At 33.8% G+C, this 63,001-nt stretch overlaps 3 protein-coding genes across 6 annotated transcripts; 1 reads left to right on the forward strand and 2 right to left on the reverse strand.

The window, feature by feature from the left end:
• Window positions 1-31,401: 31,401 nt before the first annotated feature.
• Window positions 31,402-32,455, reverse strand: LOC144567278 (uncharacterized). The gene is made up of 5 exons (XM_078317381.1): window positions 32,249-32,455; window positions 32,040-32,147; window positions 31,816-31,954; window positions 31,544-31,734; window positions 31,402-31,437 (listed from the first exon to the last, which is right to left on the reverse strand). Exons 1-5 carry the CDS (start codon window positions 32,450-32,452, stop codon window positions 31,426-31,428), a joined length of 654 nt encoding a protein of 217 aa, XP_078173507.1. The 5' UTR covers window positions 32,453-32,455; the 3' UTR covers window positions 31,402-31,425.
• Window positions 32,456-47,117: 14,662 nt separating this feature from the next.
• On the forward strand, window positions 47,118-52,829 carry SUT2 (sucrose transporter 2). 4 transcript variants are annotated; one of them, XM_078295365.1, is made up of 14 exons: window positions 47,118-47,615; window positions 48,190-48,255; window positions 48,408-48,506; window positions 49,338-49,402; window positions 49,509-49,593; window positions 49,705-49,738; window positions 49,854-49,953; window positions 50,116-50,191; window positions 50,270-50,623; window positions 50,707-50,850; window positions 51,422-51,658; window positions 52,192-52,255; window positions 52,338-52,381; window positions 52,494-52,829. In XM_078295365.1, the coding sequence occupies exons 1-14, from the start codon at window positions 47,355-47,357 to the stop codon at window positions 52,662-52,664; spliced, it is 1,800 nt and encodes a 599-aa protein (XP_078151491.1). In that variant the 5' UTR covers window positions 47,118-47,354; the 3' UTR covers window positions 52,665-52,829. The 4 variants fall into 4 exon arrangements, with proteins under 4 accessions (XP_078151491.1, XP_078151506.1, XP_078151498.1 ...); XM_078295380.1 differs by having other exon boundaries at window positions 47,126-47,615; window positions 49,363-49,402; XM_078295372.1 differs by lacking the exon at window positions 48,190-48,255 and having other exon boundaries at window positions 47,213-47,615.
• A 1,773-nt stretch (window positions 52,830-54,602) lies between these two features.
• Window positions 54,603-59,930, reverse strand: LOC144548437 (heat shock 70 kDa protein 14-like). Its single transcript, XM_078297100.1, has 7 exons — window positions 58,758-59,930; window positions 58,336-58,524; window positions 57,838-57,933; window positions 56,651-56,704; window positions 56,166-56,357; window positions 55,161-55,328; window positions 54,603-54,788 (listed from the first exon to the last, which is right to left on the reverse strand). The coding sequence occupies exons 1-7, from the start codon at window positions 59,928-59,930 to the stop codon at window positions 54,603-54,605; spliced, it is 2,058 nt and encodes a 685-aa protein (XP_078153226.1).
• Window positions 59,931-63,001: the final 3,071 nt, after the last annotated feature.

Consider the following 63,001-nt stretch of genomic DNA (forward strand, 5'->3'; position numbering starts at 1 on the left):
ATTATTTAACTCATCAAACTTATCAAATAAACTTAATTTAACTTAGTTCTATTATTATAACATGACACTACGCTTAACAATACATATGCACTTTACATGTGTAACACATTTATTTAATGAAAAAATAAATTTGAGAATTAAGCATTTTCAAATACTAATAACATATTACTAGTATTGTGCCTGTGTGTTGCAACGGGGGGCATATTATAAGATTGAATCAAATATAAAGAGACTTTTTTATTTGACATTCACACAAAATCAATATTTTTGAATGAAGATTGGGAATGAGTTAAAGATATAAAACAGTTAAAGGGAAGGTTGGATGGGCACAAGACTTGTCAAACGCAGTGAAATTAAGACTTGTTAAAATCTTCAAAATCGAGTGGAAAGGAAGGTTTGTCAAATTCAGACTTGTCAAATCGGGGGGAAGGGAAGTGAATGGATGAGAGTAAATTGGATTTAATTGAGATGTGCCAACTAATGGACAAAATCAAAGCTTATAGATTTTACTGATTATACTTTTCATTTATATAATATCTCGATTTGACAAGTCCAGTCTTATCCAATTTAAGACTTGTCAAATAAAAATATATTCATCAAGTTTTTACTGTGATCCAAAATTTTATATTTTTTGTACTATTAAATTGAAGTAGACGAATTATATATAATTGATTAATTAATTATATGAACCATATTAAACATATATTAATATGATTCAAATTAACTTCAATTTATACGTTTCAAACAATATAGGTAATACATGGTTTGCACTTTATTATAAGAAAAAAAAACTATGTACTTATTATAATCGAATAGGCACAAGACTTGTCAAAATAAGACTTGTCAAACTAAGACCTATCAAATCGGGTGGAAGGGAATGGAAACCTATAGATATTATACTTTTCATTTATATAATATCCCAATTTGACAAGTCCAGTCTTATCCAAATTAAGACTTGTCAAATAAAAATATATTCATCAAGTTTTTACTGTCATCAAAATTTTTATATTTTTTGTACTATTAAATTAAAGTAGACGAATTATATATAATTGATTAATTAATTATATGAACTATATATTAATATGATTCAAATTAACTTCAATTTATACGGGACTTTATAGGTAATACATGGTTTATGAAACTTATTATCACACAGTCACAGAAAAAAAAATGTAAAAATAAATAATCACTGGAATAAACAAAAATAAATGAGAATAAACGGAAATAAACGGACGATCAAATGGAATAATTGAGAATAATCGAAAATAATCGACCGATTAATCGGAATTCACTAATAGACCTCCGATAAGTGTATTCATAACGGTTTGACCGCCATTAACGATTAAAAAGACATATAATCGGCCGATAAGACCGTTTTTTACAACACTGGTATATATAAAGGATCCAAAATTTTGTTCTACTCTGGGCCCTAAAATCTTCAGGACCGGCTCTGCGGCATAGAATTGATTATGATTGCTTAGAACCCAGCAAATTGGGTCAACGGTGACCGGTATCAGCGATAGGGACCGGCGTAGTCGCTGGCCTTTCATCTAGAAGCACACAGTGATTTTGGAATCATTTCGCTTATTGTTATCATAAGACGTCGTACCTCGTAAAACGAGAGATCGATATGCATATAACTGGTGTATTAATGGTCGGGCGGGTACGGGTACGTCTCGGGTACGGGTATGACGGGTACTAGGGTATACGGGTATGTCGGGTATTTTCTTCAAAAACCATACCCTACCCGTCCTATACCCGTACCCGTGTACCCTTGACGGGTAGGGCGGTCCGGGTATGGGTATTTTTTTTTTACTGTATTTTTCTGGTTTTTTTGTTTTCGTTTTTTTTTTCCGTTTTTTTTCCTGTTATTTTTTTTTTCTGTTTTTGTTATGTTTTTTTTTACTTTAAAATAATAAAATATAAATATAAATAAAAAAACAGAAATTAAAAAACAGAAATTAAAACAGAATTTTAAAAACAGAAATTACAAAACAGAAATTAAAAACAGAAATAAAAACAGAATTTTAAAAACAGAAATTAAAAAACAGAAATTAAAACACATAAATTAAAAAATAGAAATTAAAAAACAGAAATAAAAACAGAATTTTAAAAACAGAAATTAAAAAACAGAAATTAAAAAACAGAAATAAAAACAAAATTTTAAAAACAGAAATTAAAAAACAGAATTTTAAAAACAGAAATTAAATTGAATTTGGGGGGGGGGGGGGGGGGGGGGAAATTTGAATTTGGGGTTTGAATTATTGGGTCGGGTATAAGGGTACGGGTACGGGTAAGGGTAGACGGGTACCCGGGTAGGGTAAAGTCGGGTACGGGTATGGTCGGGTATTTGTCCAAAAAAACCGGTCCGGTCCGTTTTTTGCCCGTACCCGCGTACCCGAGTACCCGACCCATACCCGGGCTCGGGCACGGATACCCCAGGCGGCGGGCACGGGCGGATAGGGTAGGGTATACCCTTAATGGGTATAATTAATACTCTACATATAACCATGATTTTTGTTGGTGTTTCCTCTAACTGGACAAAAGTAATCGATACAGCAATTAATACGATCGAACATGCATGCACCTTCCGTGCAAAAAGAGCACTGCTCAAATTAATTTAAAATCCTTGGGATAAAACCAAAACTAATTTAATGTAGTAATGACGTCAACAGATATGAAATAAGCAAAATAAATGAAACATTAAGATGTTATTGCGGGAAGATAAAATTAAATAGAGGTAATTAATTTGAGGATATTTCTTTGTTTTATATTTCTTTTTAGTTGCACTTGTGTAAATCAAACATGCGGCTTTTCGTAAAGAAGTTAGCCTAATTATCATTCATGCTAAATATATAGTTCTACTTATGTAAATTATTTTTAACTAGTATTGTGTCAGTATGTTGCAACGGAGACATATTATATGGTACACATTTTGTTATAGTAGTTTTTAATTCATACAGAACATATATAATATAGTGAAATAGCTCAGTGAATATCTTGTGCATGAATTAAAAACTACCATGTAAAAATGCGGCGATTTTTATTAATATCCCTAAAACAAATCAAAATTTTAAAAATGCCCCTGCTCTCAATTTTTTTTTAAAAATGCCCTGACCGCCTGGGCTTCGGGCGGCCCAAAAAAGCCTGTGAGGCGCCGGCCCAAATGGCGGCCCACAACACCAGTGAGGCGCCCCCCCATCTGGCGCCCCATGGTTTTTTTGTTTTTTATTTTTTTATATAGATCTGATAATTTTGATTTGAAGAATTTTGTGAAGAAAAACGGATTAAAATTCATAATAAATCCAGGAATTTAAAATTCAAATACATTACTAAATAATACAGTACCGTCGAGTCCATAGAATAAGGTAACATAAAATTCATACAGCAACAACCAGTTCAAATATCAATTATACAAACCGTTACAGTTAAAACATAAAATACTACAACAACATACAATTGGGGTCTAAGCCTTACGAGACGAGGAGCTTGCTCCCTTTTTTTCCTCAGCCCGACGGACGCACGCAGGACACTCCCACGTAGTGAGACGAGCGTCGTTCAGCAGATCTGCATGCGGGTCCATGCAATTGGGATGAACAGCTTTGCCACATTTATAACAGAAGAACATATCCACCATATCTCCGTTCACCTCACATAAGCAGCACTGTCCCCATCCAGGTGGAGGGACCCTGTCCACCCAGCCTTCCATCAGCATTTTTCTAATTGATGGATCAAGAGTGCTCAGAAATGCTTCTTTATTTTTGGGTGAAAACAATCTTTCCAAATTCCTCATCGCGTAGGCTTCAGCCGTCCAAAAATTATTAATGAGTGCTCTTTTTGCTTCGCGTTCGATTTCAGTTCTTCCTCTATTTTTTCCAACTTTGGGTGCCATTATAACTAGGGTTTGAAGTGACAGCAATTGATTAGGAAGGCTAATTATGTGCGTAATTAAATACTAACTGTACAGTAATCAACGGCTAATTAGAAAATAATTAGAAAATATATAAAAAATAATTGAAATAAATATTTTAAAAATAATTAAAAGAACTATTTAAAAAATAATTACCAAAAATATTTAAAGAATAATTTAAAAAATATTTAAATTACCTGTAGCTGTAGTCGCCCAGAAAATCGCCCGAAATCGTCCGAAATCGCCTTGAGCGCTTTCTCCCTTCTTTCTGCCTTTGAGGTGGAAGGTAGACTGATGTTGGAGTGAGAAGAGAGAGAGAAAAAACGAATAAATAGGCATCCCTAGTGGACCGCCCGTGGCCCAGGCGGTCAGGACCCTAGCAAACCGCCCCTGTCACAAGCGGTCTGCTGGGAGTGTGGGTCGCAAATAGTGAAGAAATTGTAATTACTTGAATATAATTTCTTAGTTTGAATGTAATTACTTGAAGTATACTGTTAAGCTTTTAATTATATTGTTGAACTTTAATTGTATTGTTGAACTTTAATTGTATTGTTGAACTTTAATTGTATTGTTGAAGTTTAATTGTATTGTTGAACTTTAATTGTATTGTTGAACTGCTGGCATCCTATATATCGGCAATGGTATGACTGGCCGGTTTATGGGCAGATGTGACCACGACCAATGCTGAAGCAGAAGCAGTGGTCCAAAGAGCTGTTTATTCTTGACCTGAAAATTTAACTTACAATTAAATCTGGGTGCTTCTTATCCATCCTTCAATAACAACGTATATTAATACAGACTTACCAGACAAGCATGACAGAGGCCTTTGTATAAGTGGGCGAGGACAGCTCCACCCCAGTTCCATCTCGATTCTTTCTCCAGGTCCCTCGGCAGGGAGAGGTACATCATCGGAACCGCGTCACCGCTGGAATCCTCGAACATGACAGCACCGCACAAATCCAGCACGTATGCTCTAGTATACCTGCAATATAAAATAATCAATGTAAATAATTGAGACGGTTGAGCAACTACTAAGTTAATTTAAAGAGTGTAATAGTACCTCCTGACCGCCTCAATGTCATCAGTATCAACATCTATCTGATTCTGGAAGAAGTGAGACCGGAGTGCCTTTAGAGAAATGCAGTACCCGGAATAACGAAACTCCTCCTCCTCCCCCTTCTTCTTCTTATATTTCTTCTGCAGAGTCTTCGGATCACACCCTAACAACTCCGGTATCATCCTCTGCAGCTCTGGATGGTCTGAGATGCCGCCTATGGGGTCGCCATCGATACGTAAACCCCGTAAGACGCTCACATCACCAAGGGTGACTGTCATCTCCCCGACCAGGAGATGAAATGTATGAGTCTCAGGTCGCCATCTCTCCGCTAGACCCTGCATCAGAGACACATCGATCCTACTCTGCGGCATGGTGGCAAGCTGATACAAGCCGAGGTTCAAGATGTATCGCTGCATTTCTTTGTGGGGGACGTATGGAATCTCAGACCTGCGGTGCCTCACCGTAAGCATGACATCGTCCTGTATTTATTATCAATTTGTCAGACTCAAATCGTGCATTTTTTTTAATAACTCAACAGAATGTCATTTTTTAAAGTATAAAATTCACGTACCTCAAGAGATGCCAATGAGACGCGGTGCTTAACATGATGGGTCCATAGAAGAGGACTAAATGTGTCAGGATCATGCACACCATCTGGAAAATCGGCCTGAGACGACGGATCCGCTCCAGTCGGATCCTCAAAACCCCTGCCAGTCGTATCATCATACGACGACGGGCCCTCTCCAGTCGGATCCACCGAGGACGTGCCAGCTCCACTCGGATCCACAGGATCTGCACCCTCTGCAGGCTCAGCTCGTACTCCCCACCGTCTAACTCTAGGCATACTACATTTGCCAAAAAATATTAATCAAAACATACAATTTATATAAATTTTTTTTAATAAGAAGCATATACAATTCTGGGTTTACTTTTTTAATAAAAATTGCATGTATATAATCCAAAAATAATTGTATGTAAATAAATTGCATTTATATGATGTTCAAAAATATACAATTAATTTTGTTGCATGCATATGCATTTGCATGTATATACAATTAAGTTACACTTTGCATGTAAGTAAATTGCATGCATACGCATTTTTTTTTTACAAAAATTAATTTTGTTGAAAATAAATAAACTTTACAAAAAAAAATGCATATACAATTCTGGGTTTATTTTTTGGGTGTATATGCAATTTGTTTACAAAATTAATTTTGCATGTACATGCATTTTTTTTTGGTAAACAAATGCATGCAATTTACTTACAATAAAAAAAATGAGATATAGATGCAATTTACTTACAATAAAAAAATATATATATTATTTTTAAACAAATATTGATATACTTCAAAATAATTAGTTTTACTTCAAATCTTTTATATTCATATATACATGTTTTTTATAAACTATCACAAAAATAATTTTCAAAAAATAAATATGCATATTTTTAAATCATAAACCCTAAATTGAAGTGTAAACCCTAAATTTGTAAGTAATTCACAATTGACAACCATAAACCCTAAATTTAACTATAAACCCTAAATATAAAAAAAAATCACAATTCACAACTACAAACCCTAAATTCAACCATATGTCATTCAAGCAATTTTACCATAAATCATAATCCTAAATTCGAGCAATTGCACCAATTCAAGCAATTCAAGCATCCAATTCAAGCAATCAAGCAATTCAACCATCTAATTCAAGCAATCAAGCAATTCAACCATCTAATTCAAGCAATCAAGCAATTCAATCATCTAATTCAAGCATCCAATCGAACCAATTCGACCAATTCAATCAATTCAACTAATTACTAACATTTCACCCTAAACATCGAATCAAACAAAACCGAATCACATTACATCATTTAATCACATTTAACCGAAACCCTAAACCCTAATCAAATCAAAAAAAAGAAAACTCACTTGTTCGATCGAGAGAGAAGCGAATTGAGGCGCGAGGCAGAGAGGGGTCGGCTCGGAACGGCTTCTTTCTTCTTCTTTCTTCTCTTTTTTTCTCTTTTTTTCCTCTTTTTTTCGGCAGAAACAATGGGGGAGAGAGAGGAGGGGCGGCTCAGATGGTGGGGTTATAGTTGGGCAGTGGGGCGCCAGATGGGGGGGCGCCTCACTTGGCTTATGGGGCGCCAGATGGGGGGGCGCCTCACTGGTGTTGTGGGCCGCCATTTGGGCCAGCGCCTCAGAGGCTTTTTTGGGCCGCCCGAAGCCCAGGCGGTCAGGGCATTTTTAAAAAAAAATTGGGAGCAGGGGCATTTTTAAAATTTTGATTTGTTTTAGGGATATTAATAAAAATCGCCGTGTAAAAATGTATACTCCATATTATAAGAGAACAAAAATAAATCACATACAAAATGACATATTTTTATAAAAATAAAAATAAAGACTATTGAAAAAAATAATTATTCAACAATATCCATGAAAGATATTAACATAGATTAGTTCTAAATCCATTTCATTATTTTCTTTGATTTCTTAAATAATATAAAAAAAAAACTGTGAAAACAAATTAAGATATGACCAATTAATTATCAATTAATCTAAAAATTTCTTAAAATGACATTTAAAAAATGGAAAAAAATCAGGACATATCAGAAAATTGAATATCTAACCATCAAATAAGGGGCTTTAGTAAAGTTTTCAAAAAAAAATGGGGAAAAAGGAAGAAGAGTAGATTATGTGAGATAGACGCTGGAGAGATGCCGAGTACGTGTCTAAATAAATTTAGATTTGCACACGTAAAAAAAATAAAAAAGATGCTTAGAATAAAAAATGGTAGATTATTTGATTGAAGAACTAATATTGAATCCGAAATTTTATTTTTTAATAACAGCTGTTGGCGGATCGATCATGACATCTACGTGATTAATATAAAAATGGAGATATGTATTCTAATTTCTGAATAATACTCTTGGATTTCTAAATAGAGGAGGGTTCAAATGCCTCCATGTTTTTGTGCCTCCATCATGCTTCCATCTCTCTCCATCATTTTCAAAGTTCAAACAGTCGATCCGAACCGCTCAACCTAACCTCCATACTAAAATATGTTTGGAGACCAAATTTTATACTTTTAGGAATTTTTTTTACTATTTTTTTAGATAGGTACAAAAATACTGTTTTTAGATGGTTCAGATTTACTGATTTTGTACCTATCTAAAAAAATAGTAAAAAAATTCCTAAAAATATAAAATTTGGTCTCCAAACATATTTTAGTATGGAGGTTAGGTTGAGCGGTTCGGATCGACTGTTTGAACTTTGAAAATTATAGAGAGAGATGGAGGCATGATGGAGGCACAAAAACATGGAGGCATTTGAACCCTCCTCTTCTAAATAATATAAAATTAAATATCTTCTTTATTTTTTATTTTTTTTGAGTAAAAGTTGGAGGTCAAGCCACCCAACTATTTAATACCCTTATAGTACAACAAATGATTTCCCCCGTGTGGAAAAAAGAACACATGACCTCTCACATAGAGACCATGTGTTTTTACCACCAGACCAAAGGCTAGTTCTTATCTTCTTTATTTTTTTTAACACAATTCATTACTTATTTAGTCCATAATCTTATTCAAAACAATCAACCACTTATTCTCACTGCTTGAAGGGGTATATGTTTCAATGTCTCCCTTACTAAAAAGATAACGCACGTCTTTGATCCAATCATACAAATTTTCGCTGTAAATGAATGGTGTAGATGGGATAAGGAAATAAAAAATAATCAACTTTGATTTTCCGCAATAAATGTTTGAAATTTAGTAATAAAGAGAACGTAACAGTGAACTTAAATCTTGTGAGTCTTGATAGTTAAAACTTATCATTGAATTTCATCCAATTGATTAATTAGGGTAAAGTTTGGGTCTCATCCCCCTTATGTTAGTCTTTTTCAATTAGAGTGTTGTATTACAACAGTGAGTAGCACTAAATCAGAATTAGCAGTCTTCACATTTGCACAGAATATCAGTATTTTTTTTTTTTGAAAAATAGTGGTATTTACCATTGATTTCATTTGAAATCAAAAAACCATTGCGTATCTGATCTGATATCTAAAATTGGTACCAAAACAAATATGACAAGTCTGTACAGCTGTTCAAAACAAAAACAAAAACAAAAACAAAAAAACGAGAAAAAACCAAAGACAACTAAACATGCCCACAACGAAGGCCACAACATAAGAAACTACAAAAACATCATAATGTGCATAAAACTAAGTACTACAGATCTAATAAGTCTTCATCCTCCTCGTCGCCATACATTGAAGTGAAGGATGTGTGTTTTGAAAGTTATATTTTAATAATAATTTATGTGTTGTTCATGATTTTATTACGAATATTATTATTTTTGTTCCTTGAGATTTATATGTTATATCTTTGGAAGTATTCAATAAGATGCTCTTGGTCTTGAATCATAAAACTCCTAAGATGAGAAACATCTAATCACTAAATAAGTTCACAATCGTGGTAATTAAGGAGGAACATTAATTACCGAGGAAGATTGTCATGTATATTAAAGTACATTAAAGTTCTATAAATGTTGATAAAGGATTATCATTTAATTACATGAATATATAAAATGTGTATTTTATATATTGAACATGACCTAAATGAATGGAACATTATATGGATTGTGTTTTGTGTCATTAATGTTTTCATTGTGTCTTTAGAATCTTAGATATGAGATGTGTAGGTTTTTCACATGATAAGCATATAATGTGATTGATATTTAAATATTATCTTATGATAGAAATAAAATAGCAGTTCGTTATGTACAACTTGTGCGGGAGAAATCTATATGTTAATATTATCATTGTCCTTCAATTTGAGTTATGATATTACTGGGCCCCTTGGTAAAGTGGAATTATATCGCATGCAATATAACTGATGTAGTTATAATTATAATTCACTTGAGAGACAAAGAAAACGAATATAATGCAAAAATGACACGATCTTATTTTGCATATTATTCATAATATCATGTGACAATGATAGACACAAAATTAGTGGATTGAGTAAATGATTACTATGTCGTTTGGATAATTATAATGTAATGATAGAACCTCTTATAGTCAATAATATAAAGTTTTATATTATTGCCAATATGACATAGATCATCTATACGGTCACACCAACTAAAGAGAAACAACAAGTATTTTACATTTCATAATGATGTACAAGATAAAATACATGTGATGAAATGCTAAAATAAAATGTCATAATATGACATGCTTAGATCATAAATAAATTTATGAAGTTATGCAAATATTATTTGGTATAATGTTTGAATACATTATAAGAATAATATAAATATTGTATAATAGAATAATTTGAATAATATTATTTGTTCATAAATTAATTTATTGAACCAACCATAAGATGAGATTAAAGAGAGCATGAGATGGCTAAACAAGGCTAGTGGCATTGGTGTAATTGATTCAAACCTTACACAAAGGGTTGCCCTAACCCTTGCCTATTTAAGGGGGCTCATTTGGGAGACAAATAAGCTAATTTTCTGCCTATAACACTTGCCAAAATTAGCCCCTTTTAGCAGCCACGTTTTTTCCTTTCCCTTTGGCCGAAACTTTGAAGGGAGGCTCTCATCTCTCATCTCTTCTTGCTAGGTGGTTGAATCTAAGCTCTAAACTTCACATCCATCTATCTAAGAGGTGTGCTAGTTTGTTTTTTAGATTCAAGGTGAACCAAGAGGTGGAGAGGCGCTTCAATTGAAGAGGTTGATTCCAAGAGATCTATAAGGGAAATCGACTTTCCTCTAATCAAGAGATTTGACAATCTCTTTAGGTATAAATTATTATCTCCTCTTGTATAATAAATGAGTAAATTTTTTTTTAGTACACATTAGGTGCTTAATAAAACTATTAAGAAGTTTCTTGTTTGCTATTGTCATATAAATAACATCATATGTGTATTGAGCCAAGTGGTGATAGAAAAAAAATTTTAATTCTCACCACATAGGCATACACATGAAATCATTACAGTGTTATCAAAGCTTGGTTTATTTTTATGACAATTATACTATTTAATTAGTGCTAATTTAGTTGCACAAGTGTTTAGTTAACTATCTCTCAAGTTTCTTATTCATAGATCTGTCAATTTTTGTTCTTAAGGCATTAAATTATTTTGGTATTGTTTGAATCAAGATTTTTTGTGGATCTAAAATTCCTACATTATTTTATGATATGTAGATGGAGCTTCTAAAATAAAATAGGGAGTTTAGACTGTTTTATTAAGATAAACAAAAATAACAAAACAGGTACAGCGCAGTTTTTTTCTGTGCTCAGTTTTTCTGTTTTGTTAAGATTCAAAATATCATATCTAGAATTTAGCTGAATGCATTTTTGTGTGCCACCTATCATTAGAAAGATAGTTAAGTCTAGTTTCTGAAAAACTATATTTTACAATACAAAAATATTACGGATTTTGTGTGAAATGAAAAATTACAGAGACAACTACAATCTGTTTTCAGAAATGGAACCCGAGATTGAAATGTAATTTTCTCACAAAATAATAAATATTATTTTGTGTTCTTTATATTTTCAGAACGGTGCTTAAGTCTAGTTTTCAAAAATGTATGGTTTTAAATTTAGTTCGAAATACACAATCTTGGGCATAGAAAACATTGACTAGTGCGCAGCAGACCAAAACTGGAAATTTTATAACTTTTGGTCTTACCATCTTGGAATATTAATTTTTCACAAGGGCTATTGTGCAAAATCTGTAATATTAGACCTCATTCAAATTTAGGACAGATTAATGATGAATTAATGACATTAAAGGTTTTAATTAGCTATAATGGCAATTAAGAATGAGTTAATGACATTAATGATAATTGACAATAAATGACAATCAATGACATTAATGATATATTATTGACAATAAATGACATTTAATGAATAAATGTTTATTCAATTGAAATCATTTTTAGGATTTAAAATGATTTAGATGAATTAAGAAATTGAGAGATATAGGCTTAACTAAATAAGATTGATTAGTGCGATAAGATTGCACATGTGTACTAATTTTGTTTTGCAGGAGGATTGTGGGTTTGTATGGCTCAAGATTTTCAATGCTTTGTGTGTTGTAATGAATGATGTGTATGCATGTTTGTAATGCGGCCTAAGGTGCCCATTGAAAATTAATTAGAATAATTAAATTATGGCAAAGATGTTAGGTTGCCATTTATGTATTAATTCATTCATGGCTTGCATACCACATAGGATTTAGGATTGGGTAATTCTAAATGTAAATATTCATTTTATTTTAGAGTAGTTCTAAAGATAGAATGATAAATGGGTGGATGCTTGTAGCTTAGAATAGTATCTTTCATGAAGGTGATTGATAGAGCTACAAGAATGCAAGCGGGAGCCATACAACCCACGAAGCTTATGAATGTATGAGATAATTTAATGGTTAGGATAGGTATTGTTGTATGAATACATGACCTACCAAAATTATTACATTCATCATATATTTAATAAGTCCATGAAAAATTTAAGAATATATTTCCTTCTCATTTTATCCACTTTAAGCTAATAATTAGGAATAAGCATAAGTGTGATCTTAATTGCTAGAAATTGTGGAACTTACATTAATTCGTTGTTATGCCATAAATGAGTGGGAGTTGTGTGAGGCACATCTTCTTATTCATTATGTGAAAATAACTTCTTCATGCTTGTTGACCAATAAAATGAGTTTTCTTATAACAAATCACCAAGATCTAGGCTTGGGTTTTGGGAAAGAGAGTTTTATTAAGAAATTGGATTATTCTTTCTTAATGAAAACGACAAGAGTCATAAAGTTAAGTTTTTACTTAAATGTTATGATTGGTAAATGATATCTACCTGGACAAATATCTTAGATGAGTCTATGTATTTGAAAAGGATTTGAGTGATTAACAAAACAGACAAACTTTAACTTTTGTTAATACCAATTTATAAAATCATGAATACTAACATATACCCTTAAAAATGAAATTTTTGTAGCTATGTCTACACTTTCAAATTTTCTGCGTTCTATGGTCGAAAAACACCCCCTTGCTAATGATGGGTCAAACTATTCTGATTGGTTCCTCAAACTAAACATCGTGTTGCACTTCAAAAATCTCTTACACATTCTGGATGGCAATTTCCCAGATGAGAAAGAGAAAGGCAAGCCAACTAATGAAGAAATGGAATGATCAGCAGCAAATTGTGCAAATAGTGATCTTGGCCAGTATTGGCGATCAGTTGCAAAGAAAGTTCCTTGATACTCCATCCAAGGAAATTGTGACACAACTGGAGAGGATGTTCACTGATAGTGCTTGCAAGGAGCACTATAAGACCACCATCGCACTCACAAGGTGCAAGATGATGGAAGGTGAATCTGTCTCAATGTACTTTTTCAAGTACAATGATATCTAGAGAAGTTGGAGAAATTGAAGTCTCCAATACCCGAGGACATTGCTAAGGATCTCATTCTGGGATCGCTTCCATACTCTTACAAGGATTTCATCATGCATTATCACATGCGTGAAAAGAGTATGACAATGAATGAGATCCATAATGCCCTCAAAACTACTGAAGTTGACATGGAAAAGACAAAGGAGAAATATGTCATTGCCATTGCACCAAATAGCAAGAAGATTGCCAAGAATAAATGCAAGACAAAGAGCAAGACAAGTAAGGCGCGTTCCTTATTCAAGGGCAAAACTAGAGGGGCTCAAGCGAGCACCTCTAAGGGAAGCAAGGTTAAGAACTCTCCTAGTTCCAACACTGAATGCTTCTATTGCCATGAAGAGGGACATTTCATGAATTGCACCAAGTACAAGCGTGACTTGGATGAAGGCAAGGTAGAATGCAAGCGCCCTAAAGGTATACTTGTTATTGAATTAAATTTAAATTTAGTCACAACTATCCAAAATTGGGTAATGGATACCGAATCAAGTGCTCACTTAGTTTCTAATGTACAAGCACTAAGGGATAGGAGACCTCTCTCGAAAAGAGAGGTGGTATTGAAGGTTAGGAATGGTGCAAGTATCCCTGCGGTTACTGTTGGCACTCTTGATCTTCATTTATCTAGTGGTTTATGTTTAAATTTAAAGGATGTTTATTATGTTCCTTCTATTTTTCGAAACATTATTTCTATATCATGTTTGGATGCAGAAGGTTTTTGTTTTGTAATAAATAACTCACAAATAGTTATTAAGAAGAACGATCTATTTTATGCAAATGTTTTCATTTCAAATGGATTATATTTGCTTGATTTAGATGATGATAAATATTTGTTGAACATCAGTAACAAGAGACTCAAGATGTCTCAAACAAATGAGACACTCTTGTGGCACTATCGCCTTGGTCACATAAACAAGAAACACATAAAGAAATTGCAGCAAGCAAATCTTCTAGATTTGCTTGACAGTGAAGCAATTGGAACATGTGAATCTTGTTTAATTTGAAAGATGACCAAATCACCATTCAAGAAGAAATGCGAGAGATCAAATTGCTTATTGGAATTGATACATTCTTATGTATGTGGTCCAATGAGTATTAGTGCAAGAGATGGTTATAAGTACTTCATTACCTTCATAAATGATCACAGCCGATATGGCTAAGAGTGAATCATTTGAGAAATTCAAAGAATACAAGAATGAAGTAGAGAACCAACTTGACAAGAGAATTAAGGCTCTACGAACTGATCATGGAGGAGAATACTTGAGCAATGAGTTTAGCACATATTTGAAAGACTGGCATTATACCATAACTTACTCCACCCGGGACACCATAGTGGAATGGTGTTTCCGAGAGGAGAAATCGAATCTTACTTGATATGGTTCGTTCAATGATGTGTCAAACGAAGCTACATTTATATTTTTGGGGTCATGCACTCCAAACTGCGGCTCATACACTAAATATTGTTTCATCAAAATCTGTTGAGAAAACTCCACATGAGTTGTGGATGGGCAAATCACCCAACATATCATTTCTCAAAATTTGGGGTTGTAAGGCATACGTCAAACGTATGATGTCAACAAAACTTGAACCCAAAGAGGATAAGTGCTTCTTCATTGGATACCCAAGAGAAACGAAAGAGTATAGCTTTTGGCACAAGCCAACGAATACTATATTCGTTAAAAAGGGTGCAACATTCTTAGAGAAGGAATTTCTCGAAAGAATCAAAAGCAGTGGTAGTAGGGTAACACTTGAGGAAACTCAAAAGGACTTACTAGTGAATGATCATGAGATGAATGAAGACATTCAAGATGATCATGAAATGCCACATGACACTCTCCTTAATCAGTGGGAGTACTCATACTTCCCCACTAAGTGTTCGTTTAACTCAAGATGAGTTACAAGAACATAGAGAGCTTAGAAGGTCAACAAGAGAAAGGAGAACACCCGAATTATACATGGGTATTCATGAGATCTTGGTAATGGATACCGATGATCCCTTGACCTATGAAGAAGCAATACAAAGAAAAGACTCCAAAGCATGGCAAGAAGCCATGGGATCCGAAATACAATTCATGTATGACAACCAAGTATGGAACTTGGTAGATCTTCCTGAAGGATCGAAAGCCATTCGAAACAAATGGATTTTCAAGAGAAAGATGAACATGAATGGTAACTTGACAACGTACAAGGCAAGACTTGTAGCAAAAGGTTTTACTCAAATTCAAGGAATTGACTATGATGAAACTTTTTCACCATTTGCCATGTTTAAATCTATTCGGATTATGCTAGCTATTGCCGCATTTCATGATTATGAAATATGGCAGTTGAATGTCAAAACAGCTTTTCTAAATGGAAAATTCGATGAGGAAGTATACATGGTATAACCTCAAGGTTTTGAAGATCCGAAAAATAGTAGCAAAGTGTGTAAACTTCAGAGAGCTATTTATGGCTTGAAGCAAGCATCTAGGAGTTGGAACAAGCACTTTGATGAAGAGGTTAAAACCCTTGGATTCATTCAAAGTAAGAAAGAACCTTGTGTATACAAGAAGGTTAGTGGGCGCCACATTGTGTTATTGGTCTTATATGTCGATGATATATTGCTGATAGGTAATGAAAAATCTTTGATGGAGCAAACAAATAACTCATTGAAAACAATATTTTCAATGAAAGACATGGATGAGGCTCAATATATCTTAGGGATTAAGATATATAGAGATAGGTCTCGTAAGTTCATTGGTCTAAGTCAAAATGTGTATATTGACAAAATTTTGGAAATGTTTCATATGGAAAAGTCCAAGAAAGAAAATGTACCAATGAGTATATCTGTGCAACTTAACAAGTTGCAGTGTGCCACAACATACAAAGATATTGAATACATGAAGAATGTTCCCTATGCTTCAGCTATAGGTTCCATCATGTATGCCAGTGTTGCAAAATGCGGTATGCGGAAGGTATGCGGAAGGGCACCGCATACCGCATATACGGTATGCGGCCGCATATGCGGATTTTTATGCGGACTAATATATGCGGATTTTAAAATAAGAATTCATATATAATTTGTATCATTATATGCATAATCTCACAATAAAAATAAAAATATAAATATAAATGTAAAATAGTGAATAGCTGTAGCCAACATATCAGTTATCACAGCATAATATAAACATAAATTTCATAGCATACAAATAAAATAATACAAACATATCAAATAACATAAAATAACATAATACAAACATATCACAACATAATATATAAAGAGGAGGGATCAAGTTACAACACTTGAAAGTTACAACAAAGTTACAACATCATTTTTTTTCATTTTCAAAATCCAAATTGTCGATCCAAACCGTTAGATATTCAATCTATATTAAAATGTGCTTGCAGACCAAATTTTACATTTTTTGAAATTTTTTTGCTATTTATTAAGATGGGTACAAAATCGCTGTTTTTATTAAAATTCTGCACCATTAAAAACAGCAATTTTGTACCCATCTTAATAAATAGCAAAAAAATTTCAAAAAATGTAAAATTTGGTCTGTAAGCACATTTTAATATAGATTGAATATCTAACGGTTTGGATCGACGATTTGGACTTTGAAAATGAAAAAAAAATGATGTTGTAACTTTGTTGTAACTTTCAAGTGTTGTAACTTGATCCCTCCTCATATATAAATTTCATAGTATACAAACATAATGTGTAACAAAAAAAAAAAAAAAAAAAAAAAAAAAAAAAAAAAAAAAACAACAACATAATGCGGTTCTATGCGGCCGCATATGCGGAACCGCATATTATACCGCATATGTTTTTTCCTATGCGGTTTCCAACCGCATACGCATATGCGGCCGCACATGCGCCGCATAGGACCGCATTTTGCAACACTGATGTATGCTATGACAAGCACAAGACTTGATGTCGCGTATGCTCTGAGCATGACAAGTCATCATCAAGCTTCACCTGGTCCTGATCATTGGACTGCAGTCAAGAATATTCTTAGGTACATGAAAAGGACCAAGAATAAGTTTCTTGTCTATGGTGGTCAAAGAGAGCTCATTGTAAAAGGCTACATTGATGCTAGTTTTATGACAGACCCAGACGATAGAAGAAGGCAAAATTTCATTGTTATGGGTAGACACCAACAGTAACACAGCTGATCCCTTCACTAAGCCCTTATCACAAGCCAAAAACGAAATTCATTTCGAGTGCATGGATCTACAAGATCATGGAGAGTGACTTGAAGACTAAAAATGACTTCTAGTTTTAGAGTTTATGCATTTATTATGTATATGAGAAACTTTAAAAACAAGTGGGAGACTGAAGGATGTGTGTTTTGAAAGTTATCTTTTAATAATAATTTATGTGTTGTTCATGATTTTATTACGAATATTATTATTCTTGTTTCTTGAGATTTATATGTTATATCTTAGGAAGTATTCAAGAAGATGCTCTTGGTCTTGAATCATAGAACTCCTAAGATGAGAAACATCTAATCACTAAATAAGTTCACAATCGTGGTAATTAAGGAGGAACATTAATTATCGAGGAAGATTGTCATGTAGATTAAAGTACATTGAAGTTCTATAAATGTTGATAAAGGATTATCATTTAATTACATGAATATATAAAATGTGTATTTTATATATTGAACATGACCTAAATGAATGGAACATTATATGGATTGTGTTTTGTGTCATTAATGTTTTCATTGTGTCTTTAGAATCTTAGATATGAGATGTGTAGGTTTTTCACATGAGAAGCATATAATGTGATTGCTATTTAAATACTATCTTATGATAGAAATAAAATAGCAGTTCGTTATGTACAACTTGTGCGGGAGAAATCTATATGTTAATATTATTATTGTTCTTCAATTTGAGTTATGATATTACTGGGCCCCTTGGTAAAGTGAAATTATATCGCATGCAATATAACTGATGTAGTTATAATTATAATTCACTTGAGAGACCAAGAAAACAAATATAATACAAAAATGACACGGTCCTATTTTGCATATTATTCATAATATCATGTGACAATGATAGACACAAAATTAGTGGATTGAGTAAATGATTACTATGTCGTTTGGATAATTATAATGTAATGATAGAACCTCTTATAGTCAATAATATAAAGTTTTATATTATTGCCAAGATGACATAGATCCTCTATACGGTCACACCAACTAAAGAGAAACAACAAGTATTTTATATTTCATAATGATGTACAAGATAAAATACATGTGATGAAATGCTAAAATAAAATGTCATAATATGACATGCTTAGATCATAAATAAATTTATGAAGTTATGCAAATATTATTTGGTATAATGTTTGAATACATTATAAGAATAATATAAATATTGTATAATAGAATAATTTGAATAATATTATTTGTTCATAAATTAATTTATTGAACCAACCATAAGATGAGATTAAAGAGAGCATGAGATGGCTAAACAAGGCTAGTGTCATTTGTGTAATTGATTCAAACCTTACACAAAGGATTGCCCTAACCCTTGCCTATTTAAGGGGGCTTATTTGGGAGACAAATAAGCTAATTTTCTGCCTATAACACTTGCCAAAATTAGTCCCTTTGAGCAGCCACGTTTTTTCCTTTCCCTTTGGCCGAAACTTTGAAGGGATGCTCTCATCTCTCATCTCTTCTTGCTAGGTGGTTGAATCTAAGCTCTAAACTTCACATCCATCTATCTAAGAGGTGTGCTAGTTTGTTTTTTAGGTTCAAGGTGAACCAAGAGGTGGAGAGGCGCTTCAATCGAAGAGGTTGATTCCAGGAGATCTATAAGGGAAATCAACTTCCCTCTAATCAAGAGATTTGACAATCTCTTTAGGTATAAATTATTATCTCCTCTTGTATAAGAAATGAGTAAATTTTTTTTTATTTAGTACACATTAGGTGCTTAATAAAATTATTAAGAAGTTTCTTGTTTGCTATTGTCATATAAATAACATCCTTTGTGTATTGAGCCAAGTGGTGATAGAAAAAATTTTGAAATTCTCACCACATAGGCATACACATGAAATCATTACATGGAGATGGGGGGTTGCCATCCCTAGAACCCTGCACCAGAAGGTCCAAAGCTTGGGTCGGTTATGGACTTCTGTTCACTTCCAACAGAAGGAGATCTGGGAGATCCTTAACATCAAAATGCATTATAAGATTTAATTTAAGGAAAGAATCATCACCTCTAGATTTACTCCAAAATTGAGTTAAAGAAATAATCTTATTACCTGTAACCTTAATAGAACAAGGGGTACTATCATTAAAACAAAATCTATTTCGTTCTAACCAAATTATCCATAGGACAGCCCCTCTTAATAATTCAATTAATAATCTATCCTTGAAAGGAATAGAAGCATCAATCAACCATAAATCTTCTAAAGTATAACAATTATAACTAAAGTTATTATGCTCGGCTATCCAGTTCCATATTAAGCTAATGTAAGAACATTGAATAAAAAGATGTTCTATACTCTCTATTTGGTCACAGAATACACATTTTGTATCACCTTGCCAATCTTTATTTACTAAGTTAGTCTTAGTCAAAATCTTATCTTTTCGGACAAGCCATAAAAATATTTTAATTTTTAATGGAATATGGAATATGGGATTTCCATATGGTGCTATAGTAAGAATTAGGCATTCTCTTGTATTCTAACCATTGATAAAAGGAATGAACAGTAAAGTTATCATCTGTGGACCATCGCCATATAATCCTATCTTCTAATTAGTCAGATAGAGTAAAAAGAAAGAATCTATTTTGCAAAGCTAACCATTCCTTCCTATATATACCAGTTAATTGTCGTCTAAAACTAAGGTGTAAATAAGAATTAGCAAAAGCGTCAGCCACAGACACGAATCTATTGGTAACAATTGAAAATAAATTGGGATATTGATGTTGTAGAGGATGTTCAGTACACCACCTATCTAGCCAAAAATCCATAGACTTACCATTGCCTATCTCCTTATTTAAACCTAAGTTAATCACCACATGGTCTTTTAAAATTGACAACAGATTTATTTTTCAACAAAAAAAAATTCACCCTGTTGCCACAGAAAAGAGAGCTAGCTAGAGAGAAGTTGGGCAATGGTGGATTTGAATTAACCACTTAAAAAAAAATCAAAGAATAAGTTTTACATATAGCAAGTCATCTTGTTTGACGGAGAGAGACAACCACAGTAATATTCCTTTCGTTACAACTTATCTTCTCTCACTACAGCAGGAAAGAATATCAGAGACCGGTTTTCCGGTCTCTGATAGTCACGTCACCGGTTGCTGATAGTCATTCCGGTCTCATAAATCTGATTCCGGTCGCTGATACTCCGGTCGCTGAAAGCATTGTCGCAGATACTCTTCTGATGACATCACCGGTCGCTGAATGACGTGATCCGGTCGCTGATACTTTTTTTGCGACCAATTTTTTTTGTCGCTGTTGTTTTTTGCTGACGTTAGGAAAAAGATATCGGCGACCGTGAATCGACGGTCGCTGATAGTTAAATCCGGTCGCTGATACTATTCTGTCAATTTTTTTTATTTACTTTTCTGTCAGTTTTTTGGGTTTTTTTAATTTTACTTTTCTCAAAACATACACAATAGATCGATTCAATTGTAACGTCAAATATCATACAAAATTACAGTTTTGATTTGAGATACAACAGTAATAATATCAACACAACAATTCTAATTTTGCCATAGTATCAATTACAATTTCCTCAATTACAATTTCCTCAAAATTCTCAAGTCATGAAATAAAAAAAAAGCACATATTCCTCAAAATTCTCAATTCTAATTTTCCCAAATTAAGCTAGCCTATTGTTATTTTGCACAATATCAAACACTCCCATTTAACAAAACAACACATATCAATGAATTTAATAAAGCCAAGAAAATCAACAACCCGCACTCAATCGATCAATACCCCAATTCATCACAAGAACTCACAATTTATCACATCTCGAGCAACAATCAATCAAGAAAAAGGGCTTGAAATTACCTGAAAAAAGGCTCCAAATGCAAAAAAAGGCAGCAACAGTCGCTTCTCTATCATCAACATATGGTGCTGTTAAAACCCTCTGCACATAACCAATTTTCAATAGCAAAATATTAATCTCAGAACAATTAACCAACAAATTGTTTGACACAAGGACAGAAGTGGAAATAAAAACATAAAATGCTGATTTTGCATTTCAAAAAAGCCAACTTTGAAAATGCCTAATAAATAGCAGAAAAATGCTAAAAATATGAAATCAAGTTCTAGTTGTCTAGGATCAGAAAATTGATAGTATAAAGGAACAGGATAATAAGACGGCGCCCTGTTGGAAACTTACAAAACAGCCCCTAACCGTACCAGAATCAGAAAATACTGGTACTGAACTGGTACCAGTTATAATTTATATCAATAAAAATCATAGGTACCTCGTTCAATAGCATAAATGCGTTATTCTTGCATAATTAAGCTTTAGTACAGATAGCTATACAAAACCCTAATTGTGCATAATTAAGCTTTAGTACCAGTTTTATACAGGAAAACCCTAATTGTACTAAAGCTTGATTTGGCATCTCGTAAAAATTGAAAGTTGTACTGATAAGAATAAAATTGAAAGTTTTATTGATAAGAATAAAAGAGTAAAATAGAAAATGAGAGAAATATGTATAGCTCTGAATTGTTAAACCTTGATTTTGTCATGGTTCAAGCTCTGAAATGTTAACTATTGGAGGCAAGCTTGACAATTCTGGACGGTAAGCTTGACGGTGACACGGAGACCTTTCCAGTCCTTAGATTGTCTTTATGCTTACCTACATATTTATTTTGACAAAAATCAAGTTTCTAGTCTTCAAGTATTGAGAAACTTGATAGAATTGGTTTAAATAAATCACTGAATTGAATTGGTTTTCTGAAAGTATTTAATATATAATTAATAAGGTTACATATAATTAATTGGTTTTCTGAAAGTAGAGTACCAGTACAGCTTAAATTCAATGAAAAATCATCAAATTTAGTACCGACATCTCATTTTTCTGATGGTATTTGTACCAGTTGCGGTACAGGGTGTTGATAGCTAAACCTAAATCAGTCTTTATGCCGAAATAAAAGTACCAACCATGCCTTTGGAGAATAACAATTTTTTTGCCGAAATACGAGCTCCTAAATCAGTCGCAATCTGTCAATCTGTCAACAGCTAAACCAAACAATCCAAATCTAGTGATAGAATCGCTAAATCAATTCAATTCAGTGAAATACCTGGAGAAGAGACAGTGATGCGCTGGAAGGACAGAGGAGACGGCAGACAGTGGAGAGAGGCACCGGAGGAGGGAGAGGCGCCGGAGGAGATAGAGGGTTCTCTCTCTAGCAGGATGGAGGGTTTCTCTGGCGGGATCGAGGGCTTCTCAGGTGCGCAGGATGGAGGGTTTTTTCTCTGGCGTGAGTGAGAGAGAAAGGATGGTCTGGCGAGAGAGGGTCTAGCGTGGGCAAGAGAGAGCGAGAGAGAGAGGTGCTGAGAGCCGTCAGTCTGAGGCGATCGATTTTGGAGAAGGGTTTGGGTTCTGATCAAAAATTGAAAAAGGGTTTGGGGTTCCAATTGGAGTTCTTCCGCGGAGAAGGAGATTCTGGCGCCCGCGTGTTTTATCTCAAAATTTCAGCGATAAAAAAAAAACATTCAGCAACCGGTGTTGGCGCCGGTCGCTAATACATTTGGTCGCCAGAATTTGACTGAAAATCATTATTTTTGGGAAAAAATTAGCATCAGCGACCGGCGTCACCACCAGTCGCTGATACTCTGTTTTGCTGTAGTATCTGGAGACTTTATTCCACATAGTATCTTTTTCTTAACAATTTCTACTCTCTGATACTTTTCTTCTTGGGAAAATTTTTAGTATGACCATAATTTAATCTTTAAAATAACTAAATAAAAGGTTAAATGAATTAAAAGAGTTGGAAGAAAAATTGAAAGTTTTTAATTACCATCTTAATATTTGAAAATTCTGGTCTTATCATCAATTTTTGGAAAATTCAAATCCTACCATCTACGTACCTCTAGTTTGTGCATAACCTAGGTCATGCGCATCTCTGAGGTGCATGAAACTCCTGACCCTGCGTAGTTCTAAGGTGCACATAAGCCTTTCATCCCTCTTCGACAGTAAATATCCCATTTGCGTGGAAATATTTATATAGAACGAGGTCATGCGCATCCTAGAGCTGTGCAGGACCAAGATGTCATGCATACCTCAGAGCTATGTCTGACGTGGGCGATGCGCAGCTCTAAGATGCGCGTGACCCTTGGGTAGTATGTTATGAATTAAAAAAAATGATGATAATGTCAGAATTTTGAAATATTAAGATGGTAACTAAAAGATTTTTGGGAAGAGAAAAATGTAAAGTTATTATGGAAATTAAATATAAGATATTTTAATGAAGATGTTGGCCTATCTTAAAAGCTTATATGGGTACACCTTGTTTGGATGGAGAGTAGAGAAAGGGAGATGAGGTGAATAATAGAAGGGAATAGAATGGAATAAAAAGAAAATTGAACATATTTAACATCTTCATATTTTGATGATTAATGAAGGAAAATAAATTATATTTTATTTTTTTCTTATTTCTTGTTTTGTTAATTAAAATTTAGAAGGTTAATAAAACATTCAGTAGCTGTTGTTGGTTTGTGACAAATAAATTTGAATGTAAATTATATATGTAAGATATAAAATTAGATATTTGTGTCATTTTCTTTGTAAATATTTGTAATTATTTGTTTTCATCCGTTACACCTCAAATTGAAAGGCAAATCGATTTTATTAATTACAATGATGCAATGTTACACTTTTTTCCTCCTATACCCTTCACCTGCTCCGACATAATATTATCAACCAAACATAACTATGAGTGAAAATATTATTTTCTTTCCATACTCTCCCTTTCTCTACTCTCTAGGCCACCCAAACATGGCGTAAAGTTTCTAAAGTTTTACCAAAGAAGAAAAGTATTCAGAGAAAAGAAATTGTTAGGAAAGGGATATATATTACTATGGTTCTCTCTCGGTCAAAAAAGAGAGCGTGCTATATGCGCATAATATGGCTGTAATTTTCATAATGTAAGACTTTTGCTTTGATTAATTTTTTAAGTGGTCCAATTCCACCGCGTTTTGACTTTTGAGTGAACAAAGTGAGTTTTGAGTCACACAACGATCCTTAATTTCTAGATATCTTTTCTGTGTGAACAGAATTGTGAGTCATTTATGATGCTGTCTTTTTCCATTGCTATCAACAACAATCCTCGTACCGTGTACAAAACATATTTGATCGAGTCAAAAGTGGACTGGAAAGTATTGATCCACTCGAAACATTCCCGGTGTATATTCAGTCTACATTATTATCTGTATGAAGTGGGACCCAACTACCAACTAAAACAATCCTAGTATATACGGCAATCCGTTGACGAGCATATATATAGAGACTCGATCGTCGCAGTGTAGCTTGTATATGGTAAAAAATGAAACTAATTAGTCTTTGTGGAAACTGAAAAGGATGACTGAGACAAACTATAGAATCTTTGGCACGTACGTCACTAAATTTTTGGCACATACGTCACAAATCTTTTTTTTTCTTCTATATATATAGAGAGAGAGAAGATGAAGATCTAACTTAATCAATTTTTATTTAATTATTTATAAAAGATTTTCATATGAAAGGACATACCTGTCAGCAAATTTTTCATTTAACCTGGAGGGGTTTGCAAAAAATGCACGATCCTTGTATGACATTGGCAATTCATCGTGAAATGATGAACATGGATGTCTATCTCCTCGATTGAGGAATGGGATCGACTTGTGCCAATCCTTCAATATTTCTCGGGCGTTCATTTCAGCCTCATATTCATCCATATCTGCATCCCATGCTTCAGCCGAATCGTCATCATCAAAAGAACTTGTATCAGATTCTGTGTCTTGATCTGATTGCTCACAAGGGTCATCACCAGCCCGAACCGGAGGTGTGTAGGTGGGTACAGGTACACTGCCCGAGTCAGGATGAAAGCCGGTCTGAACCGACGGTGTGTTACTACCTCCAGGCAAACTATCTGGACACGGATCATAACTAGTTTGGTTTCTAGCCTGGTGCGCCTCAGCTACCAATTCTATAACCTTGAATCCAGCCACTTGAGCTGCAGTTTGTTTAATGACATCCCAAGTTTCCTCATTTTCTATCAAAAATAGTGAGAAATGGTATGATCCGGGTTGTGCTGTGTTTATACCTATCCTGATTGTCAATTTGACTTGACTTGGAAGCAATTCAAGCCCAACGGATATTTGCCGTCTTATAATAGCAAAACTGGTCGAATCAGATACGGTAAAGGTAAATGCAGCCCCTATGTCATAACCAACACCTGTTGAAGTGTTTTGGAGGTTACCACCATAATATACATTGATCAATAGCAATGACATTTTGCTGAACAAAAATCAAACACTAAATTAACTCCAAATATTTTTTAATTTTACAACACTAAATATAAACATATGAGTAAAAAAACTCACAATAATAATCAGGAGACGATGCTGAATACAATGGTGGTGGCGATCTATTCATATGGCAACTCCTCTATTCTATTGAAAAAATGAAATAATGAAAAAAAAATGAAAGAAGAATGGCGGCTGGGAAGTGAAGAAGAGAGAAGAGAGAAGAGAGAAGAGGGAAGAAGAAAGGTTCGATTTGCACCTGAAATACCTAAATCCTCCACCGATCCACAGGATCGGTGTAGAGGTGATTTTGAGGCTCCACCGGTCCTAGGGACCGGTGTAGGGTAATTTTCTTGTGGCTTTTCGTGCAACTGTATGTGGCAGGGCCAAAAGAGCCTCCACCGGTCCTAGGGACCGGTGTAGAATTTGATTTTTTTGCTCCACCGATCCTACCAAGGCTTGTTTTCGAAAATCAAACCAACCAAGGCTTGTTTCAACGAAATAATTTTCAATAATTCTATTTTTAAAAAAAATCTAATTTTCATCCAAATTTTTTTGTCAGCAAACCTACAACAGCTACTCAATTTTTTATTAATCTTCTAAATTTTAATTAACCAAACAAGAAATAAGACAGAAATGAAGTTAAATTTATTTTCCTTCATTAATCATCCAAATACGAAGAGGTTAACTATATTTATTTTTCTTTCTATTCCCTTCTATTCACTACAGCAGAACAAGGTTTCTGCGACCAGAAAAATGGTCATTGATAGTAATGACGCCAGTCGCTGAAAGTAATTCCGGTCTCAAAAAGGCAAAAACGGTCGCTGATAAACTGGTCGTTGAAAGCCTCGTCGCAAATACTCTTCTGATGATGTCACCGGTCGTTGAATGACGTCATCCGGTCATTGATACTATTTCTGCGACCAACTTTTTTTTATCGCTGTTATTTTTTTGCTGACATCATGAAACGTTATCAGAGACCAATATTTACGGTCGCTGAAACTCCATCCCGATCGCTGATACCAATTTATCAGTTTTTTGGAAAAAAATTTATTATTTACATTTGCACCATTTAATAATTGGTACCACACATACCAACATACAACATACAACATACAACCAAAAAATAAATATCGATACACAATCAACATACAACATAAGGATACAAACAAATATAAACATAAAAATCAAAAAATAGTATATCATCTCATCAAACATAAACAGTAAGTCTAAATGTCAAGCAGTACCATCAGCACCATAAACATAAATATCGAGTACCATCTAAACAGTAACATAAACAATATCATCTGACAATGTATAAATATATAAAAAAGACCTAAGGAGTACCATCACCGCTAACATCAGCGTCGTTGTAACACTATGCAAAATAAAATTTTAAAATTTATAATTTAAGGAAATATACAAAATAGTTAAAGGTGTTTTGATAGAATAAATCACAGTTTAGTGTTAAGTATCATTTTATAGCATAACATGATGTATTTAAGTTCCTTTGTCCAATTATATGTTGTTAATTTGAAATTCCAAATTGTTCGAATATTCGAAACTCAGACAAATTAATAGATAGAATAGAGGATTAACCACCTAGTTATAATTATAATATGAGTGAGGCTATGGTACTATGCATATCACGGGTTGTTACCGTGCTACGGCTCTATATTAGAGTTTTCAAATCCTAACGGTCGATCCGAACCGTTCATCTTGTTCTCCATATTAATATGTGTTCGGAGACCAAATTTTACATTTTTTGAAAATATTTTACTATTTTTTTAGATATTTAGAAAATCACTTGATCTGAAAATTCTGGACCATCCAAAAACAGTGATTTTTAATAAATCTAAAAAAATAGTAAAAAAATTTCAAAAAATGTAAAATTTGGTCTCCGAACACATATTAATATGGAGAACAAGATGAACGGTTCGGATCGACCGTTAGGATTTGAAAACTCGAATATAGAGCCGTAGCACGGTAGCAAATCGTAATATGCATAGTACCATAGACTCACTCATTATAATATTCTTTTTAAGTTTTGGGACTGATTTATAAAGTTTAAAAAATTTAAGGTAAAAATTATAAAAATGCCAATTTTAAATAAAAAAAAAAAGAGAAGAAGAAAATAAAAATAAAATAGCCAATGTGGCTTACTAGCCACGGCTCATGATGGATGATTCACCCTTCTACTTTTTCTTGATCTTATCTTTCAAAATAATAATAATAATCATAATAATAATAATAATAATAATAAATAAATAAACTTTTGACCAAATGGCCAAAGCCCCGCGGCTCATGTTGGGTGATCACCTCACCTTAAATTCCCCTCATTTGGGGTCTACTCTCTCCTGTAAAAAGAAAGGGAAATATATATATATATATATAGATGTTGGCTAAGATCAAAGTGGTAGTTCTTGAGCTTTGGTGTTACCAATTCGTTTTTCAATTTTTAAAGTTCAAAACGTCGATCCGAACCGTTCAAGTTGTTCTCCATATTAAATTGTGCTTGGAGAACAAATTTTACATTTTTCTTAATTTTTTTACTATTTATTAAGCCACTTTGAAAACAGCTGATCCAACGGTGGCTTCTGATTTTACTGTTTTGTTAAGCCACCGTTGGATTAGCGATTTTCAAAGTGGCTTAATAAATAGTAAAAAAATTCAGAAAAATGTAAAATTTGGTCTCCAAGCACAATTTAATATGGAGAACAACTTGAACGGTTCGGATCGACGTTTTGAACTTTAAAAATTAAAAAACGAATTGGTAGCACCAAAGCTCAGGAACTACCACTTTGATCTTAGCCAACCTCTATATATATAGAGAGAGAGAGAGAGAGAGAGAGAGAGTTAGGCTGGGTGCTATGGATAGCATAGTGGCCTCTATGCTACGGCTCAATATTCGAGTTTTCAAAGTCCAAACGGTCGATCCGAACCGTTCATCTTATTCTCCATATTAATATCTGCTTGGAGACCAAATTTTATAATTTTCTGAATTTTTTTACTATTTATTAAGCCACTTTGAAAATCGCTAATCCAACGGTTTTACTGTTTTGTGCAGCCACCGTTGGATCAACAATTTTGTAAAATACTTAATAAATAGTAAAAAAATTCAGAAAAATGTAAAATTTGGTCTCCAAGCAGATATTAATATGGAGAATAAGATGAACGGTTCGGATCGACCGTTTGGATTTTGAAAACTCAAATATTGAGCCGTAGCATAGAGGCCACTATGCTATCCATAGCACCCCAGCCTAACTCTATATATATATATATATATATATATATATATATATAAGAGTTAAATCTCTCTCTCCATTATTGGTCAATGGTCATGCTCTTGAGATATGAATCACTAGCCATGGTAGCACTCTAAGCTCTATACGGTTCTTGTCTTATTGGGTAATTTTCTAAATTTATCTTGATTGTGCTTTTTCTATCAAGATTAGGGTTCTAATTATAACCTTTGAGAAATGGAGCACACAAGTGCTATCTTGCTGTAAATTTAGTTCCACAAGGGATTGAAAGTCTTATTCCTTTTTATTATCTTCTTTATTAATTGAGCTTAAACCTCAGCTTGGTACCGATGCCCTTTTTGGTACTGATTTCCCTTTTGGTACTGATTTCTCTCCAACCAAAGAGTTGAGACTGATCAATTAATGACTTGGCATCTCTCGACATTGGTATCATTCAGTACCAATGTTTATTCTCGGTTTTGATATAGTTCACTATTTAGTGGGCTAAATGGTAAAGTTTCCTAAATTGGTAAATTAATCATGTTAAAGAGACTAAAGTGAATAATGAAAAATATGAAGTTTATGATCAGCTATAGAATGGAATGCATGAAATTAAGGAGCATTCGGCTCTTATATTTAAGAAATTCGAAATGTGGTTTTGTCTTGAGTTTGCTCTAAAAGAAAATAAGATAGATTTAGACTAGATATATGTGGATTTGAACTTTGATATTCAGACAGCTTAACTTGAACTTGAATTTATTATACATAGTTAAATTATTGGACTGAAATGAATATAAGTTAAAGAGATCAAGGAAATAATAGAATAAATAATAAATGAATTAACATAGGTATTGTTATAAATTATACAAGATGAGGAGATAAATATATATGTGTTTTGTTATACATATATTGGTAAATTTAATTGATTTCAGAGAGTAAAATTTAATAGAATATATATAATTATGATATAGGCATACTTACAGAAGAAATTGACAAGGTGAATATTCAGGAAGAACAGATTTCTATAGATTTCACCTATTGCCCTACAATATCAAGTGCGAGGTTATTGGATTAGTCTGAGATTCATAACTAGGAATTAAATCGTAACTCGCTGTGCATTTTGAATATTTGATTGACTGCATTGATTGAACTGTTGCATCATATGCATAGCCCAATACAACTGAAACTGAATTACAGGTAAGTCTGTTGACTGTCATGTTGATATTGTTTATCGATTGGTTGATTTTTATTGCAAATGATTGATTGAGACCACAGTGATTGAATTGAATAAATATTGAATACCGAAATCCTTGAACCTCCATATAGTGGAGAAAAAGGATTATTATACGTAAAGTCTAGCTAGCTACTAGACTTTACTCCAGGACCCTTATGCGCATATGGTGAATGGCCCCAACTGAATCCAGTACCGGTTGGATAGGGGATATTGAATAAAGGTGAATTGTGACTGTAAGACTAATGAACTGTGGTAACTGTCTTATCATTGATTTTCTTTCCGATAATGACAGTATTGTGATATTGATTTCGTATTGTTTCCGTTAATCAGGTGTCAGGATATTTAGAATGGTATAAGCCCTGGCACGACAGATACATGTATGATATCTTTCAGTGCTACCAGACTAGATATTGTAAAGTTAAGAAATCATACGTTACCAGACTTAATGGTTATAAAGATTAGGTTCCAAATATTACCTGACTTTATGGTTTAAAATATTTTGACCCAAACTATTTATTTTGATAAGATTCTTAGAGTTCTGATTTAATTATGAAATATTTGTTATTCAATTGGATACTGTTATTGAGCATTTGCATTCGTCATTATGAAATAAACTTGTTGTTTCTCGTGCGGTGATTTCATTCTGAATATGGATTTTCTTCGAATCCAATAATCTGATTGGCAATCAGCACTGAGAAATAATTTATTATTTCTCACTCGTTTCCCCTTGTGGGTTACAGGTTTATTATACGAAGATAAAGAGCGCTTCTGGATAATTGACAGCAAGGCCACCTAAAGGTATGGGATTTGGATTTATTATATCTGACAGGGTGCAGAGAATATATCTCTCTAGCATCATCCACTATAAAGTGTCAGATAATTATAGTAAATAAATTGGGATGTGACAAAAATAATAGATGCTATTGGCAATGCATACAAAGATCCATGTCTTATGTTACGTATATTGTTATGGTAAATAGACGCGGTAATAATCGTCGCACCTCCGGATCGGGGGTGTGACAGTCGTCATCCTGAGGAGCGGGCGGCGAGGCCTGGTGTGAGCCCTAACCTCCCAGCTGCGAGCCTAAACCTCCGGCCTGTGAGGTTATAAGAAAGTAGTTTACATAATTAGGATTTAGGGTTTACGGTTCACAATTAAAACATACTTATCGAATTTCATACCTGAGAAGCTCTGAACCGAGTCTCCACCCGAGCCTCGATCCGAGCCTCCATCTCATGAAGTACTCGAGAAGATATCCTGTCGATATCTTCTTCTGTGAGACGCTGAGCTGGCGGCATAGAGGAATATGACTGTGAAGAATGCGACTGAGAACCGCTAGACCCACTGGAGCAAAACATGCCTCTCGTTTTGCCTGGAACATTAAAAGTAAGACAAATAGTACGAAATGACAAAACTAAAATAAATTTAAAATTTAAAACAATGTTTATTTTACCTAGAGCACCGAGACTGTAGTTGTCGCCATGAACATTCTGATCATCAATGCCCGTAGAGTACCAGATGTCACCGTCGTATGCGGGCCATGTGCCTCTATCCGCTCCATACTTCTCTGTCATAGCTTTCTCATATTTTAGCTGTAAATTTTGTAAAATATAACAATAATGTTATGTACACCAGGAACCAATTGGTGTAATCTAAAGGATTCGAAAGTATTATTACCTGTGCGTTTTTAGCCTTAACATTAATGTATTCTCCCGTTTTCTTTCTCGTATGGGTAGGCTGGAACAACTCATCCGACCATCTGGGTCCGCGCCCTTGTGTTTGCTCCTGTTAAGAAAGATCATTTCATTTAAAAAAAGATTATTAAGGTTAGTTCGATTAGATTCAATTGGAATGAAAATAAATTAATTTAATGACAAATAACTTACGAAGCGCTGTTTGTGAACAAGCATGTTCACAGAGCCCATCGTGGCCCCAGAACCATCGGCATTGGCCCTATTTTCTGCATTCTGCTTGCTCCGACTGGTAAAATCGTCGCTGCACCAATGATCGACGAGTCCGAGCCAGTACGCTGGCATGATCCATTCGCAGTATGGGCGAGGAGCAGCCCCACGCTCCTTCCACTCAACCATTGAATCTCCATATTGTTTGGTTGTTGCCCCCTTGCACTTATTCAGCATATCCTTCAGCCGTGCATTAGCTATCTTTCTAAATGTAGACCATGCCTCATGCTCCTCTACATCAGGTGCAAACTGATAGTGCTTCTGTTATTTAATGCTAAACTGTTTCATCTTTCTCCCAAAAGAACATTAAAAAATCAGCTGTCAAAGTCCTTTTCTCTTTCTAACTAATCATTAGCATCTCTAGATGAATGGAACAGACAAAGAACAACAATTAGGCAATTTAGTCAATAATTGAACACAATTAGGCAATTTAGTCAATCTCAGACAAAGAACAACAATGGATGAACTCAACAAATTGACAATCTATTTCCTGATCCGAGTCATCACAATCAGCTTTGATTTGCATGCTCTATAATTAAACTATGTTACAATAAACACACAAGTATACTCCAAGTAGATTTGGATATACAAATGACAACAAAAATTGCATACTCTATAATTAAAAATTTTGAATTAGTTTGTATATATAATTTTAATTCGGTCTACATTTAATATATGTTTTATCTATAATTTAGTCTACCAAAATCCTATGGCATATTCATAAAATTTAATCTACTGAAAAAAAAAATGCCAATAAGATAAACGCATAATGCTCAGACTTTGTTCTGCTACACAAAATTCAATTCTGTCATTTTTCAACCATGCAGATAATTCCCAGTAACCAATCATTCTATAGGTCTTGATTAAAAAGCATGAGAAGAGTAATAGATGTACATTTCAATTACAATTCAACCTAAACTAACGAATAATCATAAAATCAGCCAATGGCTATTTTACCACAAATCAAACTAAACTAACGAATAGAGAAAATTAATTATACCCGTATCAAGATAATCGAGCCTTCGATCCGACTGGCCGCCTCTGATCAGAGCCTTCGATCCGACCGGCCGCCTCTGCTAGTCTTTCTAGCCGAATTGAAAAAAAAAGGTGAATTGAATAGAAAATCGCAGAAAATTTGAATAAAAAACGAATTGAGCAGAGATTAGAACAAGAGTTTGAGATTCTAACTTGAACAGCGAGATTTGAGCAGAAAATCGCTAGGGTTCTGTCAACGGCGGAGAAGAAGGGTACTACGAGCGAATAGGGTTTTTTTCGCTAAAAACCACTTTCTGCGACCGACGACTTTACCGGTCGCAGATATGGTCGCTGAAAGTCGTAGTCGCAGTTGATTTTCATTTTTATTTTTATTTTTTGGGTAAAATCAACTATCTGCAACCGGCGTCAGCCCCAATCGCTGATACTGGTCGCAGTAAAACCGTTTTGTTGTAGTGATTCTTCACCTCCACTCTCTTTCTCTACTCTCCATCCAAACATAGTGTACCCATATAAACTTTTAAGATAGGCCAACATCTTCATTAAAATATCTTATATTTCCATCAGTGTTATAAATAGCTTTTTTAGACCCTAAAAACTATGGTGCTATGGGCGATATGTAGCAAGCTATTGGCGACATAGCTAGCTACTTAGTACAATCACTTTTTTTTTTAACCGTCCCGCTATACCGCTATAATCGCTATTTAAACCATTATTTTCCATAATAACTTTACATTTTTCTCTTCCCAAAAATCTTTTACTTACCATCTTAATATTTCAAAATTCTGACATTATCATCGTTTTTTTTTAATTCATAACATACTACCCATGCATATTGGAGCTGTGGAGGACCATGGGGTCATGCACATCTTAGAGCTGCGCATCACCTAGGTCAGACGTAGCTCTGAGGTACGCACGACCTCTTGGTCCTGCACAGCTTTAGCATGTGCATGACCTCATTCTATATAAATATTTCTGATTTTTTTATTTATATTCAAAAAAATATATAAATTTAAAAAACTAATCAAACCGCTCGTCTTTTTCCAAAACTACCCAAACTGGAAAAAAAAATTCCGGAAATTTTTTTTTCCGGAAATTGGATCCTAAATCCGGAATAATTTTTTCCGGATTTAGGATTTTTTTTTTTTTTAGAAAATTTGTTTTTCCGAAAAAAAAATTTATAGGAATTTTTTTTTCATTTTTCAGTTTTTATTTATAATTTATTTATTTTTTGTATTGAAGTATTACAAATATTTAATATATTTTAAAAAAAATAGATGGAATACTATATAATTTGATTTATTCGAAAGACTGCTACAAATAATCCGAATCAACATTTTTCATGCCAGATTTTTTATGACCGTAAGAAAAATTAATATAATATAATATATGTATATGTATATGTATAGGTATATATAATATAATATATGTATATGTATATATAATATAATATATGTATATATATGTATATATAATATAATATATATCTTAAAATGTGCTTGCATATCAAATTTTAAATTTTTTTGAATTTTTTTACTATTTATTAAGTATTTAACAAAATCGCTATCTATATTCAGACCATTAAATTTTTGTACCCATCTTAATAAATAGTAAAAAAAATTTAGAAAAATGTAAAATTTGATCTGCAAGCACATTTTAAAATATCCATCATGTTGAACGGTCATGGATCGACTATTTGGACTTTGAAAACTTTGAAAATACCGATCATTGAATGCCTACCGTTGAACGAAAACTTAAACTGAATTTTTAAGGCACTAAACGAGGGTTCCAATACCTCATCATACCTCATATTTTATATCTTCATTTTCATATATATTATATTATATTATATATACATATACATATATTATATTATATATACATATACATATATTATATTATATATACATATACATATACATATACATATATTATATTATATTATTTTTTTTTTACGGCCGTAAAAAATTCGGCATGAAAAATGTTGATCCGGATTATTTGTAGCAGTCTTTCGAATAAATCAAATTATATAGTATTTCATCTATTTTTTAATAAATATATTAAATATTTGTAATACTTCAATACAAAAAAATAAATAAATTATAAATAAAAACTGAAAAAAAAATTAAAAAAAAAGAAAAAGAAATCCTAAATCCGGAAAAAATTATTCCGGATTTAGGATCCAATTTCCGGAAATTGGTATTGAAACCGGAAAAAAAATTTCCAGTTTGGGTAGTTTTGGAAAATAACAAACGGTTTAGTTAGTTTTTTAAATTTATATTTTTTTTGGATAAAAATAAAAAAATTAGTAAATATTTCCATGCAAATGGGATATTTACTGTAGAAGAGGGATGGAAGGCTTATGTGCACCTCAGAACTACGTAGGGTCAGGAGTTTCATGCACCTCAGAGATGTGCATGACATAGCTTATGCGCAAACTAGAGGTGCGTAGATGGTAGGATTTTAATTTTCCAAAAATTGATGATAAGAACAGAATTTTCAAATATTAAGATGGTAATTAAAAACTTTCAATTTTTCTTCCAACTCCTTTAATTCATTTAACCTTTTATTTGGTTATTTTAAAGATTAAATTGACAAATATCCAAGCTCCTATTACGACCAGAAATGCTAAACGAAACATCTTTTCATATAGTGGGAACTATGCTAAAAATTGATTTTGTCTTCTTTATAAGAGACATTACGAACCAAACCCGATCCAATTAGTTTCTTTGGAAGTACTTGCATAGTTGCATATAATATATGATGTAGATGTTTGAGCTCTTTGGCGGGAGAGAAATAGGAGACTATTTTTGGGAAAAAGAAAGGCGATACATCGGCTAATCACCGATATAGCATTAGAGATAGAGAACTGGCGATTATACGGTTAGAGTTTAACCAGGGATCTCGACAAGAGGTCGAGATATTTATGATAATACTTCCTTGTATAGGTGTGGGGGTATAATATGTATATTTAGGAACTCTAAATGAACTTCTTTTATCAATATATATGTTGTCGGTAATTATAAACTTCTTTTATCAATATATCTGTTGTCGGCAATTGCTGACAACCATCAAATATATATATATATATATATATATATATATATATATATATATATATATAGAGAGAGAGAGAGAGAGAGAGAGAGAGGGGTTGGCTAAGATCAAGGTGGTTGTTCCTGAGCTTTGGTGCTACCAATTCGTTTTTCAATTTTCAAAGTTCAAAACATTGATCCGAACCGTTCAAGTTGTTATCCATATTAAATTGTGCTTGGAGACCAAATTTTACATTTTTCTGAATTTTTTTACTATTTATTAAACCACTTTGAAAATCGCTGATCCAACGGTGGCTTAACAAAACAGTAAAATCAGAAGCCACCGTTGGATCAGCTGTTTTCAAAGTGGCTTAATAAATAGTAAAAAAATTCAAAAAAATGTAAAATTTGGTCTCCAAGCACAATTTAAAATGGAGAACAACTTGAACGGTTCAGATCGACGTTTTGAACTTTAAAAATTAAAAAACGAATTGGTAACACCAAAACTCAGGAACTACCACTTTGATCTTAGCCAACCTCTATATATATATGAGTTAGGCTGGGGTGCTATGGATAGCATAGTGGCCTCTATGCTACGGCTCAATATTCGAGTTTTCAAAATCCAAACGGTCGATCCGAACCGTTCATCTTATTCTCCATATTAATATCTGCTTGGAAACCAAATTTTACATTTTTCTGAATTTTTTTACTATTTATTAAGTATTTTACAAAATTATTGATCCAACGGTGGCTGCACAAAACAGTAAAACCGTTGGATTAGCGATTTTCAAAGTGGCTTAATAAATAGTAAAAAAATTCAGAAAATTATAAAATTTGGTCTCCAAGCAGATATTAATATGGAGAATAAGATGAACGGTTCGGATCGACCGTTTAGATTTTGAAAACTCGAATATTGAGCCATAGCATAGAGGCCACTATGCTATCCATAGCACCCCAGCCTAACTCTATATATATATATATATATATATATAGAGTAAGGCTACGCTACTTCGCGAATTAATTGGGATGTTTTAATTCGTGCTCATATCTCTAGTTTTGAAGTCCAAATAGACGATCCAAACCGTTAGATGTTAAATCTATATTAAAATGTGCTTGGAGACCAAATTTTACATTTTTTGGAATTTTGTTACTATTTATTAAGATGGTTTGAAAATCTCTGTTTTTATTAAAATTCTGAACCATTAAAAAACAGCGATTTTCAAACCATCTTAATAAATAGTAAAAAAATTTCAAAAAATGTAAAATTTGGTCTCCAAGCACATTCTAATATAGATTAAATATCTAACGGTTTGGATCTGTTATTTGGACTTCAAAACTAGAGATATGAGCGCGAATTAAAACATCCCCATTAATTTGCGAAATATATATATATATATATATATAGAGAGAGAGAGAGAGAGAGAGAGATAGGCTAATGTGCTTCCATAAGCACTTGGCCCGAAGTGCTGCCACCCCATTTTCGATTTTCCAAAATCCAAATAGTCGATCCGAACCGTTCATCTTGTTCTCCATATTAATATCTGCTTGGAGACCAAATTTTACATTTTTTGGAATTTTTTTGCTATTTATTAAGCCACTTTGAAAATCGCTGATCCAACGGTGAACCCCTGATTTTACTGTTTGGCAAGCCACCGTTGGATCAGCGATTTTCAAAGTGGCTTAATAAATAGCAAAAAAATTCCAAAAAATGTAAAATTTGGTCTTCAAGCAGATATTAATATGGAGAACAAGATGAACGGTTCGGATCGACTGTTTGGATTTTGGAAAATCGAAAATGGGGTGGCAGCACTTCGGGCCAAGTGCTTATGGAAGCACATTAGCCTATCTATCTATATATATATATATGATGCAGCAGAATGCACAAAACTCGTACAAGCAAAAAGTCGGCAAATAAATCCGATTAAAAATCATGAAAAAAGTTAATTATATATATAGAACCCTCACATCAAACATGAAATTGGTGGGGGCACTTTTAATATTTAAACCTCGACTAATGATAAAATTCTGGTAGTTTGCCTACCAATTATGGTGCCAAGCCAATCTTCTAAATTTTTAAGATTGTTCTGACGAGCTAATATCAATTGGCCGTGCAACGTGTTTTGTTCGAGTACCTATTTGGCTATTTCATCATACTCCAGGTCTCAGTACGTATTGGGAGTTTGGGACGTACCAATTGAACTGAGAGCATACAAGTTGCTACTGTTACGTTACGGAACTTTAACAATTAAATTCCGAATGATTTGAAAGCAAGAATCGAAAATCGTGCTAACAAAATGAAAGTTTAAACCTTAAATAATACTTCTCTAAATAAGTAAGTCAAGTGTAAATCGAAACCATGTCGAAAATTCGAGATTCTGACACTTTGTAGGCTCAGTGCGTCCGCACTAATGGTGAGTGTGGATGGCTGATCCGCACTGACCCCTGTTTTATTTAAATAGTTTTCTGAATTTCTTTTAGTGCGGATGGGTTGACCCGCACTGCGGGTGGGTGCGTCCGCACTCTTGAAATTTTATGTGTCGATCTGAATTTTCTGAAAAATCTGTCAAGTACTGAGTGCGGATGGGTTGACCCGCACTGAGTCTCAATGCGGACGCATTAGGCTCGGACTTTTTCTGAAATTTTGTTGAAAATTTACTAAGTGCCGAGTGCGGGTGAAGTGACCCGCACTGCGGATGAATGCGTCTGCACTCGGGAATTTTCTGTGTTAATTTGCATTTTTTCGAAAATCGACTAAGTGCCAAGTGCGGGTGAAGTGACCCGCACTGCGAATGAGTGCGTCCGCACTCGGGGTGTTTTTAACCCTAAAACTCAAATCACTCCTCTCTCTTCCCACAGCCCATTTCCCCATTTTTCTTGTGTATTCAGCCAAAGAGAGAGAGAGCGCTCCAACTCACTCAGAATCGCGCTAAAGCTCGGGAAATCGTAGGTGGAGCCGAGAAAGTGGGCGTAGATCTCTCCTAGCCCTCCTATTCGGTATTCCTTTCTCTTTCCGTTTCTCTCGAAACCTCGAATTTTCTCAATTTCTCGGGTTTTCATTTTAAACCCGAGATTTGTGTTCGAATTGCTTGTAGACTAACTCATTGAGCTTCTTTGATTGTTTATTTGCCGATTCTTTCCTGATTTCATCTCGATTTTGGATATCGATTTCTAGGGTTTTGTGCCAAAGTCGAAATTGGGCATAATCGTGAATTGATTAGTTAATCCAACCGATTAGACTTATAATCGGTAGGGTTACCTCTTGATCTTGAATTTCTCGAACAATTAACGTCTAATTTGCGGTTTTGACCAAATTAGTGTTTAACCAATCGGTAAATTGAATTGTTACGAGAACCAATGTTAAACCAACTATATGTGCAATATAGGCGTAGGCTCAGTTGAGCAAGACCTTGCGGGACATTTTGAGACGTCTGATCCATAAGTACGCGATACGCTCGTCGTAATCAGGTGCGGGATTCTTGGACTTGTTTGATATTTCATTTTCAGAAATTAAATTGTTATTCGTTTGTCATGTTGAATGTCTGATTGTTGCATCATTGAATTACATAAATCATTTGCATAGCCCAATCAAATTAAACTTGAATTATTGTGACTGAAATGATTTGCATGCTTGTATGGTTGTCATTTGTGTTGATCTATTATGATCTGATTTTGATTGAAAGTCACCACGAACTATGTATGTGAGCGGATTTACGAAGTTGAGCTGTATAGCTGACTTGGATCCAACGAATTGTGTGTGTGAGCGGATTTACGAAGTTGAGCTGTATAGCTGACTTGGATCCGACGAATTTGCAAGGTTGAGCTGTATAGCTGACATTGAGCCCTGGATCCTTCTAGCGCTTTAGGTGAACGGCCCTCAGTTTTCCCAGTACCGGTTGGGACGAGGGGTGAGTGATTGTATTGATGTGTGATTTGGAGTTGTGGGTGACATGTGTAACATCTGTGGCTCGGTGGCATTCTCCTACGTGTTAATGCATTTGGATGGTCAGTTGAATGTTACGAACATTGGAATGATTCCAAAGAGGATTTTCTTTATATGACTTGAACCAGACCTTAGTAAACGGTTAAGCCAAGCGATTACAGATGGGTGTCAGATAAAGGGTCCAGCTCGGTGGAACGTCTGTAGGTGTCAGTAACCCTACAGACGAGGGTTTGATAAAGGGTCCAGCTCAAAAGAACATCTGTAGTTGTTACAAGCCCTAATGAGTCGAGTTAAGCCAAATATGTGTTGTGTTTGAACTTCATCTTGGAAATTCCGTTAATTGTGATTCATCTGGTTGAATTGTTGTCGAGCATATGCATTCTTTTAATTATGAATATATACATGTTTGAATTGCTGTTGTATGGATTTCATTTCTGAATATGGAGCTTGATTACAAGTCCAATAATTTAACTGTGGCAAATTTCGCACTGAGAATTTATTCTCACCCCCACCCTTCGGGTTATTTTACAGGTACTGGTGCGACTGATTCCAGAGAGGCACGCGAGTAGTAGGCCTTAGTAGTCTACCATCATATGACCCTAGATGTGTTTTGTTGTATAGTTTTAGGGTAGGCCTCAAGGTTGGTATCCGGATGAGATACTTTTGGATGTATTATATTCTGACCAGACTGTGTACTCTGATTTATATTTAGAAACTTGTTTTATATTATTATTATCTGATTGAATTGTTAATTGCCTTGTAAGCATACACAGTGTTGTATACTTACGGCGGGGTACTGTTGCAACCCGTGACCACGGGTGTGACAGCTACCAGGTGGTTTTCATGTTTTCTCCTTGGTTTTGATTCTTCCTCTCTTTTAAATTATTGAGATTCAGAGACATAAATTAGCAAATTCTCATTTCCACAAGACTATTTTCAACTACTCATGTTTACTGGTACCACTGTACAAGAATTGTGGTATATTGATGCATGTGTGCCATTGAAGGATAAGTTGTCAGTGGAATTACTTAGAGGTGTGGTTCTATGATCTTTATGGTTAAAACGTAATAAAAGGATATTTCAGGGTGGTATAGGTAAAAGCGTACAAGCTAGGTGCACAAACAATTGCTTTAGTCACTTTTTGGTGTAAAAATAAAATTAATAATTCCTATTTCAAACTCTCATTAATACTGCCTTGTGATACCAAGGAATTGATAGAGACAGGTAGTACCTGAGGTGGATTTGGTAAGAGGCTAATGTGTGGAACAGGGAGAAGGGAAGCTCCTGAAGATGTCATGGCAATACTAGACTTCTAGTTAAAACTACAATTAGGATAGCTATTTCTGTTATTTTGTTGCAAAAGTACTTGTAGCTCTTTTGTGTTGTTTGTTCTTTTTATTGCATGTAAGGCAGGGTGCTGATTACGTTTCATGTATGATGATAACTGTGTATGGTACCAGAGAGGTAGTACCAGTAAACTTTGTATACTTTGTGGTTTCTTTAATAAGAAATCGGTGGGCTAGATCCCACTTTAATAAAAAATAAAAAAAACTACTCATGTATACTAATCATATTAAAAACAGATCAGATAGTGGTTAGACCATATCCGTATGTGTTTTTTATTTGCTGGTATATAGAAACAGATTGGACACTAGACATATATGGATACGAAAGATATTAAACAGATACAATAAAATTATATACATAATTTGGATGTTCAGTTTTAATACCATGTTGATATCCAGATCTGTTTAACTTTAAGCTGTATCCACATCCTTATAAGTATCCACAAATGTTTGAATACTGGAATTAGTATTTGGAAATATCCGAATATAGATGACTAATAACATTTTCACCCCTATTAAATTACCAGAATCTTTGTCCAAGAAAGAAGCAATTTAAAATTTACTTTTATTTATATTTCTATTCAAGTTTGTCAGCAGTAATCATTTGCTGGTAGGATTTCTGGACTCGAGAAGAAATCTGATTTGCTAAACTATCCCGAGCCCAATGAAAAACATAACAACAGACTTTTACAGGGACTTCTTATAATAATTAAGATAAAATTTTAAATAGATGATGTTGATAATTTAATTTATAATAACTTACAGCCTGCTCCAAGAAGAGGACGGAAGGATCTGGTCTGAAAAGGTGACTGTTGCTGCCCAAAAAAATTTCACCTTGCTCAACAAAGTAAATTTTGAAGAGTATTTGCACCATACAAACTCTATAGCCTTTATACCCCCAGTTAGTGGGGCAACTCCCTTTCCTCCAATTCCCCTCTGCCAGGTTAATATTTTTCCTTTCCTGCCTTTCATCCCTTTCACACATGTTTATATAACACAGCCTTACCCTCCAATTAGCTTGCAGTAGTAAATTAGGATTTCACCGCATTCGAGCTTCATCTTCATATAATGTTTTCTAAAAAAATTCAAGTTAACTCTTCAGTTAGAAAAAATAATATATTGTGAAATTTCAACACAGGTGAGAGGACATTAATGATTCCCTTTATGCTATGTCAAACTATTCTACTGTGAATTATTCCCCAACCAACTGAAGTTTGTTAAACCTTAATTGCATAATTGATCCATGATAAAAGCATTGATTTAAGCAAGCTTGATTACAGTTTGCTCTAACTTTTGAAGTAAGAATGAAATCAAGGACCAAGGAAAAACAAAAATAATACATATTAATAGTAAAGAAGTCACAAAGGGGTCCACTGTCAAAAAAAAATACTCATACATTGTTTGCAATACAATTAGCTTCTAAAAGAAGCACAAATATGTCACTGAATAAATAAAACACAAAACAACTAAATTTTCAGTTCGATCAATTACAGTTTTGTAAGAACATCAACCATGAAATTACACGGCAGATACAAAACCTCATGAGGCAGCTTCTTAGGCATTGTCAATCCAACTCTCTCCCACTCAAAGCACTGAATCATGGTCCCAAAAATGCCAATCACACCATTCGCATGCCCAAATTCTTGGCCAGACAAATCCTTCGACCCATCCCAAATGGTATAAGAAACTATCCTTCTTCCTTCCCTGCCCAAAATCTCTCCGGTCTGAACTCATTCGGTTTGTCCCAGATACTCTCGTCTCTATGAATAGTGAATGCTGTATAAATTCACCAAAAGCATTGTACCACAAGGTATATGGCAGTCTGATACAATATAGTCTGATGATGACATGAGGGATACTAATAGTGGGGCCGGGGGATATAGCCGAAGCGTCTACTTTGGAAATCCATTATGGTACGTACTGTTCCCCGTTATGAATCCCTCTACCAATATGTGTTCTGGTAACCCTTGTTGAAACAGCACTGCTTACACCTATTGGTCACATAACCTGACGTAGCTAATTATTTAGGATTTTTTTTTTCTTTTAATAGGCCACATAACCTTACTTGAAAAGACAATTGCTCGGATGTGTGCGCTCCACTTCGGATGGATCTTCAAATCTCAGGAGAGGCTGGGACTGTTTGCAAATACAACATCATTCAGAGAGAAGCACTCAGCCACTGAAGCTGAGGATACAGCAAGTACGGTCAGTGTGGCCCGAAGTTCAATAGGAGAACTGGGCAACGTAGCTCCAGTCCTCCAGAGAGCGTGGAGAGGGAACTGGGCCATGGAGCCCATAGGTCATGGGGGCCCTTTATTCTATAGTTTAGGCCTCAATCAAACATGACCTATGAGCTGAAATTGTCGGGACATGCAATTTAGCAATTAGCATTCTCATGCATTTGATGCAATCACCCATCCTGCCATGCAATTGATAACTGACATACCCATATAAATATAATTTCCAGTTATTTTAATTTTAAAATTACAAACTAAATTGTATGAACCCTGGAGCGGCTGTAATTTGTGTGTGTGCATGTGTGCGTGCATGCGTGAATATATGCATATGAATTCAAATTGAATCATCAAATTAAATAATTAGATTATAAACATGCATATTATGAAACGACTCATGATATGAATTTTTATTTTTAAAATTTAAACAATTGATTTAAATCATTAAACATGAATAATTTCATCTGAAAAAAAATACTCATAGAACAAATTTTGTATTTTTTAGATTCTATTACTATTAATTTAGATAGAAAATAACTACTCCTGAATGAATCCAAAAAATTAGATCAAGTAACTTTTTACTTATCTAAAAAAATAGTAAAAATATTCTTAAAATATTAAATTTAGTTTTCAAATACATTTTCATATAGAAATTATGTTTAACCATTTGAATTAACTGTTTAAAATTTAAAAATAAAATATGAATCATAGTACAAATTAATCCGTACTACTCTCATAACCTCGCTCTTAAAAATATACATTAACAACCCTACCTACCTACGAACCAAACGAAGTATGAATAAAATATCATCTCTCCATCATCACTACACTATTGAACAAATATAAAATTACTATATTTAGAGACAAACTTTTATTTTTATTTTTTTTTCTTTTTCTTTCTTCTTCGTCATCGGACATCGGCATGAATTTCATAATTATAACCTCCCGCGAAGATAAAAGTTGAGAAAGGGATCTACTCAAGGAAGACAAATTCAACGGTAAGTTCTCGTGCCTCTCTTTTCTTCTTTAATTACGAAACAAATTTGATTATTGCTTCCGATTTTTGTTTAAGTTGGAATCTACATTGAGCGTTTAAATGAAACCCAAATACTTGCGAAATGCTAAAATTTATTCCATAGGTTTCAACTGAATTTATGCTAATTAGAAAAATATTCATTCTTGTTTTTACGAGTCTTTTTTCAAGTAAATTGCTCGTCGTTTAAACAATTGACCCAAACTCTGTAAGAAAATTCCAATTAAAAATAAATAAAAATAAAGCTGGAAGAAAGTAAATTTAGAAAAGAAGGGAAAAGAATCTGAACTTTTGTTTAATGCAATTTTCGATTGAGATGGCCCCAAAAGATATTAAAACGACTTTTTTTTTCCAGGACTCAATGTTTCAAATATTAATTAATTTTATGTGGGTCTCAATAAAATATTTTTAAGTGTTACAACACACTAACTTACGAACTTATTCTAAAACATTATTACTGAGTTAATAACTTTACCAACAACTTTTTGGCGCTTCAAATAATTAATATTTTTTGTAGGGTTATTCAAACATATTGAATTATGAAGAGGAGAGGAGCACTGAATCTAAAGATACTAAATAATTTCTGTAAATTAAACAAAATTAAAGTTTTGTTTTTGGTATTTTATAATTTTTATAAGTGCTTATAGGTTTTAACATTTCTTATAAAATAAAATTACACTCAATTTTAATTTTCTAATTCCGTTATTAACAGATAGGTTTAACTTCATCATGTTTGGATGGAGAGTAGAGGAAGAAATGAGAGGTAAAGAATAGAAGGGAATGGAATGGAATAGAAAGAAAGATTAACATATTTAACCTCTTCGTGTTTTGATGATTAATGAGAGAAAATAAATTTAATTTTCATTTCCGTCTTATTTCTTGTTTGGTTGATTAAAATTTAGGAGGTTAATGAAAAATTCGGTGACTGTTGTAGATTTGAGGAAAAAATCTTGTATGAGAATTATATATGTAAGATGTAATGTTTGACATTTGTGTTATTTTTTCTAAAAATATTTGTAACAAAATTTCTTTCTATCCGCTACACTCCAATTTGAGGAGGAAATCGATTCTATTAATTATAATGTTACAAGATTCAACCTTTCACCTCCGACATAATTTTATCAACCAAACATGATTCAACAAAATTTTTTTGTTCATTTCCATTCCCTTCCTTCCTATACTCTCCATCCAAACAAGGTTTAGGGTTTAGTAACAGAGACAACGGAAAAATCTAGGTTCCACCTATATGGGCTGAAAAAGTCAAGTGATTGTAATATATAGTTCGATAGTTATTATATTTTGTTTGGAAGAAAAAGGTTGGACTTTGTGAATTTTGGATTTATATAATTATATGTCAACATCTTCTATACAAGGCCTTGTAATTATATAATATACGAAAATTGTATCAGTTGAATGCCTTCTCTTTTGTCTGTAACTTATCAACCATTTTTTACATTCAACATCCATGCAAAAAAAGTATAAACCTTGTACAAAAACATTGCCGCTTTTCATATACAAATGTCTCTATTTTTAATACTTTTAGCATGCCATCATTTTTAAAACTTTAGTCTACTTATAATTTAACTTTGACTGTCAAAATTAAAATGTTGGATATAATCTATATAATTTTCTTTATTAACATAAATGATTATAACATTTTGATTTTGTATTATTTGGTATAAAGAGTTTGCAAAAATATACTAATATGAATAATTTTTAATCATTCATTTGTAAACTTAAATATAATAGTTTTTATGTGTATTTAGAAAAAAATAGTATATATTATATCTAATTCTTTTTATTTTGACATATAAATTTCAATTTTTTTATCATAAGAATTAAAAATTGTAAATTGTAATCATGATGAAAATAGTAATAATACAGACATTTAAACGTCCCTATTACATATTTCTTTTTTCCCTTTACCTCCATATAAACTATAAAGACTAATGGCAAAGTAATGAACCTACTCATAATATATTAGACTTCTGATAAAGACTAATCAGTAAGCTCAAATCCAAAAAAGAAAGAAAAAAACAATGCAAATTAATTCCAATAGAAGCTGAGGGTATTGACTTGAGATTTACTAAAAGGGAGGGGTAGATCTGTTGTTATTAGCATCCGAGGTTGGTTGGCATGTTGTAAGTTTTCTACAACATCGTTTTCTTTATTGCCAGAATATAAAAGGATAACTTTTCCTTGTTGTTTCCCAAATACGCATCTGAATTTTAAATCTTTTTTTCTACATAATAGCAGTCAACATGTCAACAATGGAGGCCGTGTGAAGTGTCTCAGTTGACCAGTCGACCGACACGCACTCCCTCTCCTGTTACTCTATCGCTCTCTGTCACCGCCTCTCTGGGCCTCTTTGTGGATGTGTGTGTGAAGCAACTCAACTGTATTCTCTTCTTCAGATCTCGCGCCATCTCTCCTCTCTTGGATTCAATCCGATGATGAACGGCGATAGCGGTGGTGGTGGCGGTGGTGGAGGGAGCGTCTCGATCCGAGTACCGTACCGACACATCAACGATGCTGAGGTGGAGCTTGTCGGTCTAAGCGGAGATCCGGATCTGAATTCAAAACCGAATGGGGAATCTGAAGATGCGAAACCTAGAATTAGCACAACGAGGTTGGTTCTTAGTTGTACGGTCGCCGCCGGTGTACAGTTTGGATGGGCGTTACAACTCTCACTCTTGACTCCATATATTCAGGTGAGTTTCTCTTCTCTCTTGTATAAACCTACTTCCACAAGCACAGGGATGAATGCAGTTCAATTTTGCATCAATTTGAAGGACAATTCAGGCAATTTTTTTACCAGTAAGATTATAATCGGCCTAATTTCGTCTTATTACGAGTAAATTACAATATAAGCACCGATAAATAATAAAAGGTGATCAATTACTGATCAATCTCGGTTTTGTTGGCACTGTACATGTCACAGTTGCAACTAAAAATGCATCTCCTGTAATTTCTTAATTAATGATTTGTTAATTACCAGTGAAAAATTTCATAGGTTTTAGTGGAAGAGGTCTTTATAAGGCAAGTTGGTATTAAGAAGTTTGTGGGACAACTATCATTCTCTTATGGGCAATTATTAATTTATTAATAGAAAAGGAGAGGATTCTCAACCTGGCTATTCTATGTCTTTTCAGTCTGCTACTTCCAAATTTATTAGCTTAAACTTTCTTATGAAAAGTTCTATTATAGAGCGGTTGAGTTAAACATTCTATCTCTTTCAGTATTTGAGGTGCCAATTTTACTAAATTGGTGTTCTTATCGATGCAGACACTTGGTATACAACATGCTTTCTCTTCATTTATTTGGCTTTGTGGTCCTATTACTGGCTTTGTGGTAAGTATTCTTTTTCTTACTTTATATGGTAGCATTGGACTATACTATTCTTCTGTTCTTTTCAATACTTATGAGAAGGGGATGTTTTGTTCTTTCCTTTATAAGAGGTCACATTAATTTGACAAACTCATACAATTTTCAATCTTTCTCAGGTCCAGCCATGTGTTGGCATTTGGAGCGACAAATGCTTATCAAAGTATGGAAGGAGGAGACCATTTATTCTAGTTGGATGCCTTATGATTTGTTTAGCTGTGAGTAATTGTGTGGCATCTCTTTTATCAAGAGAAGAATATGAAATGATTTGTTTAATTTATTACTGGTGGAAATATTAAAGTTGATGTTTACCTTAACAAGAAACTAACCTAAAATAATGACTTTGGCTAATATAACATCAGTGTCATTTTAGCCTATATAACACCAACTCTAAAACCTATCAAATCAACTTCGAATGACTAATCCAAACCGTTCAAACCAATTTACATTATGAGTGATGCGTTTACATACAATTTTTTTATATTTTCGAGTTATTATAGTATCAAATCAAGCGGCAAAAATATTGAAAAATTAATGTATTAAAATTAATTTAAAAACTCACACATTTGAACGCTTGACTTAATACTAAATAAATTCGAAAAGTTATAAATTTTGCATGTAAACACACAACTAATGAAGTAGATCAGTTTGAACGGTTTGGATTCACCGTTTGAAGTTGATTTGATAGGTTTTAGAGTTGGTGTTATATAGGTTGAAATGACACTGATGCTATACTAGCCAAACTCTAAAATAATACAAGTAAACAAATAACTTGGAATATAAGACCTGAATGCATGTTATTGCATTATCTCATATCAGTTAGATTGTATGCCAACACCTCTACTAATACACGATTGATATTACCTTATGCCTACCAAATTAAATAGTTTAGTTCTTCAGGTGTATGCATTCTACAATGTTCTATGGTTTCTGTGCATTTTCATAAAGCAATCTTTAGAATAATTAAAATCCAAAAGAAAAGGATAAAAGGCTTAAAGAAAAGAATATTTATTTTGCTTTGATTATATGTACTAATTTGTATAATGCAGGTAACTCTTGTTGGTTTTTCTGCAGATATTGGGTATCTCTTAGGTGATACTTCTGAGCATTGTAGGTAATTTTATTTGATCAATATTCTCAGATTATAATTTAGTGCATGGTATTTTCCATGAAACATGCAACCATCCCTTGTGACCTAATTATCATGTTTGTATGTACAGTGTATATAAAGGTACAAGGTATAGAGCAGCTGCTATTTTTATTGTTGGGTTTTGGATGTTAGATCTCGCCAACAATACAGTCCAAGTAAGTATTTTTTAAGTTCACCCTAATCTTTCATCACATGAAAGATCTTGTAATATGTTACACTTAGAATTTGTTGCAATTTTTATTTTTATTACTTTGCATCAAATGTAGGGTCCAGCACGTGCGCTCCTGGCTGATCTTTCAGGTGAAATATCTATTGTCTTCAAACTGTTCTAAGATGTGAAGCCAAGCTTTTATCTTGGAGAAATTATTTTTTTTCCCACAAAATTTTGTTAACAGTGGCACTAATGTTGTCACAGGTCCTGACCAGTGCAACTCAGCCAATGCTATATTTTGCTCCTGGATGGCTGTTGGGAATATTTTGGGCTTCTCAGCTGGTGCAAGCAGTAAATGGCATAGGTACAGTCTCACTAAAATTACTTGCTTCTCATTTTATTGATTTTGTTGTCAGATTTTCATTGAATTAATCAGTAATCGGACAGCTAGTGCTCTACTCCTTGATCTGTTATTATCTAATTGTACAATCATGTGCTCTTATTATCTAATTTTTACTTCATATAGGTGGTTTCCTTTTCTGACAACAAGAGCATGTTGTGAAGCTTGTGGAAATTTGAAGGCGGCTTTCTTAGTTGCTGTGGTAAGTTTAATGTGCTCGCATTAATGTGTTGTATTCTCGATTTTTTCAGAATTTGAAAGTCTCCTTCTTTTTGTACAGGTTTTCCTCCTATTCTGTATGCTGGTAACTTTGTATTTTGCTAATGAACTCCCATTGCAAGCCCCCGATTGCACAAAGAGGTCAACATCGGATTCCTCCCCTCTGCTTCATAACTCTAAACAAGGAGTCTATGAATTGTACGGTGCGGATGATGAGACATCTGCTAACAGCCATGATTCAGAAAATGATGCTGCGGCAAGACACGCTAACATTGATCAAAATTCAAACTTGAACAATGACAAGGATGAGACATTTAATGATGGCCCAGGAGCAGTTTTGGTCAACATTTTGACAAGCTTGAGGCATTTGCCTCAAGGGATGCATTCAGTTCTTCTAGTCATGGCTCTTACTTGGGTATGTGGATTGGAAATTTTAAATTTTAAATTTTAACTTTGTAATGATTCATGCAAATGGTAAAACTTGGTTTTGGTGCGCAGCTATCATGGTTTCCATTTTTTCTTTTCGACACGGACTGGATGGGGCGAGAAGTCTACCATGGGGACCCAAATGGAGATGCAGATCAAAAGATAAATTATGACAATGGTGTGAGAGAAGGTGCATTTGGCTTGCTCTTGAACTCGGTCAGAACCTGTTCTCAGCTAGTATAGTCTATATTGTTACGTACCTTATATTATTAACTAACTGCAAAACCATTTTCACGGTGGATGTCTTACCATTCTTTTGTGTTCTGTAAAGAATTAAGTTTGTGAGTGCGGCTATGGTACTATGCATAGCACATATTGGTCCGTACTATGGATCGATATCTCCATTTTCAATGTCCAAACAGTCTATCTTAACGTTCAACACCATCTCGATATGAAAATGTATTTGTAGATCAAATTTTACATTTTTTACAATTTTTTTACTATTTTTTTTGGATAGGTAGAAAATTACTTGATCTAAAAATTCTAGACCATTAAAAAATAGTGACTTCTACTATTTTCATATGAAGATCACGTTGAACAGTTTAGATCGACTATTTGAACTTTGAAAACGAAGATATTGATCCATAGTACGGACCAATCCACGCTATGGATAGTACCATAGACTCACTTTAAGTTTATAATAACAAGGATAAAATAAGACAACATAATCTCATTTTTCACATCATGTATTAACAAAGGATTAATATACTATTTTTCATGTCTGTAGGTTGTACTTGGTATTGGGTCTTTCTTAATTGACCCGATGTGCCGTGCAATTGGGACAAGACTAGTATGGGCAATAAGCAACTTTGCAGTTTTTGTGTGTATGGCTGCTACAACAGTGCTTAGTCTTTTATCTTTGAAGTACGCCTCCTCTACTGGAATTCAGCATGTCATTAGAGAGAACAAGTCGATTCGAAATGCCGCCTTGGTCGTATTCTCCCTTCTTGGCCTTCCTCTCTCCGTAAGTCTCAACACCTTGAAAAGATTGATATGTTATCTTTAATGAGTGAGGCTATGGTATTATGCAGAGTGCATAATGGTCTGTAGTATGGATCAATATCTCTATTTTCAGAGTCCAAACAATCAATCTGAACCGTTCAACATGATATCCATATAAAAATGTATTTGTAGATCAAATTTTACATTTTTTAGAATTTTTTTACCATTTTTTTAGATATGTAGAAATTCACTTGATCCAAAAATTCTAGACCATTCATAAGTAGTGACTTTCTACATATCTAAAAAAAAAAAAGTAAAAAAATTCTAAAAACGCATTTACTCTGCTAGTATACTTCATATGGAGATCATGTTGAATGGTTGAGATCGACTATTTGAACTTTCAAAATGAAGATACTGATTGGACCAATCCGCGCTATGCATAGTACCAAAGCCTCACTCTTCCTGATATTGTGTAATTATTTATCAGGCTAATGATAAAGTGCAAATATATATATTTTCATTGCTCAAGTTTTTGCTTATTTTCTTGTTATACAGATCACCTATAGTGTCCCATTCTCTATCACTGCTGAGATGACAGCTGGACAAGGGGGCGGGCAAGGTGCACTCTCTTGATAGTTGTTATCTTGTTACTCTCTCTCTCTCCTTGTCTTTTCCTGATTTTGAGTATTCCACATATGCAGGCTTAGCAACCGGAGTTTTAAACCTGGCTATAGTTCTTCCTCAGGTGAGGTCCTGTCGGAGTTTACTCTTTCTTTATTTTATGTTAAATGCATATAATCACTACTAACTGCCACGTCTGCTTACATGTTAATTTCTTGATTCGTTAATTCTTGTAGATGATTGTTTCCATTGGTGCGGGTCCATGGGATGCACTTTTTGGTGGAGGAAATATCCCGGCATTTGCATTGGCTGCAATATTTGCCTTAATTGCCGGCATATTAGCAATTCGAAAGTTGCCTAAGCATTCCAACTCATATAGCTCTGGTGGTTTCCATGGATTCGGTTGAATGAGTATTATATAACTACAAGCTATTCCATTGTCCGTTCACATTCATTTATATGTTCTTTTTGTTAGATTAAAACATTTATAATTTGCAGGTATATAGTTCTTTCTTTTTTTTTCTTTTTTTTTGTAATATAATTATTTTTTTAAAGGGAGGATGTTTCAGAAAGTTACGATTTTTTTTTCATAATTTTAATTCGATTTTGAGCTTTTACAGTGAATGGCGCTTCATTTATGTCAATGGTTTTGTGCTTGTTTGTCATAATTTTTTATAGAAAGCCGTAACTCGTAAGTCTAAAAGGAGATGAGTTGGTGGAAATGTTAAGCAATTTTTTTATAGAAGGCCGTCTAATTTCAATCAATTTTCTAAATTTTTTGTACAACCCGTAACAATTGTTAGTCACGATAAATAAACAATTTTAGGGGGGGATTGACAATCGCCGTTTGAATTTTGGGTCCGTCCATATCATACAAGTAAAAAAAAAGCCCATGCTGAATATATAATTAATGTAAAGATTGTGGGCATAGAGATTAGAGGGAGGTCACCGTAGTAACCGACTTTTAAATCTTGGGCATAAACGGCATTTATTCCCCACATTTGTTTCTGTCCTGCTCTAGAGTCTAGGCTCTCCCACGTTTCCTAATAAGACTGTTAATGTTAATAGATAAAGAACAAACCTATAATTTTATATTCAGATTAATATAAATTGTGTTGATTTTAGTGTAATTTTAAAATTATTTCATCAAATTATTAATTTTCCAAGCTGCTATTTTAGTGACCAATATGCTCTAATAGACTCTATCATGTCCTCTAATGAAAGAACCCTCCACTCTGACTCTCTGAGGCAAGTAAATATGTGATCAATCATTGACCCATAATTCAGAGAATTCTGAAGGATTCACTACGAAGTAAAAGTGACACGCTGAAATGGTCGAAGAAGCGGATTCGGTCATGGAGTAAGATGACGAATAAAGTATTATAGTGATCAACATCTTGATTGGAGCGCGGCAGTAAGTAGATTCGGTTGCCGTCGGAGAGCGGCGGCAGTAAAAAAAGTGGATCTATTCGTGAAGCGAAATGAGGATTAGAACACTAGATTATATTTTATGAGAATAAAAAAGAAATTACAGTCATTTCATCCATTCTAAATACGTTCTTGTCAATTTCAACCAAAATGGACTAAGCAAGAGTTCAACCACCAGGTGACCAATACCTACTCGTTCACCAGAAAATTTCATATAAACGTGTTTTCCAGTTTTCCTCATAGAATACGAATTACCTATTGAGGGACAAAGAATGAGAGAGCAAAACTGACATCGATGACTAGTTCTAACGATGGGTTGCAATCCATGTTCTAAAAAAAAGGGAAGGGAATATGAGAATATGTTATAATGTAATTAGATCTAATGGAAAATTACTTGAAGGATTCATTTTTTAAAATATAATATAATATAATATAAAGTTTTCAAATAACTAGAACGATATATAATTATTTAAAGTATATTATAATTTTGCGGAATGAGGTGGAGACGATGTAACTTGAGAGATCTCATTATGACACGATTGTTTATTTTGTAATATATGGCTGTATGTAAAATGGACGAAAAATATGGTAAAAGATATCATCAACATCATGATAATATCTCCCTGAACCGTCCAATATATAGTTTGGATAAAATTGTCCCTTTTGGGCTTACTGGTTCCTAATTTTGCTCTACCAAAAATTGACAACTCTGTTTGCTAACATGAAATTACAGTGGTATCACACAGGATATGTTTTAGATCTGAAGCTGGATAACTTTTTTCTTGGAACATTGCACCATTTACAGACATTTTTTTTCTCTCTCCTTTTTTGGTTTTTTTTTTTTCTGGATACAGTACCGCACTTTAGTTTTAGAAACAAAGATAAAAAGTGAATTAATGACAGGTATCAAGCTACAGTCATGAGTTATAATGTTGTAGCCATTCCTGGATGGCAGAACGAAGAACATGATTTGGAATCAAATGGCGATGAGGAAGCACCAAATTTGTCATAGGCGATGTGTTATGTACTCTCAACCATTTTTTTATTGCCTCGGCTTCATATGTAAACCCATCTGCTGTGATGCATGGATTCTTCATGATTTCCTGTAATGGGTGAAAGACAAAAAAGAAAAAATGAGAAGAAAAAAGTGTCTTGGCATTTATCTGCTGAAAAAAAGCTACTGATAATCAAAGCAATAGATGTGTAATTGCGATTATTTTGAAAAATAAAGGGTAAATGAAGCTTTTTAGAAGTGCAACATACAATGACTTTTTAGGAGGACGCTAAGAGCTTGTGAAATAGGAATGTGTTCTCTTCTTATATATATATATTTTTTTTTCCAATTTTTTCTCTTTTTCTAATGGGACTTTACTTGCCCAGATATAAACAAACAAACAAAAATTTATGTTGCATTTATTTGGATTGCACGTAGTTGAAATACCATGAAAAAATAAAAGGGCAAACTATATATATACCTGCAATATTGGACATATGAAATGTTTTTCTATTTCCTGCTGCACCAATTCAAGTTGTTCGTTTTTCCTTTTAAGAAGATCATTCTTGTCATTTTCTCTCTTTTGAATTTCCTCAATTTCTTTCTGATGCAGTTTCTCCCTTCGCTCGAACTCCATTTCTACATTATTCTGCAATTGTCAATTATTTTTTGGTTAATTCTTTTTGTCAGAACATTATATTACTAACAAATTATTTGCTTTGTAAATATAATTTTCATTCAATATTTCGTTGTAAATTTCTCCACCAAGTTTAAATCAATCTATAAATAAGAATGTTGAATTAGTTTTTATTAACAACAACAACAACAACCAAGCCTTTTGAAATAATACCAATTTGGGATAGGCTAGAAATGAAACCCAATCACAACCATAAAATCAAGATAAGTAGTAATAAAGTAGTAATAAAAATAATAATAATAATAACAATAATACTAATAATAATAATAATATTCATAATAATAATAATAATTAGTCTTTATTAAATAATACCAATTTAGCACCATCCTGTGATGGGGTAACTATTACATAATACCAATTTTTAAGGTTTAAAAGAATTAGCAAATAAAGGAAGGGTGAAAGATATACCACACAGACCATTGCGACAATTGTTTTGAAAGGTTGTGTTAGGAAAGCACCCAAGAACTTGAGTTTATTTTTTAAAGTAGTCAAGAAATCATTCGCGCTATGAACCAATATTGCCTGCCTTATGAATACATTAATACAATATTTAAAAATTTGGTTCTAGACTTCTAGGAATAACTCTAAATTGTCAAGGTTATCACATAACATCTGCAATAAATGTTAATAAAATAATAATTTAGTATAAGTTTCAAATATTTAACTTTGTAACTTTAAGAAGCATATGCATGTTTTAATTGCAAATTAAATTCAAACAATTGCTTAAGACCTCCATCTGTATTATCACTATATATAGATCCTGTATGTAAATATTATGATGAAAATTACCTTATTACGCATTTCATAATCGTAGGCCTCAAGGGCATTGTTCTTGTCCTTAGTTTCTTCCATAATTTTGTCTTGAAGAGCCATCTCAAACTCTCTCTCGCACATCTTCTGCAGCTCCTCAGCTAGCAATGCACCATATATCATTTCTTGCACTGGCACATTGGTCTTCTTTACTTTCTTTATAGACTCCACCTAATTAGAAAAACATTGTATACACATCAGGCAGCCAATTTTATTAGTTTATTACAGCAGAATATGCTTAATTTTCATCGACACTGTGCATGACTCTAAATGGATATCTCAAGTTACCAAGACATAAATATTTGCACAGCATAAAGCAGCACAATATAACCAAACGCACAATGCTTCCTCAAGTAAGTTGTTAGGTCTCAAGTTCAATTCCATTATATAAATTAACTCAGTATGATTATGAAAAATGTAGTCTTTGCTGCTTAAACAAACGCACAATATAACCAAAAATGTACATTTAAGTTTGTGGTGGAAACAGGAACTTCAGTGTTCTCCTCTTCTTCTATCATCTGCAACAATTGAGTGACAATATATTATATTAGAGTTGCATGTGGCATTATTTTATGAACCAAAGAAAATCAATCTGGAGCAGATGTGCTTGGCGGTCTACAAAATACCCTTATAGGCCTTCATAATTTTCTTATATAGAACATAACACATCTTCAATTATATCTAAAAGTTTTGGATGAGAAAGTCCCCCCCCCCGCCGCCCCACCCCGCAAAAACAACAACAACAATCAAGCCTTTAGTCCCAAACTAATAGTCTAATAAAGTAGTAATAAAAATAAAAAATAAAAATAAAAGTGATAGTAATAGTGATAGTAATAATACTAATATAAACTATATTCTACCTACCTATCAATCGTAGAGGTCAAAGTCCTAAACTTACATCCTTGACTCCAAATTCCGAGTCCTATGACCTGAGACCAATAATACTACCCCTAAATAATCCCTAACTACTACTAGGTCATGATTCTGGTACGTGGATCGCTAGCTTCCACACGCTTCTGTCCGAAGCTCACACCTTAGATACATTACACTCCTTCAAGTCTCTTTTTACTGCTTTGTCCCATGTCAATCATGGCCGATCTCTGCCTCTCCTTGTGTTTTCGATACGCCTTATAGTTCCAGTACGCACCGATGCTTCAGGAGGTCTCCGTTGGAGAAGTCCAAACCATCTCAAATGGTGTTGGAACGAAACATGTTCAACAACAAAACAGAACTAATAGCCTTGATGGCTAAGAGTCCTTAGGTCACGTTTGGTTGTGGAGCAAAGTTAATGAGGATTAAATGGCTTACTCCATCTTACTCCACATATTTTACATCTCGTTTGGTAGTTTAACTCGTGGCTTAAATTAATCCGCCTAGAGAAGTAAGGTGTTGAAAAATGAGCCTCTGCCTATGGCAGTGAGCCCTACTGGTGGAGTAAGTTAATCCACCTGGAGAAGTGGAGTAACTTATTCTGGATTAACTCACCTCTTACTCCTCTTCGTTTACTTCTCGTTTGACTCCTTAAGTGTGGAGTAAGGGATTTTTTCCACCTCTTACTCAACAACCAAACAATGCCTTAAAGATTACAAAAAGTACTTTGGCATTTGAAAACATTTTATAAAATTTAATTAGAACCGTCTAGAATACTTACAGTTGCTGAATCAACAGTGAAAATCCCGTGGATGTTCAGGTGAACCTTCACTTTCACTTTGGCCTTCTCCCCTTTTCTGGTTTGGAATGGACCAATCTACAAACAATGAAACCCAAATAGAATTTTAGATACAAGTTAGAAAAATTTAACATCACAATTGTAGCCATTTGCCTGCCAGATAAGTGCAACCCAAAAACTGCCATGTAGTGCAAAAAGTCCCCACTTGGAAATTAAACTAAAATTTAAGCCTTGACAGAAAGGTAACAGCAATCCTCTGGATTACACAACCATTTTAAAAGTGATGCATCAGGTCCCTTGCAGATTGGATGTTTACTTGGGCCAAACAGCTAACTTAATAAAGTTCTCAATTGATATGGGACAATGCCCATAGAAAGGAGAAAGTGGCAGGTTTGACATTTTGATTCCAATTTGAAATTTTCTTAAAAGAACTTTCAGCAAAATCTCTGAGAAACATAATTAATTGTGATGAGTACTGACCATGTATGTGCTTATCTTTGTTGGATGGTCAATATAGACAACATCAAATGAGAAGGTGTTAGCCCTGTAGAAAGTCAACACTTTCAAACTAGGTAATTTGTTCCCTTCACGGAATACAACGGTGTTACCCCCCACTCCATTTTCGCCCTTCCATGACAAGGCAATTAGGTGAGGAAAGCTGTCATAGACCTGCATTGTGTAAGATATTTCATAAATTAAGAATCATCAAATTTCATGCATTGAAGTTCGAAACAAAAAAACTGCTAGAAACCAAGTCAGCAGCAGAAGATAACCTTAGTTACATGTCACATTCTAAAGGTCTTGATTACAGAATAAAAACCAATCACCAGTATCAGTTACATACACACATGGTCACACCAAAAAGTAGATAAACCTATTTAACTCAGTAAGAAAAATCATACCTGAAACTTACGAACATTGAAACCAGGGCTAAGAATAGCACACTGCAATGCACAGCCACACGCCACACTCTCACTGGCATTCATTGTTCTCCTTGGCTCTTTTCCAAAGAACTCCCTGAAAATCTTGATAATTGCGGGCACATGTGACCCTGAACCAACCACCTCCACAAATTGCACTTTATCAACTGTCAACCCTGCCTCTGCTAGAGCCTTATCCAAAGGTCCCTTCACCCGCTCCAAAATCGGTGCTGACAATTTCTCAAACTCTTCCCTCTTAATGAAACCCCTGACATCCTTCTCATCCATCAAGCATTTAATATTCAATGGAGCCTCAGGGTTTGCGCTGAGCACCTTCTTGAGCTTTTCACATGCTGTGCGAAGCCTGATGCATGCACGTGCATTCTGGTACACATTAATTTTGTACTCCTCCTTGAACTTATCAGCAAAATACTTGAACAAAATCTCATCAAAATATCTCCCACCAAAAGAGCTGTCATAAGAGTGGGATAAGATTTTAAGCTCCCCCTTTCTGAAACCTACAATACCAACTTGCATGCTGGCATGGCCCACATCCACAAATGCCACATTCAACTGGTCATTCTCTGGCAAGTCAGTTTTGTAAATACCATAAGCAAAGGCAGTTGCAGTTGTCTCATGGAACAGCCTTAATGGGCGCAGACCTGCAATGGAAGCAGCATTGAGAACTGCACGTCTCTGCGAATCTGTGAAGTAAATGGGGATACCAATGCAGCAATCTACCACCTCAGCATTTAGCTTCTTCTCAGCAATATTTTTAAGATTGGAGAGAACCATGGCAAGAATTTGGGTTGGTGAGAAGACCTTCTCTTCACCGAGGTACCGCACATGAATCAATGGAAAACCATCGGTTCCCTCTATTACCTTAAATGACAGAGACTGGAGGTCCGATTGGACATTTGGGTCGGCGAACTTGCGCCCAATGAGGCGCTTTATTTGGGACACCACGTTTTTTGGATTGGTGGTGATATTGGATGAAGTTGCTGCCGTGCCAATCAACCTTTGCTTGTCACCAAAGAAAACCAGACCTGGGATTTCACATTTGGATTCATCATTATATACCACATGGGTACCACTCTGGTGAGCCACAGCCACAATGCAGCTTTCATTACCAAGATCAAAACCCGCCACACTCATTTTATAGCTGTTGGAAGGGAGAGATCTGTATTAAAGTACAAATTCAAAGTACAAGGAAGTTCCATTAAAGTACAAATTCAAACAGTTAATTCTTGAGATACTATTTAAGTATTTATAGTACCTCCTAATTCTTGCATAAAATTTTAAATACATGCTTGGAGCATTTATGAAAACCAAATTTAAGAGAGTATCAGAGTGAATATAGACTTAAATGTTTATTATATCGGTCAATAGTCCTTGTATTACAGGCTTAGAGCCTTTTTACAAACAACAAACAACAAACAATTTGGTCATAACAATTCAAGCACAGCACAAAGGAAAGGAGGGAAAATCATCCCTCAATTCAGTCACCAAGAATTAGAAGCCACAAAAGAGGAACACCCAAAATTGCTTTAATTTGCAACAGTGAAGGAACCCACCTCCGAACGCCTGCCTCCTCGTCTCCCTTACCCGACCAACTCCAAGTTCTTCGGTTCTGGCCAAGAGAAAGCAAGAGTAGCAGTAAAGACCAAACGAGCGAGGAAGATAGAGGTTTTGAGTTTCAAAATCGCACTGACAGGAAGAGAGACCCAGCGGAGAGGCAAGAGCGAGTTGGCTTCGAGAGAGAGAGAGAGTCGCTCCAACTTCCAAAAAAAAAACAGAGAGTCGCTCCGTGAGAGAAATGGTGGGAAACTGGGAGTTGGGTCCAGAGAGAAGTCGGACAGTAGAAAAATTCCAAAAATATTATTTATATTTTTTAAAAAATCCAAAAGTTTCGAATCTGCGTTCATTTTCAACTTATTTTCATATATGTTTAAATTGAAGAATTATTTTCCGGATTCAGAAAACAATTTTCCAAATCAAGAAGTCTTTTTTCGGAAAATTGTTTTTTTTGATTTGAAGTTCTAAAAAATAATTATCTAATTTTAGGTTTTTTATTTAAATAGAAAATGCTATGATTTATTTATTTTTTGTATTGAAATATTAAAAATATTTTATATTTCTTTAAAATAGATGAAATATATATTATTGAATTTATTAGAAATATTGCGATATATAATTTGGATCAATATTTTTCAAGCTAAATTTTTTGTGACTATAAAAAAAATTAAAATATTTCTCTGTGTTATTAAAAAATAAATAAAAATATATTGGATATGAGTTATTGATCCCGGCTCAAAAATCACTTCTTAATAAATAAAAAAAAATATCGTGGTCCGGTTTGATCTGCAAATAAGTAGAAAATGAATGTAGATTTTGAAATTTTGTTGAATATTAATATAAATTTCAGGGGAAAATTGTTGTCGGGTACTATCAGATATCCAAAAAAAATAAATTATATATATATGGATCTGGTTTTGAAATTGAATCCTATAAATTAAATTTATGTATTCGTATTCACAAACTATTTGTATCTGGAGATCTGAATTCACAAAACTTCGGATAATATCTGGTCCCTTAATTTACAAAATTAATCTGATATTCAATCAAGGCCGTCCAATTCACGTTAAGATTTGCGTAAACTTGATATGCACAAATTTTGAAATGTTATGAATGAATTTTAAAGCAAATTAGGCAATTTCAATTGAACATTTAATTGATTTTGATACGATGTCTATCGAACAACACTCCTTCCTTCCCTCAACACAACCAAAGCATTGTAAAAACGAGAAAATGTGCACAATGAAAGTAAAAAAATAAAGTGGATGGTTGAAATATCATCATTTTCAATATTATGCTTTTATAATATTTTAATGAATAATGTTTGGGCACTCCAAATTATTATCTCTATTTCAGTCCTTCAACTAATTTCCTCCGTCATTAATTGTTTCCAATCACACACGTTTTCTAAACATGATTTTCAAACTTGTATCGTAATCCCATTATTTCCTCTTTCTCTTCTCTTTTTATTTTTGAAGCACAATATTATGATCTCTTTTCTCTCTTCTCCATGCGCTTGCCTTCTCTAATCAAGTGTATTCTCATCGTTCATCGGTCTGCTCTTCTCTATTTAACACTTTTTTTTCTATCTCGCCGTTTGCTAATATGCTTTTATCAACATTTTTTTCTTCGATAGTTAGTGTAGATAATTATGTTGTTTTCTTCTTATATGTAGTAAAGGTTCAATTTGATTGCATATATGTCATATATTTTTTTGTTGAATATTGTTGTGAATAGTGTGAAATTTGATTTCACCGAGTACAAGAATCCGTTCCAAAGAATTGTTGATAAATTAACCTGAGTCTGTAAGACGGAGGCCTCATATAGGAACATTAGATATTAAACTTCAAATACGGATATAATTTGAATTTTTAATTCACATATTGTAACAAAATTCATATATCATTCAACAATTTTTATTCTCATTAGAAAATAAAAATAACCATGTCACAATTTTTAATATATTACTAAAGCTATTTTAACACATCTAAGAGCAATACTATTTTCAGTACATGTTAATTATTGCATACAATTTTTGAATACATGCTAGGCGCATTTAAGCAAACCAAATCCAAGATACGCTGAGAGTAATATAGACTTTAATGTTTAATATATCAGTCAATAGTCCTTGACTCCTTGAATTAAGAGCCCTTTTACGAACAACAAATTGAAATTTGGTCATAACAATTCAATCACAGCAGAAAGGGAAACCCTCAATTCTTTTTTTTGAAAAAACTGATAGTGGCTATCAGATTAATACATCAGTTGTAGTTACATTTACTAACTACCGGAAAACACATCAGAAACTGCCTAAAAACAAAGGTTAAAAATGCAGCTATGAACAACACAACCAAAAACTGTAAAAACTATAAACTATTCAAGCATATTGCATCCATAGCTTGGCTTCCTTCACAGCATAATGTGCCAATATTTCAGGATTGATGTCAGTATCTTCAAAGATCTTGTTGTTGCGCCATCTCCACAAGTACCAGCATACTGCCAAAAAATAAGAAGCCCATATTTTTCTTGATAGCCTGTTCCGACATGATCTCCAAGAATTATCCACTGTTGCTTGTATCGAATCACCTATATGCATCAAATTAACTCTTAGCAAGCTGTGTAATTTTCTCCAAACCCTCCTCGCATACATA

This window comes from Carex rostrata, chromosome 2 (genome assembly GCF_964058835.1).
Source record: "Carex rostrata chromosome 2, lpCarRost1.2, whole genome shotgun sequence".
In the NCBI taxonomy this organism is placed as follows: Eukaryota; Viridiplantae; Streptophyta; class Magnoliopsida; order Poales; family Cyperaceae; genus Carex; species Carex rostrata.

What these genes read in the sequence shown, in the direction of transcription:
- SUT2 (XM_078295365.1), top strand. Translation starts at nt 47,355, where the DNA reads ATGATGAACGGCGATAGCGGTGGTGGTGGCGGTGGTGGAGGGAGCGTC. An exon ending in TTGGCTTGCTCTTGAACTCG is followed by an intron (nt 50,851 to 51,421) that starts GTCAGAACCTGT and finishes TCATGTCTGTAG; the next exon opens with GTTGTACTTGGTATTGGGTC. An exon ending in TGGACAAGGGGGCGGGCAAG is followed by an intron (nt 52,256 to 52,337) that starts GTGCACTCTCTT and finishes CCACATATGCAG; the next exon opens with GCTTAGCAACCGGAGTTTTA.
- LOC144548437 (XM_078297100.1), bottom strand. Translation starts at nt 59,930, where the DNA reads ATGAGTGTGGCGGGTTTTGATCTTGGTAATGAAAGCTGCATTGTGGCT. An exon ending in ATTATGAAATGCGTAATAAG is followed by an intron (nt 55,329 to 56,165) that starts GTAATTTTCATC and finishes TGACAATTGCAG; the next exon opens with AATAATGTAGAAATGGAGTT. An exon ending in TCATATGTCCAATATTGCAG is followed by an intron (nt 54,789 to 55,160) that starts GTATATATATAG and finishes CACCCATTACAG; the next exon opens with GAAATCATGAAGAATCCATG.
- LOC144567278 (XM_078317381.1), bottom strand. Translation starts at nt 32,452, where the DNA reads ATGGTTGAGTGGAAGGAGCGTGGGGCTGCTCCTCGCCCATACTGCGAA. An exon ending in TTGTTCACAAACAGCGCTTC is followed by an intron (nt 32,148 to 32,248) that starts GTAAGTTATTTG and finishes CTTTCTTAACAG; the next exon opens with GAGCAAACACAAGGGCGCGG. An exon ending in CTACAGTCTCGGTGCTCTAG is followed by an intron (nt 31,735 to 31,815) that starts GTAAAATAAACA and finishes TTAATGTTCCAG; the next exon opens with GCAAAACGAGAGGCATGTTT.